The sequence below is a fragment of the Staurois parvus genome, unplaced genomic scaffold (assembly GCF_062004578.1).
Source record: "Staurois parvus isolate SC_StPar_1 unplaced genomic scaffold, SC_StPar_1.0 ptg003727l, whole genome shotgun sequence".
Lineage (NCBI taxonomy): Eukaryota > Metazoa > Chordata > Amphibia > Anura > Ranidae > Staurois > Staurois parvus.
In genome coordinates, this window is record NW_028321523.1 from 95 (window position 1) to 72183 (window position 72089).

Consider the following 72089-nt stretch of genomic DNA (forward strand, 5'->3'; position numbering starts at 1 on the left):
CCTCCTCCTCCCTCCTCCTTCTCTCCTCTCCTCTCTCCTCCTTCTCTCCTCCTTCTCTCCTTCCTCCTCCCTCCTCCTTCTCTCCTCCTCCTTCTCTCCTCCTTCTCTCCTCCTTCTCTCCTCCTCCTCCCTCCCTCCTCCTCCCTCCTCCTTCTCTCCTCCTCCTCCCTCCTCCTTCTCTCCTCCTCCTTCTCTCCTCCTTCTCTCCTCCTCCTTCTCTCCTCCTTCTCTCCTCCTCCTCCCTCCTCCTTCTCTCCTCCCTCCTCCCTTCTCTCCTCCCTCCTCCTCTCCTCCTCCTCCCTCCTCCTTCTCTCCTCCTTCTCTCCTTCTCTCCTCCTTCTCTCCTTCTCTCCTCCTTCTCTCCTCCTCCCTCCTCCTCGCTCCTCAGTCTATTTCATCCCCCTTCCCTTCCATGGTCAGTGTAGCAGTCGGATGTATGTGTCTTCTTCCTCTTTCTTCTCTCCTCCTCCTCCTCCCTCCTCCTTCTCTCCTCCCTCCCTCCCAGTCTCCTCCCTCTCCTCCTCCTCGCTCCTCAGTCGATTTCATCCCCTTCCATGGTCAGTGTAGAAGTCGGTGTCTCCATGGACCGGGTAGTTTCTGGTGCGATCCTGTATCCTCTCCAGGCAGCAGGGATGGACTCCCCGTATCTGACAGGCTTCATTTTTCCCGGGGCCTTCCAGAACGGGTGGTTTCTTCTCCATCATGTGATCCTGCCTTGGACAGATGTGGTTCGGACTCCATTGGACACCGTCTAGGTTGTTCTTCCACCAGTAAGGAGTGGGAGTCCTTCCCTTATGGACTGGTAGGCTCTGGGCATGGAGGAGAGGTTCATGTACCTAGATCCTCCATTATAGGTGGAGGTGATCACTGGGGGGCGCCATCCATGTCTAGATCACCAGCAGGCAGAACGCTCAGATATCTTCACACGGACGGTGTGGGTCCCGACCACCTGGGGTTAGGTCTTCCTTCTTCTCCTTTGGCTGGTCTGCAGTCACTTGAGGAACGTTCTTCAGAGGCCATTTCTTGCTTTGCTCTTCATTTGGTGAATGTTCTTATCTGTAGATTCCTCTCCATTGCTCTGCGGCGGTTGGTTTGCTGGATCTGGGGGGAGGAGTCCTCTTAGACCTAGAACTTCTGGGCAAAGATTGGGGAGGAGGATCTCCTGCAGGATCCTCCTGGAGTGCCCAGCGGTACCTTGTGTGCCAGATACCGATGTATTCATCCTCAGTTCTATCTGTCTACAGGTTCTGACTTTGTGGGGTCGAGTTCTGATGTTCCCTGGAAAGTCTCTGGCTAGGCAGCCCCTACCACAGAGGTTTCATTCCTGGGGGGCTCAGGGGTGTGAAGGCTTCAGGCCTTCTCCTGTAGCGTGGCCGGTCCTTCTCACTTGGCCTTAGTCCCGGGTTCCTTCTAGAGACTTCCCCCCGTTCTTGCTGACCACTTCGGGTGTTCTGCGGAATTTGTGGGTCCAGCTGGTTTTGATTGATTGCCGTGTGGCTGGTTGGAGCTCCTTTCCTGTCCCTCTGGTGGGATCCCTGATTTTGGTGTTCAGCATTAGGATGATTCTCCGTGACCTCCTTCTGTGGGATTGGTGGGCTTCCCCATCTGGAAGGGACTCCGCCTCCATCTGGAAGTGACTCCGCCCCCATCTGGAAGGGACTCCGCCCCCATCTGGAAGGGACTCCGCCCCCATCTGGAAGGGACTCTGCCTCATCAGCTGCAACTTTGGAAGAAATCCCAGAAGATATATTTTCCGTTGGTCGGTGCGCTGCCTGTGCTGTACTGTGATATGAACACCAGATGGCGGCAAACACCCAGATCTGCGCCCTGAGATATGCTGTGTTCAGGAGCTGGTTCAGTGTGCGCGGCTCCGCATCGGCCGTGTGTGACCCCATTTGGTGTGTACGGCTCCGCATAGGCCGTGTGTGACCCCATTCGGTGTGTGCGGCTCCGCATCGGCCGTGTGTGACCCCATTCGGTGTGTGCGGCTCCGCATCGGCCGTGTGTGACCCCATTCGGTGTGTGCGGCTCCGCATCGGCCGTGTGTGACCCCATTCGGTGTGGGCGGCTCCGCATCGGCCGCGTGTGACCCCATTCGGTGTGTGCGGCTCCGCATCGGCCGCGTGTGACCCCATTCGGTGTGTGCGGCTCCGCATCGGCCGCGTGTGACCCCATTCGGTGTGTGCGGCTCCGCATCGGCCGCGTGTGACCCCATTCGGTGTGTGCGGCTCCGCATCGGCCGCGTGTGACCCCATTCAGTGTGCGCTGCTCCGCATCGGCCGCGTGTGACCCCATTCAGTGTGCGCTGCTCCGCATCGGCCGCGTGTGACCCCATTCGGTGTGTGCGGCTCCGCATCGGCCGCGTGTGACCCCATTCAGTGTGCGCTGCTCCGCATCGGCCGCGTGTGACCCCATTCAGTGTGCGCTGCTCCGCATCGGCCGCGTGTGACCCCATTCGGTGTGTGCGGCTCCGCATCGGCCGTGTGTGACCCCATTCGTGTGTGCGGCTCCGCGTCGGCCGTGTGTGACCCCATTCGGTGTGTGCGGCTCCGCGTCGGCCGTGTGTGACCCCATTCAGTGTGTGCGGCTCCGCATCGGCCGTGTGTGACCCCATTCGGTGTGTGCGGCTCCGCATCGGCCGTGTGTGACCCCATTCGGTGTGGGCGGCTCCGCATCGGCCGCGTGTGACCCCATTCGGTGTGGGCGGCTCCGCATCGGCCGCGTGTGACCCCATTCGGTGTGTGCGGCTCCGCATCGGCCGCGTGTGACCCCATTCGGTGTGTGCGGCTCCGCATCGGCCGCGTGTGACCCCATTCGGTGTGTGCGGCTCCGCATCGGCCGCGTGTGACCCCATTCGGTGTGTGCGGCTCCGCATCGGCCGCGTGTGACCCCATTCAGTGTGCGCTGCTCCGCATCGGCCGCGTGTGACCCCATTCAGTGTGCGCTGCTCCGCATCGGCCGCGTGTGACCCCATTCGGTGTGTGCGGCTCCGCATCGGCCGCGTGTGACCCCATTCAGTGTGCGCTGCTCCGCATCGGCCGCGTGTGACCCCATTCAGTGTGCGCTGCTCCGCATCGGCCGCGTGTGACCCCATTCGGTGTGCGCTGCTCCGCATCGGCCGCGTGTGACCCCATTCGGTGTGTGCGGCTCCGCATCGGCCGCGTGTGACCCCATTCGTGTGTGCGGCTCCGCATCGGCCGCGTGTGACCCCATTCGGTGTGTGCGGCTCCGCATCGGCCGTGTGTGACCCCATTCGGTGTGTGCGGCTCCGCGTCGGCCGTTTGTGACCCCATTCGGTGTGTGCGGCTCCGCATCGGCCGTGTGTGACCCCATTCGGTGTGTGCGGCTCCGCATCGGCCGCGTGTGACCCCATTCGGTGTGTGCGGCTCCGCATCGGCCGCGTGTGACCCCATTCGGTGTGTGCGGCTCCGCATCGGCCGCGTGTGACCCCATTCGGTGTGTGCGGCTCCGCATCGGCCGTGTGTGACCCCATTCGGTGTGTGCGGCTCCGCATCGGCCGTGTGTGACCCCATTCGGTGTGTGCGGCTCCGCATCGGCCGTGTGTGACCCCATTCAGTGTCATGGCGTGTAACCGGTGCTCTTTGTGTGTTGTAGGGGCTGCTTCCTGACCTCGTCTCTGATTGGCACCCTGGCGCTGAGTCTTACCATCCCCCTCTCCATCATCGCTGATATCTGCATGCAGAAGGTATGTGCGTCTGTGTGGGGGGGCCAGACCCCCCGGGGGGGGGGAGACCACCGGGGGGGGGGGGAGAGACCCTCGGAGAGGGGTGAGGGGAGACCCCGGCTGGGGGGGGAGAGGGGAGGGAGACCCCCGGAGAGGGGTGAGGGGAGACCCCCAGTCAGTCATCCGTGTCCCCTCTGGGAAGATTCACCCTCTGATGGTGATTCTGAGTTGTCATAGGATCCGGATCCTCCCTAACACACCCCGAGATCTGTGACGTGACCCTCGTGATGCTACCCAGACACCCCTCCATCAGCCGTGGTCTGTCCTGTTCCCGGTCGCAGTGTATCAGCCGTGGTCTGTCCTGTTCCCGGTCGCAGTGTATCAGCCGTGGTCTGTCATGTTCCCGGTCGCAGTGTATCAGCCGTGGTCTGTCATGTTCCCGGTCGCAGTGTATCAGCCGTGGTCTGTCATGTTCCCGGTCGCAGTGTATCAGCCGTGGTCTGTCCTGTTCCCGGTCGCAGTGTATCAGCCGTGGTCTGTCATGTTCCCGGTCGCAGTGTATCAGCCGTGGTCTGTTCTGTTCCCGGTCGCAGTGTATCAGCCGTGGTCTGTCATGTTCCCGGTCGCAGTGTATCAGCCGTGGTCTGTCATGTTCCCGGTCGCAGTGTATCAGCCGTGGTCTGTCCTGTTCCCGGTCGCAGTGTATCAGCCGTGGTCTTTCATGTTCCCGGTCGCAGTGTATCAGCCTTGGTCTGTCCTGTTCCCGGTCGCAGTGTATCAGCCGTGGTCTGTTCTGTTCCCGGTTGCAGTGTATCAGCCGTGGTCTGTCATGTTCCCGGTCGCAGTGTATCAGCCGTGGTCTGTCCTGTTCCCGGTCGCAGTGTATCAGCCGTGGTCTGTCCTGTTCCCGGTCGCAGTGTATCAGCCTTGGTCTGTCATGTTCCCGGTCGCAGTGTATCAGCCGTGGTCTGTCATGTTCCCGGTCGCAGTGTATCAGCCGTGGTCTGTCATGTTCCCGGTCGCAGTGTATCAGCCGTGGTCTGTCCTGTTCCCGGTCGCAGTGTATCAGCCGTGGTCTGTCCTGTTCCCGGTCGCAGTGTATCAGCCGTGGTCTGTCATGTTCCCGGTCGCAGTGTATCAGCCGTGGTCTGTTCTGTTCCAGGTCGCAGTGTATCAGCCGTGGTCTGTCCTGTTCCCGGTCGCAGTGTATCAGCCGTGGTCTGTCCTGTTCCCGGTCGCAGTGTATCAGCCTTGGTCTGTCATGTTCCCGGTCGCAGTGTATCAGCCGTGGTCTGTCCTGTTCCCGGTCGCAGTGTATCAGCCGTGGTCTGTCCTGTTCCCGGTCGCAGTGTATCAGCCGTGGTCTGTCATGTTCCCGGTCGCAGTGTATCAGCCGTGGTCTGTCATGTTCCCGGTCGCAGTGTATCAGCCGTGGTCTGTCCTGTTCCCGGTCGCAGTGTATCAACCGTGGTCTGTCATGTTCCCGGTCGCAGTGTATCAGCCTTGGTCTGTCATGTTCCCGGTCGCAGTGTATCAGCCGTGGTCTGTCCTGTTCCCGGTCGCAGTGTATCAACCGTGGTCTGTCCTGTTCCCGGTCGCAGTGTATCAGCCGTGGTCTGTCCTGTTCCCGGTCGCAGTGTATCAGCCGTGGTCTGTCATGTTCCCGGTCGCAGTGTATCAGCCTTGGTCTGTCCTGTTCCCGGTCGCAGTGTATCAGCCGTGGTCTGTCCTGTTCCCGGTCGCAGTGTATCAGCCGTGGTCTGTCCTGTTCCCGGTCGCAGTGTATCAACCGTGGTCTGTCATGTTCCCGGTCGCAGTGTATCAGCCGTGGTCTGTCATGTTCCCGGTCGCAGTGTATCAGCCTTGGTCTGTCATGTTCCCGGTCGCAGTGTATCAGCCGTGGTCTGTCCTGTTCCCGGTCGCAGTGTATCAGCCGTGGTCTGTCCTGTTCCCGGTCGCAGTGTATCAGCCGTGGTCTGTCCTGTTCCCGGTCGCAGTGTATCAGCCGTGGTCTGTCATGTTCCCGGTCGCAGTGTATCAGCCGTGGTCTGTCATGTTCCCGGTCGCAGTGTATCAGCCGTGGTCTGTCATGTTCCCGGTCGCAGTGTATCAGCCGTGGTCTGTCCTGTTCCCGGTCGCAGTGTATCAACCGTGGTCTGTTCTGTTCCCGGTCGCAGTGTATCAGCCGTGGTCTGTTCTGTTCCTGGTTGCAGTGTATCAGCCGTGGTCTGTTCTGTTCCTGGTTGCAGTGTATCAGCCGTGGTCTGTCCTGTTGCAGGTGAGCTTCTCGTGGGTGTTCTTTGCCGGCGCTCTCCCCGTCTTCATCTCCTTCTTTATCGTGACGTTGCTCTGCCACTACAACAACTGGGATCCGGTGATGGTGGCCATGCGGAGGATCTTCGCCTTCATATGCCGGAAGCATCGGCCAGCAAGGTAGGTGACACATTTCTTGTATCACACGGATGTTGTCTCTTCCTCTCCGCTCAGGAATGTTTTGTATCCCAGGACATCCGAGGACACGGAACAGACTCAGAGCCTCATCCTGCTACACGCCATCGGCCCCGAGGACGACCCTGGAGGCTGCTCATAGAGGAGGGTGAGTCGTATCACTGGAGGTGCTAATAAGCAAGCGTGGCTCTGTGGTGTTGGTGGTGCTGGCTGTGGTGGTGATGATGATGATTGTGGTGGTGGTGATGGTGGTGGTGATGATGATGATTGTGGTGGTGGTGATGGTGGTGGTGGTGTTGATGATGATTGTGGTGATGGTGTTGTTGATGATGATTGTGGTGGTGGTGATGGTGGTGATGATGATGATTGTGGTGGTGGTGATGGTGGTGATGATGATGATTGTGGTGGTGGTGATGGTGGTGGTGATGATGATTGTGGTGGTGGTGATGGTAGTGGTGATGATGATTGTGGTGGTGGTGGTGATGGTGGTGGTGATGGTGTTGTTGATGATGATTGTGGTGGTGGTGTTGGTGGTGATGGTGATGGTAGTGGTGATGATGATTGTGGTGGTGGTGTTGGTGGTGATGGTGATGGTAGTGGTGATGATGATTGTGGTGGTGGTGATGGTAGTGGTGATGATGATTGTGGTGGTGGTGATGGTAGTGGTGATGATGATTGTGGTGATGGTGGTGGTGATGGTGTTGTTGATGATGATTGTGGTGGTGGTGATGGTGGTGATTGTGGTGATGGTGATGGTGTTGTTGATGATGATTGTGGTGGTGGTGATGGTGGTGATTGTGGTGATGGTGATGGTAGTGGTAGTGGTGATGATGATTGTGGTGGTGGTGGTGATGGTGGTGGTGATGGTGTTGTTGATGATGATTGTGGTGGTGGTGATGGTAGTGGTGATGATGATTGTGGTGGTGGTGATGGTGTTGTTGATGATGATTGTGGTGGTGGTGATGGTGGTGATTGTGGTGATGGTGATGGTAGTGGTAGTGGTGATGATGATTGTGGTGGTGGTGGTGATGGTGGTGGTGATGGTGTTGTTGATGATGATTGTGGTGGTGGTGATGGTAGTGGTGATGATGATTGTGGTGGTGGTGTTGGTGATGATTGTGGTGATGGTGATGGTAGTGGTGATGATGATTGTGGTGGTGGTGATGGTAGTGGTGATGATGATTGTGGTGATGGTGATGGTAGTGGTGATGATGATTGTGGTGGTGGTGATGGTAGTGGTGATGATGATTGTGGTGGTGGTGATGGTAGTGGTGATGATGATTGTGGTGGTGGTGATGGTAGTGGTGATGATGATTGTGGTGGTGGTGATGGTAGTGGTGATGATGATTGTGGTGATGGTGATGGTAGTGGTGATGATGATTGTGGTGGTGGTGATGGTAGTGGTGATGATGATTGTGGTGGTGGTGATGGTAGTGGTGATGATGATTGTGGTGGTGTTGTTGATGATGATTGTGGTGGTGGTGATGATGATGATGGTGGTGTTGATGATGATTGTGGTGGTGGTTATGATGGTGATGATAATTATGGTGTTGATGGTGGTAATGTTGTTGATAATAATGGTGATGATGATGGTGATGATGGTGATGAAAATGATGATGGTGATGGTGATGATGATGGTGATGTTGGTGATGATGATGATGATGATGATGATGATGGTGATGTTGGTGATGATGATGATGATGGTGATGTTGGTGGTGATGATGATGATGGTGATGTTGGTGATGATGATGATGGTGATGTTGGTGATGATGATGATGTTGGTGATGATGGTGATGATGGTGATGTTGGTGATGATGATGATGTTGGTGATGATGATGTTGGTGATGATGATGTTGGTGATGGTGATGATGGTGATGATGATGTTGGTGATGATGATGATGGTGATGATAATGTTGGTGATGATGTTGGTGTTGATGATGATGTTGGTGATGGTGATGAAAATGATGATGATGGTAATGTTGGTGATGATGATGTTGATGATGTTGGTGATGATGGTGATGAAAATGATGATGATGGTAATGTTGGTGATGATGATGTTGATGATGTTGGTGATGATGGTGATGAAAATGATGATGATGGTAATGGTGATGGTGGTGATGGTGATGATGGTGATGAAAATGATGATGATGGTAATGTTGGTGATGATGATGATGGTGATGATGATGTTGATGATGGTGATGATGATGTCGGTGATGATGTTGGTGTTGATGATGGTGATGATAATGATGGTGATGATGATGATGTTGGTGATGATGATGGTGATGTTGATGATGTTGGTGATGATGATGATGGTGATGTTGGTGTTGATGGTGGTGATGGTGATGATGATGATCTTGATGGTGATGTTGATAATGATGTTGGTGATGATGGTGATGATGATGATCTTGATGGTGATGGTGATAATGATGGTGGTGATGGTGATGATGATGATCTTGATGGTGATGTTGATAATGATGGTGGTGATGTTGGTGATGGTGATGATGATGATCTTGATAGTGATGTTGATAATGATGGTGGTGATGGTGATGATGATGATCTTGATGGTGATGTTGATAATGATGGTGGTGATGTTGGTGATGATGATGATCTTGATAGTGATGTTGATAATGATGGTGGTGATGGTGATGATGATCTTGATGGTGATGTTGATAATGATGGTGGTGATGTTGGTGATGGTGATGATGATGATCTTGATAGTGATGTTGATAATGATGGTGGTGATGGTGATGATGATGATCTTGATGGTGATGTTGATAATGATGGTGGTGATGTTGGTGATGATGATGGTGATGATGATGATCTTGATGGTGATGATGGTGATGGTGATGATGATGATCTTGATGGTGATGTTGATAATGATGTTGGTGATGTTGGTGATGATGGTGATGATGATGGTGATGATGATGATCTTGATGGTGATGATGGTGATGGTGATGATGGTGATGATGATGATCTTGATGGTGATGTTGATAATGATGGTGGTGATGTTGGTGATGATGATGATCTTGATGGTGATGATGGTGATGATGATGATCTTGTTGGTGATGTTGATAATGATGTTGGTGATGATGGTGATGATGATGATCTTGTTGGTGATGTTGATAATGATGTTGGTGGTGATGGTGATGATGATGATCTTGATGGTGATGTTGATAATGATGGTGGTGATGTTGGTGATGGTGATGATGATGGTGATGATGTTGATGATGTTGGTGATGATGATGATGGTGATGTTGATGGTGTTGTTGATGATGTTGGTGATGATGTCGGTGATGTTGATGTCTCTGCTCTCCTCTAGCTGAGCCTTCCCTGGCGGAGTGACAATCATTGGGGGACATTCCTTGTCCAGAACTGTTGATGCTGCACCCCCACCATCCAGCTGCCTTAATGAGCCAATTGCCAGCTGCTGCCCCTGAGTATCCGGGGACACCTCACATCCTGCTGTATACCGGAGTATGGACCCGAACACGCCGACATTGGAGGAATACCGACCGACCTTCTGAACCCGAATCTGTCTGAAACTGACCTCATCTGTACTGAGCCAGAACGCTTTGACACCCGGCCCGTCTCCTGAGTTCTGTCCAATCAGCTTGTATGTTGTCTTCATGATTGTCTGTGTATGTGACTGGTCCATGTGTAGTCTGACGGGTGGATGGTAGTATGCTCTGAACGAAATGTGTGTTGCACTCGGCGCTGTGTGTAAGGGACGTGTGGTGCGCTCGGCGCTGTGTGTAAGGGGCGTGTGGTGCGCTCTGCGCTGTGTGTAAGGGGCGTGTGGTGCGCTCTGCGCTGTGTGTAAGGGGCGTGTGGTGCGCTCGGCGCTGTGTGTACGGGGCGTGTGGTGCGCTCGGCGCTGTGTGTACGGGGCGTGTGGTGCGCTCGGCGCTGTGTGTACGGGGCGTGTGGTGCGCTCGGTGCCGTGTGTACGGGGTGTGCGGTGCGCTCGGTGCCGTGTGTACGGGGTGTGCGGTGCGCTCGGTGCCGTGTGTACGGGGAGTGTGGTGCGCTCGGCGCCGTGTGTACGGGGTGTGCGGTGCGCTCGGTGCCGTGTGTACGGGGTGTGCGGTGCGCTCGGTGCCGTGTGTGCGGTGCGCTCGGTGCCGTGTGTACGGGGTGTGCGGTGCGCTCGGTGCCGTGTGTACGGGGTGTGCGGTGCGCTCGGTGCTGTGTGTACGGGGCGTGTGGTGCGCTCGGCGCCGTGTGTACGGGGCGTGTGGTGCGCTCGGTGCTGTGTGTACGGGGTGTGCGGTGCGCTCGGTGCTGTGTGTACGGGGCGTGTGGTGCGCTCGGCGCTGTGTGTACGGGGCGTGTGGTGCGCTCGGTGCCGTGTGTACGGGGCGTGTGGTGCGCTCGGTGCGGTGCGCTCGGCGCTGTGTGTACGGGGCGTGTGGTGCGCTCGGCGCTGTGTGTACGGGGCGTGTGGTGCGCTCGGCGCTGTGTGTACGGGGCGTGTGGTGCGCTCGGCGCTGTGTGTACGGGGTGTGCGGTGCGCTCGGCGCTGTGTGTACGGGGTGTGCGGTGCGCTCGGCGCTGTGTGTGCGGTGCGCTCGGTGCTGTGTGCACTCGGCCGTCGTGGTTTCCTGCCTCCTTGGCGCGCCGCGCTGCTCGGAGTGACATCATTCATCTGAAGAATGTCCGCTGGAATGTCAGTAATGAGCTCTGTGGGGGGCGGGGCAGGGCGGGGCAGGGCGGGGCGACTCCCACTGCAAACTGTGAATGTAGAACTACTCATCACATTCCAGGCTTGTTGGCGGTTTGGCCTCCAATCACCCGCCGGCTCCGGCGCTCCTTCATGGAGAACGACTCATTTGCACTAAACAATCTTCATCGACGCGTTTCCATCACCATAAAGCAATTCTCAGCCAATGGATTATTTCTGTGTTGTCAGGACGGGGGATGGGGACGGAGCCGGACTATTAGATATGGGTGATGGAGCTGACTAATAAGAGGGGGGGATGGGGGATGGAGCCGGACTGATGGGGGATGGAGCTGGACTAATGGGGGATGGGGGACGGAGCCGGACTAATGGGGGACGGAGCCGGACTAATGGGGGATGGGGGACGGAGCTGGACTATGGGGGACGGAGCCGGACTAATGGGGTACAATAAGGCATGAGACGGCTGGGAGTTTCTCTCCAGTATTGGACACAGGAATTCAGAGCCCCCCCACCGGGTTATACTGCCACCAACAGGAGGATTGTGGACAGCCCATTATAGCCCCTCCTACAGAGTGCGCCCAGTGAAACCCCTCTTATACCGCGCCCGATGCAACCCTCCTACGTGTAGCGCGCTCGGTGTACCCCTCCTACGTGTAGCGCGCCCGGTGCAACCCTCCTATGTGTAGCGCGCCCGGTGTACCCCTCCTACGTGTAGCGCGCCCCAATGTACCCCTCCTACGTGTAGCGCGCCCGGTGTACCCCTCCTACGTGTAGCGCGCCCGGTGTACCCCTCCTACGTGTAGCGCGCCCGGTGTACCCCTCCTACGTGTAGCGCGCCCGGTGTACCCCTCCTACGTGTAGCGCTCCCGGTGCACCCCCTCCTGCGTGTAGCACGCCCGATGTACCCCTCCTACGTGTAGCGCGCCCGGTGCACCCCCTCCTACGTGTAGCGCGCCCGGTGTACCCCTCCTACGTGTAGCGTGCCCGATGTACCCCTCCTACGTATAGCGCGCCCGGTGTACCCCTCCTACGTATAGCGCGCCCGGTGTACCCCTCCTACGTGTAGCGCGCCCGGTGTACCCCTCCTACGTGTAGCGCGCCCGGTGTACCCCTCCTATGTGTAGCGCGTCCGGTGTACCCCTCCTATGTGTAGCGCGTCCGGTGTACCCCTCCTACGTGTAGCGCGCCCGGTGCACCCCCTCCTACGTGTAGCGCGCCCGATGTACCCCTCCTACATGTAGCACGCCCGGTGTACCCCTCCTACGTGTAGCGTGCCCGGTGTACCCCTCCTACATGTAGCGTGGTTGGTACACCCCCTTCTACTCCTCCCATTACTTCCAAATTCAGAGTTCCAGTGGCCATAAAGAAAACCAGATTCATCTCTTGTAGTGGATTGAAGGATGCAGGTCCCGCCTCTTGTAGTGGATTGAAGGACGCAGGTCCCGCCTCTTGTAGTCGATTGAAGGACGCAGGTCCCGCCTCTTGTAGTGGATTGAAGGACGCAGGTCCCGCCTCTTGTAGTGGATTGAAGGACGCAGGTCCCGCCTCTTGTAGTGGATTGAAGGACGCAGGTCCCGCCTCTTGTAGTGGATTGAAGGACGCAGGTCCCGCCTCTTGTGGTGGATTGAAGGATGCAGGTCCCGCCTCTTGTGGTGGATTGAAGGACGCAGGTCCCGCCTCTTGTAGAGGATTGAAGGACGCAGGTCCCGCCTCTTGTAGTGGATTGAAGGATGCAGGTCCCGCCTCTTGTAGAGGATTGAAGGATGCAGGTCCCGCCTCTTGTAGAGGATTGAAGGACGCAGGTCCCGCCTCTTGTAGAGGATTGAAGGACGCAGGCCCCGCCTCTTGTGGTGGATTGAAGGACGCAGGTCCCGCCTCTTGTGGTGGATTGAAGGACGCAGGTCCCGCCTCTTGTAGTGGATTGAAGGACGCAGGTCCCGCCTCTTGTAGAGGATTGAAGGACGCAGGTCCCGCCTCTTGTAGAGGATTGAAGGACGCAGGTCCCGCCTCTTGTGGTGGATTGAAGGACGCAGGTCCCGCCTCTTGTGGTGGATTGAAGGATGCAGGTCCCGCCTCTTGTAGTCGATTGAAGGACGCAGGTCCTGCCTCTTGTGGTGGATTGAAGGACGCAGGTCCCGCCTCTTGTAGTGGATTGAAGGACGCAGGTCCCACCTTTTGGCGTCTGTGACCACTCCCGCTTTTCCACAATCCTAAGGCATGCTGGGAGTAGGAGGGGTTCACCTGGGCTGGCCCACAAGTGTTTTCCAGTTTTCAGTCCTCCTGTAGGTGGCAGTATATCCCAACAGCCTCGGAATTCCCTCCAGGAAGATCCCATTCTTCCCAATACAAAGTCTGCACCTCCTCCTGGTTCTTGGACACACCCCCTGGTGCCTGCGCTCTGCTCCGCCCAGAAGTGATGGATGTTCTGGCTGCTTAGTATGGACAGTCTTCCCAATTCCTACAAACACTACAACCTCCTGGACGTCATCACGCCTCCCGTGACCCGGCCGGCCGGCGGCCTTCTAATCTCAGGATGATTTATGATGTTTTATGTGAAAATCTTCTTGTGTCAAATAAATCTGATGGTCTGTGATGATGTCGTCTCTGTTCATGTGTCAGTGGGCGGGGCTCCATCCTGGGGGCACACCCCAGCTGGGTTATGGGTGGAGTCTTTCTCCTTGTGTGCGGTGCGAGGGACCCACGGGGTCGGAATCGGATCGTACCGTGTTATGGGTGGAGTAGGGGGTCACGGTGTCGGAATCGGATCGTACCGTGTTATGGGTGGAGTAGGGGGTCACGGTGTCGGAATCGGATCGTACCGTGTTATGGGTGGAGTAGGGGGTCGGAATCAGATCGTACCGTATTATGGGAAGAGTAGGGGGTCGCGGTGTCTAATCAGTTCGTGCCGTGTTATGGGCGGAGTAGGGGGTGGCGGGGTCAGAATCGGATCGTACCGTGTTATGGGAAGAGTAGGGGGTCGCGGTGTCTAATCAGATCGTACCGTGTTATGGGCGGAGTAGGGGGTGGCGGGGTCGGAATCGGATCGTACCGTGTTATGGGCGGAGTAGGGGGTGGCGGGGTCGGAATCGGATCGTACCGTGTTATGGGCGGAGTAGGGGGTCGCAGTGTAAGAATCGGATAAGCTCTGAAGAGATAGCAGTCTGAGGTTTGTTAATGGGAGGGGCCTGGTTCCCAAATGGGAGGGGTCTGAGGTTGGTGAATGGGTGGGGTCTGAGGTTGGTGAATGGGCGAGGTCAGAGGTTGGTGAATGGGTGGGGTCTGAGGTTGGTGAATGGGCGAGGTCAGAGGTTGGTGAACAGGAGGGGTCTGGTTCCTGAATGGGAGGGGTCCAGAGGTTTGTGAATGGGCGGGATCTGAGGTTGGTGAATGGGAGGGGTCTGGTTCCCAAAAGGGAAGGGTCAGAGGTTTGTGAATGGGCGGGGTCAGAGGTTTAAACAAGTGGGGTCAGAGGTTTGTGAATGGGCAGGGTCTGAGGTTGGGGAATGGGAGGGGTCTGGTTCCCAAACAGGAAGGGTCAGAGGTTTGTGAATGGCTGGGGTTTGTGAATGGGCGGGGTCTGAGGTTGGTGAAGGTGAGGGGTCTGGTTCCCCGAACGGGAAGGGTCAGAGGTTTGTGATTGGGCGGGGTCAGAGGTTTGTGAATGGCTGGAGTTTGTGATTGGGCGGGGTCAGAGGTTTGAATGGGTGGGGTCTGAGGTTTGAACGGGTGGGGTCTGAGGTTTGTGAATGGGCGGGGTCTAAAGTTGGTGAATGGGCGAGGTCTGAGGTTGGTGAACGTGAGGGGTCTGGTTCCTGAACGGGGTTTGAGGTCGGTGAACGGGAGGAGTCTGGTTCCTGAATGGGAGGGGTCAGAGGTTTGTGAATGGGCGGGGTCTAAGATTGGTGAACGGGAGGAGTCTGGTTCCCGAATGGGAGGGGTCAGAAGTTTGTGAATGGGCGGGGTCTGAGGTTGGTGAATGGCACGGTCAGAGGTTTGCGAAGGGGCAGGGTCTGAGGTTGGTGAATGGGAGGAGTCTGGTTCCCGAATAGGAGGGGTCAGACGTTTGTGAATGGGCGGGGTCTGAGGTTGGTGAACAGGTGGGGTTTGAGGTTGGTGAACGGGAGGGGTCTGGTTCCCGAATGGGAGGGGTCAGAGCTTTGTGAATGGGAGGGGTCAGAGGTTTGTGAATGGGTGGGGTCTGAGGTTGGTGAATGGGCGGGGTCTGAGGTTGGTGAATGGGAGGGGTCAGAAGTTTGTGAATAGGAGGGGTCTGGCTCATTATAATCACCTGGTGCACTCTGTTCGGAGGAGGAAAGGGCCAGGGTCTGCATCCCTGTAGAAGTCATGAACGTTCTGCTTCTCTGTCTGACACATAATTGTTCAGCTGCTGAACATCTCTGCAATCGCCGAGCAACGCACCCCCACAGAGAGCTCCCCCCAAGTCTCCCCCACTGAAAGGCCAGGAGTGGCCCCGTACAGCACAGGGCTGTGACCACAGATTTATGGCCTTTATTCTGCTGGAATATGAGGTGTATATACTGAATTCTGGGTGTATATATTGGGGTGTGCTGTATATACTGGGTCTATATATTGGGGTGTGCTGTATATTCTGGGTGTATATATTGGGGTGTGCTGTATATTCTGGGTGTATATATTGGGGTGTGCTGTATATACTGGGTGTATATATTGGGGTGTATTGTATATACTGGGTGTATATATTGGGGTGTACTGTATATACTGGGTGTATATATTGGGGTGTGCTGTATATACTGGGTGTATATATTGGGGTGTATTGTATATACTGGGTGTATATATTGGGGTGTATTGTATATACTGGGTGTATATATTGGGGTGTACTGTATATACTGGGTGTATATATTGGGGTGTGCTGTATATACTGGGTGTATATATTGGGGTGTGCTGTATATACTGGGTGTATATATTGGGGTGTACTGTATATACTGGGTGTATATATTGGGGTGTACTGTATATACTGGGTGTATATATTGGGGTGTGCTGTATATACTGGGTGTATATATTGGGGTGTATTGTATATACTGGGTGTATATATTGGGGTGTACTGTATATACTGGGTGTATATATTGGGGTGTGCTGTATATACTGGGTGTATATATTGGGGTGTGCTGTATATACTGGGTGTATATATTGGGGTGTATTGTATATACTGGGTGTAAATACATCGCGTTCCAAATTATTCTGCAGATTCTATTTAAGTGTCACAAAGAGTAAATCTTTAGTTTTTCAGTGTAACTCCTGGATGGCATTGTGTGTCAGGGCTCTTTTGATCACTGAAAACAATCTGGGACACCTGTGATCATTCGATTGGCCGGTGAGCCCAATTTCAGGACAAACTCCTAAAGGACGGCGTTCCACATTATTAAGCAGAGCGCCATTTTCCAGCAATATGGGGAAGAAAAAGGATCTCTCTGCTGCTGAAAAGAGTGGAATAGTTCGATGCCTTGGACGAGGGATGAAAACATTCGATATTTCAGGAAAACGTCAGCGTGATCATCGCACTATGAAGAGATTTGTGGCGGATTCAGAGCACAGACGGGTTGGTGCAGATAAAGGCACATTGAGGAAGATTTCTGCCAGATCCAGGCATCGGATCCAGAGAGCAGCTGCTAAAATCCCATTACAGAGCAGCAAACAGATATTTGAAGCTGCTGGAGCCTCTGGAGTCCCACGGACATCAAGGTGTAGAGTCCTCCAGAGTCCTGCAACTGTGCAGAAACCTTCTATTCGGCCACCACTAACCAATGCTCACAAGCAGAAACGGCTGCATTGGGCAGGAAATACATGAAGACTCATTTTCAAACAGTCCTGTTCACTGATGAGTGCCGTGCAACCCTGGATGGTCCAGATGGATGGAGTAGTGGATGGTTGGTGGACGGCCACCCTGTTCCAACAAGGCTGCGACATCAGCAAGGCGGTGGTGGAGTCATGTTTTGGGCCGGAATCATGGGAACAGAGCTGGTCGGCCCATTTAGAGCCCCCGAAGGTGTAAAGATGACCTCTGCAAAGTATGTGGAGTTTATGACTGACCACTCTCTTCCCTGGTACAGAAGGAAGGACTATGCTTTCCATAATAAACTCATCTTCATGCATGACAATGCACCATCTCATGCTGCAAAGAATACCTCCGCATCAATGGCTGCTATGGGGATAAAAGGAGAGAAAGTCATGGTGTGACCTCCATCCTCCCCTGACCTCAATCCTATGGAGAACCTTTGGAGCATCCTCAAGCAAAAGATCTATGAGGGTGGGAGGCAGTTTACATCCAAACAGCAGCTCTGGGAGGCGATTCTGACATCTTGCCAACAAATTCAGAAACTGTCCGAAAACTGCCAAGTTCAATGGATGCCAGACTTGTGATCTGCTATCAGATAAGGGCTCCTATGTTACAATGTAACGTGACGCTTCAAATGGTTACAAAGTTACAATGTTGGGAAAAGTTGGATTGAAATCGCTTTTGATTTCAGTAAATTTGCTGCAAACACAACAAATGACAATTTTCAGTTCTTTACAACCTAGAAAGTGTTTGGAAACTTCCTGTGCGGAATAATCCGGAACACAAATCCTGTTATCATTAGGAGGTTTGTTCAATAAAATGTGAATTGTCCTCTTCTAGTTGTCACCTGAGAATTCTGCCGACTTATTTACATCAATTATTGAGGGAAAGGAGGAAATATCATCTGCAGAATCATCGGGAACACGGTGTAGTGGGGTGTGCTGTATATACTGGGTGTATATATTGGGGTGTGCTGTATATACTGGGTGTATATATTGGGGTGTGCTGTATATACTGGGTGTATATATTGGGGTGTGCTGTATATACTGGGTGTATATAGTGGGGTGTGCTGTATATACTGGGTGTATATATTGGGGTGTGCTGTATATACTGGGTGTATATATTGGGGTGTGCTGTATATTCTGGGTGTATATATTGGGGTGTACTGTATATACTGGGTGTATATATTGGGGTGTGCTGTATATTCTGGGTGTATATATTGGGGTGTACTGTATATACTGGGTGTATATATTGGGGTGTGCTGTATATTCTGGGTGTATATATTGGGGTGTACTGTATATACTGGGTGTATATATTGGGGTGTACTGTATATACTGGGTGTATATATTGGGGTGTGCTGTATATTCTGGGTATATATATTGGGGTGTATTGTATATACTGGGTGTATATATTGGGGTGTACTGTATATTCTGGGTGTATATATTGGGGTGTATTGTATATACTGGGTGTATATATTGGGGTGTACTGTATATTCTGGGTGTATATATTGGGGTGTACTCTATATTCTGGGTGTATATATTGGGCTTTGCTGTATATATTGGGGTGTACTGTATATACTGGGTGTATATATTGGGGTGTACTCTATATTCTGGGTGTATATATTGGGCTTTGCTGTATATATTGGGGTGTACTGTATATACTGGGTGTATATATTGGGGTGTGCTGTATATACTGGTTGTGTATTCCGGGTATATCAGGGTAATAATTGTATGCGGGGGATGGGCACGGTGTGTGCAGCAATCCGTCATTTGGGGTGTATACTCCGTCTATGACTCCCTTGGCACCGCGCAGGCCCGGCGTTCTCGCCCTATTTCTGATACGGGTGACACATACGATTGGCGTTGTATCGGCGGGGTCACCCAGAAGGCCCCATGAAGCCATGGTCTGTAGCGCAGTTTTACGATTGGTCCACCGAGAAGGTGATGCGTTGGTAGGAGAGCCGCGGGGCTAACACTGAGATGATGGACGTCATGAGGGGCTCTGCGGTGGGTGACATACGGGAGGCTGGGAATTTGTGGCAGGCTGGTGATTAAAGTGTCAGCGGTTGGGATGGATGGCGTCATAAGACAAACAAGGATCTCTGTTCTCCGAGAGGGATGTGTCCCCAAGGCATGCTAGAGATATGAAAACAAGATGGCGGTCCTGCGGATTCCTCCAAGGGTCACATCCAGGAAGAATGATTGGACAATTACAGTAATTCAATTGAATCCTCAGCACGCTGCCTGGAAATGCGGGATGTTCTGCCGGACGGCGCGGCTTTTATGTTTTATGAGGATCGCGGCTCAGAGAATCCGATCGTTTGGGAGGATAAATGGATTTTGGAGGGAAGACTTGGAAACCTCGGAGTCCCAGAAAACACGGCCAGCAATTCGGAGGAAAGATTCCACTTTTACTTCATCTCCATTGTTTGAGGTTTGCCGCCTTCCTACGTGACGGAGATTCGATGACGCAGGAAAGTCGCCGGGAGGGGAGTCCCTCCTGAGGGCAGTCCAGACAACGTTCATATATTGGGGTGTACTCTATATTGTGGGTGTATATATTGGGGTGTACTGTATATAGTGGGTGTATATATTGGGGTGTACTGTATATAGTGGGTGTATATATTGGGGTGTACTGTATATACTGGGTGTATATATTGGGGTGTACTGTATATAGTGGGTGTATATATTGGGGTGTACTGTATATAGTGGGTGTATATATTGGGGTGTACTCTATATTCTGGGTGTATATATCGGGGTGTACTGTATATACTGGGTGTATATAGTGGGGTGTGCTGTATATTCTGGGTGTATATAGTGGGGTGTGCTGTATATACTGGGTGTATATAGTGGGGTGTGCTGTATATACTGGGTGTATATAGTGGGGTGTGCTGTATATTCTGGGTGTATATAGTGGGGTGTGCTGTATATACTGGGTGTATATAGTGGGGTGTGCTGTATATACTGGGTGTATATAGTGGGGTGTGCTGTATATACTGGGTGTATATAGTGGGGTGTGCTGTATATACTGGGTGTATATAGTGGGGTGTGCTGTATATTCTGGGTGTATATATTGGGGTGTGCTGTATATTCTGGGTGTATATATTGGGGTGTGCTGTATATTCTGGGTGTATATATTGGGGTGTGCTGTATATACTGGGTGTATATATTGGGGTGTGCTGTATATTCTGGGTGTATATATTGGGGTGTGCTGTATATTCTGGGTGTATATATTGGGGTGTGCTGTATATACTGGGTGTATATATTGGGGTGTGCTGTATATTCTGGGTGTATATATTGATCGATGACACAGAAAAGTCGTTCCTCCTGTTTGCAGTCCAGGCAAGGTTCACCCGGCAGAATATCTCGGTCCCAATCTGGTGCTTCCCACACGTGGATCTGCCTGGTAAATGTTTAACTCGGTCCATACAATGACTACGCCTGCCATAGTTCACGAGGGCGAAGCTCAGTCCACGCACCTCGCCCAGGAGTCTCGTACGGGTGGATCACCACGGTCCTCGTCTCGTACGGGTGGATCACCACGGTCCTCGTCTCGTACGGGTGGATCACCACGGTCCTCGTCTCGTACGGGTGGATCACCACGGTCCTCGTCTCGTACGGGTGGATCACCACGGTCCTCGTCTCGTACGGGTGGATCACCACGTCTAGCCTGGACTATGGGGACCTCAGTAGGGATCACCCTCTGACCTAGTTCATCCGAAGGAACCACACAGACCTATGAGATGGCGGCAGATCCCTGCGCCGACTTCATCGATCACTCGCATGTTACGGATTTTGAGGTACAACTGACTGTGAAAATCTCGCTGACCGTCCTGTATGGAGTGATTCTGCTGGCCGGGATCATCGGGAACAGTGTCACCATCCAGACCACCAAGGTTCTGAGGGACAAGGGCTACCTACAGAAAGGAGTGACCGACCACATGATGAGCCTGGCCTGTTCAGACCTGCTGGTCCTCCTCCTGGGAATGCCGGTGGAGCTGTATTCTGTCATCTGGTTTCCATTTTCTTCCACCTACGGGAACATCACGTGTAAGATTTACTGCTTCCTGTTCGAGGCGTGTAGCTACGCCACCATCTTCCACGTGGCCACACTTAGCTTTGAGAGATACATGGCCATCTGCCACCCCTTCCGCTTCAAGCTGATTGCCGGCACCCGCGCTGTCAAGCTGATGATCTGCTTTGCTTGGCTGACCTCGGTCAGTGTGGCCTTACCGTTGGTCTTCACGATGGGTGCGGAATATCCTCTGAGGTCGATGTCAGGCCGGCGCTCTCCATGTAGCATCTCCAACGCTTCTCATCTGACCACTAATAGGACACTTTGCACCAACCTTCATTCCAAGTGGTCGGCCTACCAGGCCAGCATCTTCAGCGCCTTCGTAGTCTACATCGCGGTTCTGGCCTGCGTGGCTTTCATGTGTCGGAAGATGATGGCGACTCTGATGGCGGCCAAGAAAGGAACCATCACAGTGAAGGGTCCACCTGGGACCACCGAGACCAACGAAATGACTAAAAGTAACAGCTCAGAGGCCAGCTCAGCTCGCAAACAGACCATCATCTTCTTGGGTAAGTCGTGCTCCTGCCTAAGGGTGACCTGTACAGGAAGACATGGGGGAGGGGCGGGGTGGGGGGCGGTAACGCTGCTGCCAGGAGTTCTGCTGATCTTCTGATTTTAACATGGGGAAGGACTAGAACCCCTGCCAGGTTCTCCTGCTCTGTTAGAGATTTCCCCCCACTTCCTGTCCTGCGGGAACCTTTCACAGGAAGTGAAGGAAACAGACAAGAGTCAGAGGTTCCCCCATCCCCCGACTCCACAATAACATTGTCCTCGTGTCCGTGTCTCTGTTGGACAATCTCCTCCACTAACAGGCAGGTCCCTGGGACAGGAAGTGAGGAGAAATCTCCCAACAGAGCAGGGTTCTAGTCCTTCCCTTCTCTATCCAGACCTAAAAAAATGTGTTTGCAGTTTAACAAGCATGTAGCCAGTGAAGTCAGTATTGGTTTTGTCACTGAGATGGAACGTGTGAGGTCAACAATGACAGAACAATAGCAGTTCTATCACCAATAGCCGAGCAACTGGCATTTCCAGGAGATGACAGACTCCATGTGGCTCTGGTGGCCGGCTCTCTATATGACGATCCGCGACAAAGGATTTCATTGTGAGAATCCGAGCGAAGTTCCCGCCATTCCGAGGGGCTGAGGACGGGTCACATTCCGAGGGGCTGAGGGCGGGTCACATTCCGAGCGGCTGAGGGCGGGTCACATTCCGAGGGGCTGAGGGCGGGTCACATTCCGAGGGCTGAGGGCGGGTCACATTCCGAGGGGCTGAGGACGGGTCGCATTCCGAGGGGCTGAGGGCGGGTCACATTCCGAGGGCTGAGGGCGGGTCACATTCCGAGGGGCTGAGGGCGGGTCACATTCCGAGGGGCTGAGGGCGGGTCACATTCCGAGGGGCTGAGGGCGGGTCACATTCCGAGGGCGGGTCACATTCCGAGGGGCTGAGGGCGGGTCACATTCCGAGGGGCTGAGGACGCCTCACATTCCGAGGGGCTGAGGACAGGTCACATTCCGAGGGGCTGAGGACGGGTCACATTCCGAGGGGCTGAGGGCGGGTCACATTCCGAGGGGCTGAGGGCGGGTCACATTCCGAGGGGTTGAGGGCGGGTCACATTCCGAGGGGCTGAGGACGGGTCACATTCCGAGGGGCTGAGGACGCTTCACATTCCGAGGGGCTGAGGACGGGTCACATTCCGAGGGGCTGAGGACGGGTCACATTCCGAGGGGCTGAGGGCGGGTCACATTCCGAGGGGCTGAGGGCGGGTCACATTCCGAGGGGCTGAGGGCGGGTCACATTCCGAGGGGCTGAGGACGGGTCACATTCCGAGGGGCTGAGGGCGGGTCACATTCCGAGGGGCTGAGGGCGGGTCACATTCCGAGGGGCTGAGGGCGGGTCACATTCCGAGGGGCTGAGGGCGGGTCACATTCCGAGGGGCTGAGGGCGGGTCACATTCCGAGGGGCTGAGGGCGCCTCACATTCCGAGGGGCTGAGGGCGGGTCACATTCCGAGGGGCTGAGGACGGGTCACATTCCGAGGGGCTGAGGACGGGTCACATTCCGATTGACCAACGTCTGTGGGATGTGAGAACCTGTCTGAGCAATCGGTCACCTTCCATGCATCCAGACAGACCTTCCAGTGACATTCCTCAGACTCCGCCTATCTCCCTCCTCATCCAATCCCGTCCTTTGTTCTGTTGGTTCATTTTTGTACTTCTCAAATGCAAAATTGTACAATCAGATTGAAGTGTTGAAGTTGGGGCCTGGAGGTGACCCCCCGACTCTGAGGGTCCATGCCCCATATGACTTGTGACCCTAATAATGAGGAAATATTGGGGGCGGAGCTAGAGAGATCATAGCGAAGTACAACGAGTCACAGCATTCGATTGGTCACTGAGCCCCCTTCTGTGGTGGTATGAGCCCCCCTCTGATGGTGAAATGAGACCCCCTCTGGTGGTGGTATGAGCCCCCCTCTGATGGTGATATGAGCCCCCCTTTGATGGTGAAATGAGCCCCCCTCTGGTGGTGGTATGAGCCCCCCTCTGATGGTGAAATGAGCCCCTCTCTGGTGGTGGTATGAGCCCCCCTCTGATGGTGAAATGAGCCCCCCTCTGGTGGTGGTATGAGCCCCCCCTTGTGATATGAGCCCCCCCTCTGGTGGTGGTATGAGCCCCCCTCTGATGGTGATATGAACCCCCTCTGATGGTGGTATGAGGTCCCCCTCTGGTGGTGATATGAGCCCCCCCTTGTGAGATGAAACCCCCTCTGGTGGTGAGATGAGCCCCCCTCTGGTGGTGATATGAGCCCCCCTGTAGTGGTGGTATGAGCCCCCCTCTTGTGGTGGTATGAGCCCCCCTCTGATGGTGATATGAGCCCCCCTCTGATGGTGATATGAGCCCCCCTCTGGTGGTGATATGAGCCCCCCTGTAGTGGTGATGTGAGCCCCCCTCTGATGGTGGTATGAGACCCCCTCTGGTGGTGATATGAGCCCCCCTCTGATGGTGATATGAGCCCCCCTCTGGTGGTGATATGAGCCCCCCTGTAGTGGTGATATGAGCCCCCCTCTGGTGGTGATATGAAACCCCCTCTTGTGGTGTAATGAGCCCCCCTCTGATGGTGGTATGAGACCCCCTCTGGTGGTGGTATGAGCCCCCCCTCTGGTGGTGTAATGAGCCCACCTCTAATGGTGAAATGAGCCCCCCCTGATGGTGAAATGAGCCCCCCTCTGGTGGTGAAATGAGCCCCCCTCTGATGGTAATATGAGCCCCCCTCTGGTGGTGGTGTGAGCCCCCCTCTGATGGTGAAATGAGCCCCCCTCTGGTGGTGATATGAGCCCACCTCTAATGGTGAAATGAGCCCCCCCTGATGGTGAAATGAGCCCCCCTCTGGTGGTAATATGAGCCCCCCTCTAATGGTGAAATGAGCCCCCCTCTGATGGTAATATGAGCCCCCCTCTGGTGGTGGTGTGAGCCCCCCTCTGTGACGGGAGTGACTTTGGGTGGGGGGCCCATGGAACACAGCTCACTTTGGGTGGGGGGCCCAGGAAACACAGCCCCCTTTGAAGAGGTGGGGAGACCCCTGTCTCAGCTCCCCATGTTCCTATTATGTGTAAGCCCCCCTGTGCCTGTTAGGGGTACAGGGTGGAATGTTCTAATATTGGGGGGGGGGGGGGTTGTTCATTGTTCTCTGCCATGTGGCTGCATCCTACTGTTCTATTGTGTGTCTTGCTTGGGAGCAAACTATTATGGGATGTAATGTTTCCGGCAGCCCTTCCCCCTGATGGGACGGCCTGCTGATGTGTTTCCTGTCTGGGTGTATAGCCCCGCCCTGTGTATATATCTTGTATCTATGTTACAATAAAGCCGTCTATTTCCTGTATGGTCAGCGGTGGTGTCCGGGGATCTGTGTTCGGACAGGGAAGGGAGTCTAATGGAAATACCCGAGTGCAGTCGGGGTCCGGTTCCGTTACACCCTCTGATGGTGATATGAGACCCTCTCTGATGGTGATATGAGACCCTCTCTGATGGTGATATGAGACCCTCTCTGATGGTGATATGAGACCCTCTCTGATGGTGATATGAGACCCTCTCTGATGGTGATATGAGACCCTCTCTGATGGTGATATGAGACCCTCTCTGATGGTGATATGTCATTGAATCCGAGCAAAGAGGTGAATCCCACCAAAGTCCACGGGAGGCAAATCCCTATTGTAAGATCCTGCCAGGTTTAGGGTTAATATAAGCCAAGAAAAAGGCGAGAAGATAGACAACACCATCGAGGACCCCAACAATGGCAACCAACATCTCAACCAGAGCTACACACTCCTGTACAAACAAAACTGTGCGACAAATTGTTTATAAACATCGATCAGACGGGAGATAGAGAGATACAAAGTAACATTGTTTATAAACATCGATCAGACGGGGATAGAGAGATACAAAGTAACATTGTTTATAAACATCGATCAGACGGGGGATGGAGAGATACAAAGTAACATTGTTTATAAACATCGATCAGACGGGGGATAGAGATACAAAGTAACATTGTTTATAAACATCGATCAGACGGGGGATAGAGATACAAAGTAACATTGTTTATAAACATCGATCAGACGGGGATAGAGAGATACAAAGTAACATTGTTTATAAACATCGATCAGACGGGGGATGGAGAGATACAAAGTAACATTGTTTATAAACATCGATCAGACGGGAGATAGAGATACAAAGTAACATTGTTTATAAACATCGATCAGACGGGGGATGGAGAGATACAAAGTAACATTGTTTATAAACATCGATCAGACGGGGGATAGAGAGATACAAAGTAACATTGTTTATAAACATCGATCAGACGGGGGATAGAGATACAAAGTAACATTGTTTATAAACATCGATCAGACGGGAGATGGAGAGATACAAAGTAACATTGTTTATAAACATCGATCAGACGGGAGATAGAGATACAAAGTAACATTGTTTATAAACATCGATCAGACGGGGGATGGAGAGATACAAAGTAACATTGTTTATAAACATCGATCAGACGGGGGATAGAGATACAAAGTAACATTGTTTATAAACATCGATCAGACGGGGATAGAGAGATACAAAGTAACATTGTTTATAAACATCGATCAGACGGGAGATAGATACAAAGTAACATTGTTTATAAACATCGATCAGACGGGGGATAGAGAGATACAAAGTAACATTGTTTATAAACATCGATCAGACGGGGGATAGAGATACAAAGTAACATTGTTTATAAACATCGATCAGACGGGGGATAGAGATACAAAGTAACATTGTTTATAAACATCGATCAGACGGGAGATAGAGAGATACAAAGTAACATTGTTTATAAACATCGATCAGACGGGGGATAGAGAGATACAAAGTAACATTGTTTATAAACATCGATCAGACGGGGGATGGAGAGATACAAAGTAACATTGTTTATAAACATCGATCAGACGGGGGATGGAGAGATACAACGTAACATTGTTTATAAACATCGATCAGACGGGGGATGGAGATACAAAGTAACATTGTTTATAAACATCGATCAGACGGGAGATAGAGATACAACATAACATTGTTTATAAACATCGATCAGACGGGAGATAGAGAGATACAACGTAACATTGTTTATAAACATCGATCAGACGGGGATAGAGAGATACAAAGTAAAATTGTTTATAAACATCGATCAGACGGGGGATGGAGAGATACAAAGTAACATTGTTTATAAACATCGATCAGACGGGGGATAGAGATACAAAGTAACATTGTTTATAAACATCGATCAGACGGGGATAGAGAGATACAAAGTAACATTGTTTATAAACATCGATCAGACGGGGGATAGAGATACAAAGTAACATTGTTTATAAACATCGATCAGACGGGAGATAGAGAGATACAAAGTAACATTGTTTATAAACATCGATCAGACGGGGGATAGAGATACAAAGTAACATTGTTTATAAACATCGATCAGACGGGAGATGGAGAGATACAAAGTAACATTGTTTATAAACATCGATCAGACGGGGGATAGAGATACAAAGTAACATTGTTTATAAACATCGATCAGACGGGGGATGGAGAGATACAAAGTAACATTGTTTATAAACATCGATCAGACGGGGGATAGAGAGATACAAAGTAACATTGTTTATAAACATCGATCAGACGGGGGATAGAGATACAAAGTAACATTGTTTATAAACATCGATCAGACGGGGGATAGAGATACAAAGTAACATTGTTTATAAACATCGATCAGACGGGAGATGGAGAGATACAAAGTAACATTGTTTATAAACATCGATCAGACGGGAGATAGAGATACAAAGTAACATTATTTATAAACATCGATCAGACGGGAGATAGAGAGATACAAAGTAACATTGTTTATAAACATCGATCAGACGGGGGATAGAGAGATACAAAGTAACATTGTTTATAAACATCGATCAGACGGGGGATGGAGAGATACAAAGTAACATTGTTTATAAACATCGATCAGACGGGGGATGGAGAGATACAACGTAACATTGTTTATAAACATCGATCAGACGGGGGATGGAGATACAAAGTAACATTGTTTATAAACATCGATCAGACGGGGATAGAGAGATACAAAGTAACATTGTTTATAAACATCGATCAGACGGGGGATGGAGAGATACAAAGTAACATTGTTTATAAACATCGATCAGACGGGGGATAGAGATACAAAGTAACATTGTTTATAAACATCGATCAGACGGGGATAGAGAGATACAAAGTAACATTGTTTATAAACATCGATCAGACGGGGGATGGAGAGATACAAAGTAACATTGTTTATAAACATCGATCAGACGGGGGATAGAGATACAAAGTAACATTGTTTATAAACATCGATCAGACGGGGGATAGAGATACAAAGTAACATTGTTTATAAACATCGATCAGACGGGGATAGAGAGATACAAAGTAACATTGTTTATAAACATCGATCAGACGGGAGATGGAGAGATACAAAGTAACATTGTTTATAAACATCGATCAGACGGGGGATAGAGAGATACAAAGTAACATTGTTTATAAACATCGATCAGACGGGGGATGGAGAGATACAAAGTAACATTGTTTATAAACATCGATCAGACGGGGGATGGAGAGATACAACGTAACATTGTTTATAAACATCGATCAGACGGGGGATGGAGATACAAAGTAACATTGTTTATAAACATCGATCAGACGGGAGATAGAGATACAACATAACATTGTTTATAAACATCGATCAGACGGGAGATAGAGAGATACAAAGTAACATTGTTTATAAACATCGATCAGACGGGAGATAGAGATACAAAGTAACATTGTTTATAAACATCGATCAGACGGGGGATGGAGAGATACAAAGTAACATTGTTTATAAACATCGATCAGACGGGAGATAGAGATACAAAGTAACATTGTTTATAAACATCGATCAGACGGGGGATAGAGATACAAAGTAACATTGTTTATAAACATCGATCAGACGGGAGATGGAGAGATACAAAGTAACATTGTTTATAAACATCGATCAGACGGGAGATAGAGAGATACAAAGTAACATTGTTTATAAACATCGATCAGACGGGGGATAGAGAGATACAAAGTAACATTGTTTATAAACATCGATCAGACGGGGGATGGAGAGATACAAAGTAACATTGTTTATAAACATCGATCAGACGGGGGATGGAGAGATACAACGTAACATTGTTTATAAACATCGATCAGACGGGGGATGGAGATACAAAGTAACATTGTTTATAAACATCGATCAGACGGGAGATAGAGAGATACAACGTAACATTGTTTATAAACATCGATCAGACGGGAGATAGAGATACAAAGTAACATTGTTTATAAACATCGATCAGACGGGAGATAGAGATACAAAGTAACATTGTTTATAAACATCGATCAGACGGGGGATGGAGAGATACAAAGTAACATTGTTTATAAACATCGATCAGACGGGGGATAGAGATACAAAGTAACATTGTTTATAAACATCGATCAGACGGGAGATAGAGAGATACAAAGTAACATTGTTTATAAACATCGATCAGACGGGGGATAGAGAGATACAAAGTAACATTGTTTATAAACATCGATCAGACGGGGGATAGAGATACAAAGTAACATTGTTTATAAACATCGATCAGACGGGAGATGGAGAGATACAAAGTAACATTGTTTATAAACATCGATCAGACGGGAGATAGAGATACAAAGTAACATTGTTTATAAACATCGATCAGACGGGAGATAGAGAGATACAAAGTAACATTGTTTATAAACATCGATCAGACGGGAGATGGAGATACAAAGTAACATTGTTTATAAACATCGATCGGACGGGGGATAGAGATACAAAGTAACATTGTTTATAAACATCGATCAGACGGGGGATGGAGAGATACAAAGTAACATTGTTTATAAACATCGATCAGACGGGGGATAGAGAGATACAAAGTAACATTGTTTATAAACATCGATCAGACGGGGGATGGAGAGATACAACGTAACATTGTTTATAAACATCGATCAGACGGGGGATGGAGATACAAAGTAACATTGTTTATAAACATCGATCAGACGGGAGATGGAGAGATACAAAGTAACATTGTTTATAAACATCGATCAGACGGGGGATGGAGAGATACAAAGTAACATTGTTTATAAACATCGATCAGACGGGAGATAGAGATACAACATAACATTGTTTATAAACATCGATCAGACGGGAGATAGAGAGATACAACGTAACATTGTTTATAAACATCGATCAGACGGGAGATGGAGATACAAAGTAACATTGTTTATAAACATCGATCAGACGGGGGAGAGATACAAAGTAACATTGTTTATAAACATCGATCAGACGGGGGATGGAGAAACAAAGTAACATTGTTTATAAACATCGATCAGACGGGAGATAGAGATACAAAGTAACATTGTTTATAAACATCGATCGGACGGGGGATAGAGATACAAAGTAACATTGTTTATAAACATCGATCAGACGGGGGATGGAGAGATACAAAGTAACATTGTTTATAAACATCGATCAGACGGGGGATGGAGATACAAAGTAACATTGTTTATAAACATCGATCAGACGGGAGATGGAGAGATACAAAGTAACATTGTTTATAAACATCGATCAGACGGGGGATGGAGAGATACAACGTAACATTGTTTATAAACATCGATCAGACGGGGGATGGAGATACAAAGTAACATTGTTTATAAACATCGATCAGACGGGAGATAGAGATACAACATAACATTGTTTATAAACATCGATCAGACGGGAGATAGAGAGATACAACGTAACATTGTTTATAAACATCGATCAGACGGGAGATAGAGATACAAAGTAACATTGTTTATAAACATCGATCAGACGGGGGATGGAGAGATACAAAGTAACATTGTTTATAAACATCGATCAGATGGGGGATAGAGAGATACAAAGTAACATTGTTTATAAACATCGATCAGACGGGGGATGGAGATACAAAGTAACATTGTTTATAAACATCGATCAGACGGGGGATGGAGATACAAAGTAACATTGTTTATAAACATCGATCAGACGGGGGATAGAGAGATACAAAGTAACATTGTTTATAAACATCGATCAGACGGGAGATAGAGAGATACAAAGTAACATTGTTTATAAACATCGATCAGACGGGAGATAGAGATACAAAGTAACATTGTTTATAAACATCGATCAGACGGGAGATAGAGATACAAAGTAACATTGTTTATAAACATCGATCAGACGGGAGATGGAGATACAAAGCAAGATTGTTTATAAACATCGATCAGACGGGGGATGGAGATACAAAGTAACATTGTTTATAAACATCGATCAGACGGGAGATAGAGATACAAAGTAACATTGTTTATAAACATCGATCAGACGGTGACATTGACGTTGTCTGCTGGTCTCATATGATGACATTGTACAATCATATCACCGTTTTTTCCTTTCTCGGTTGAATTGCCCTCCATCCATCTGACATCGGGAGACGAGATTCCGGTTTCATCGCAGACAGGTGGGACGATTTCCTCATCGATCTTCGGGGTTGGGCCATTCGAAGAATGCCGCCATACACAGTCAGCGAACAGACGGAATCATCTGAAGGAAACGGTTGTGTGCCAAAAACGATTATCAAATCCATCAATTTAACAGACGAGATCCCAGCGGAGCCGTTCTCAGTGCGGAGACGGAGCGCTCCATACACTCCATCCAACCACAGAGCCGCCGCCCACCATGACCAATGAGAGGAATTCCACAGACGGTGACAGCCACACACCTCAGACCGACAAGAGAACTGACAATAAAACCGATTTCATACAATCCCTCCATCTGATTAGTAAGATGTAGTCTGTGCCCCTCGTATGAATGTAGAACACGGAGACCCGCCTCCCGTCCTACAACTCGATTGTACAATCTCTATACAATCTGCTATCGATCTACCAGAAAGGCAAAGTGGAAGCAGAAACAATCGATTTGATGTGTATACACATCCTACATGAAGGACCACGCAGGATGATGGGGGTCCCTATCTCAAAGGATGATGGGGGTTCATGTCTTGAAGGATGATGGGGGTTCCCGTCTCGCAGGATGATGGGGGTTCCCGTCTCGCAGGATGATGGGTGTTCCCGTCTCGCAGGATGATGGGTGTTCCCGTCTCGTAGGATGATGGGGGTTCCCGTCTTGCAGGATGATGGGTGTTCCCGTCTTGCAGGATGATGGGGGTTCCCGTCTCGCAGGATGATGGGGGTTCCCGTCTCGCAGGATGATGGGGGTTCCTGTCTTGCTGGATGATGGGGGTTCATGTCTTGAAGGATGATGGGTGTTCCTGTCTTGCAGGATGATGGGTGTTCCCGTCTCGCAGGATGATGGGGGTTCCTGTTTTGCAGGATGATGGGGGTTCCCGTCTCGCAGGATGATGGGGGTTCCCGTCTCGAAGGATGATGGGTGTTCCCGTCTCGCAGGATGATGGGGGTTCCTGTTTTGCAGGATGATGGGGGTTCCCGTCTCGCAGGATGATGGGGGTTCCTGTCTTGCTGGATGATGGGGGTTCCCGTCTTGCAGGATGATGGGGGTTCCCGTCTCGCAGGATGATGGGGGTTCCTGTCTTGCTGGATGATGGGGGTTCATGTCTTGAAGGATGATGGGTGTTCCTGTCTTGAAGGATGATGGGGGTTCCTGTCTTGAAGGATGATGGGGGTTCCTGTCTTGAAGGATGATGGGGGTTCATGTCTTGAAGGATGATGGAAGGTTTTTATCTACAACACAACAATGATCTGGGATTGTGGGACAGAAGGAACGTTATTTATTCGTCTCTGTAGTTCCTTCGCTCTGCCTCTCCGTCGTCTCTGTAGTTCCTTCGCTCTGCCTCTCCGTCGTCTCTGTAGTACCTTCGCTCTGCCTCTCCATCGTCTCTGTAGTTCCTTCGCTCTGCCTCTCCAGCGTCTCTGTAGTTCCTTCGCTCTGCCTCTCCATCGTCTCTGTAGTTCCTTCGCTCTGCCTCTCCATCGTCTCTGTAGTTCCTTCGCTCTGCCTCTCCATCGTCTCTGTAGTTCCTTCGCTCTGCCTCTCCGTCGTCTCTGTAGTTCCTTCGCTCTGCCTCTCCAGCGTCTCTGTAGTTCCTTCGCTCTGCCTCTCCAGCGTCTCTGTAGTTCCTTCGCTCTGCCTCTCCGTCGTCTCTGTAGTTCCTTCGCTCTGCCTCTCCAGCGTCTCTGTAGCTCCTTCGCTCTGCCTCTCCAGCGTCTCTGTAGTTCCTTCGCTCTGCCTCTCCATCGTCTCTGTAGTTCCTTCGCTCTGCCTCTCCAGCGTCTCTGTAGTTCCTTCGCTCTGCCTCTCCGTCGTCTCTGTAGTTCCTTCGCTCTGCCTCTCCATCGTCTCTGTAGTTCCTTCGCTCTGCCTCTCCATCGTCTATGTAGTTCCTTCGCTCTGCCTCTCCAGCGTCTCTGTAGCTCCTTCGCTCTGCCTCTCCGTCGTCTCTGTAGTTCCTTCGCTCTGCCTCTCCATCGTCTCTGTAGTTCCTTCGCTCTGCCTCTCCAGCGTCTCTGTAGCTCCTTCGCTCTGCCTCTCCGTCGTCTCTGTAGTTCCTTCGCTCTGCCTCTCCATCGTCTCTGTAGTTCCTTCGCTCTGCCTCTCCGTCGTCTCTGTAGTTCCTTCGCTCTGCCTCTCCAGCATCTCTGTAGCTCCTTCGCTCTGCCTCTCCATCGTCTATGTAGTTCCTTCGCTCTGCCTCTCCAGCGTCTCTGTAGCTCCTTCGCTCTGCCTCTCCGTCGTCTCTGTAGTTCCTTCGCTCTGCCTCTCCATCGTCTCTGTAGTTCCTTCGCTCTGCCTCTCCATCGTCTCTGTAGCTCCTTCGCTCTGCCTCTCCATCGTCTCTGTAGTTCCTTCGCTCTGCCTCTCCAGCGTCTCTGTAGCTCCTTCGCTCTGCCTCTCCGTCGTCTCTGTAGTTCCTTCGCTCTGCCTCTCCATCGTCTCTGTAGTTCCTTCGCTCTGCCTCTCCATTATACAAATCAGCATCTCCGCAGCTCTAAGAATGTAATTGACATTTCTGTCCCGGCATAATTCTGAATGTATTATCAAAAAATAATTTCTCCCTTTGAGAAAATAATGATAATTTATACATTTATATTCATTAATTTCCATTTTAAAGCTTTTTCGCCGTTTCTGGAGTGGAGCGTTTCATGTCAGCCGCCGCGTTTATTGAAAGCAAGCGTGAGTAATTATCGAGCTCCGGGGATGAGATTCTGAATCAAATTTTCAGGTTCTGTCTTCTCATTTCCACAACAATCGGGAGACTTCTTCGTTTTCTTCTGAGAGTCGCGACTCTGACCGAGAAATAAAGAACTCTCAATTTTGGGGCAAAAACATCCATTTCACTGAAAAGTTTATATTATTGGAGTCAGTAGAGGAGGAAACATTGTGGGGTTTGATGGATTCCAGGAACAAGCTGCTCACTGGCTGCAGACCGGATGATGGACAATGGAGCAAACAAGAGGTGTGGGGTAAAGATTGCCTGTTTATTGCCCAATCATAGAGATCATTGCCCAATCATAGAGATCATTGCCCAATCATAGAGATTATTGCCCAGTTATAGAGATCATGGCCCAACCATAGAGATCATTGCCCAGTCATAGAGATTATTGCCCAGTTATAGAGATCATTGCCCAATCATAGAGATCATGGCCCAATCATAGAGATCATGGCCCAATCATAGAGATCATTGCCCAATCATAGAGATCATTGCCCAATCATAGAGATCATTGCCCAATCATAGAGATCATGGCCCAATCATAGAGATCATTGCTCAGTTATAGAGATCATTGCCCAATCATAGAGATCATGGCCCAATCATAGAGATCATTGCCCAATCATAGAGATCATTGCCCAATCATAGAGATCATTGCCCAATCATAGAGATCATGGCCCAATCATAGAGATTATTGCCCAATCATAGAGATCATTGCCCAATCATAGAGATCATGGCCCAATCATAGAGATCATTGCTCAGTTATAGAGATCATTGCCCAATCATAGAGATCATTGCCCAATCATAGAGATCATGGCCCAATCATAGAGATTATTGCCCAATCATAGAGATCATTGCCCAATCATAGAGATCATTGCCCAGTCATAGAGATCATTGCCCAATCATAGAGATCATTGCCCAATCATAGAGATCATTGCCCAGTCATAGAGATCATGGCCCAATCATAGAGATCATGGCCCAGTCATAGAGATCATTGCCCAGTTATAGAGATCATTGCCCAATCATAGAGATCATGGCCCAACCATAGAGATCATTGCCCAGTCATAGAGATCATTGCCCAGTCATAGAGATTATTGCCCAATCATAGAGATCATTGCCCAATCATAGAGATCATTGCCCAATCATAGAGATCATGGCCCAGTTATAGAGATCATTGCCCAATCATAGAGATTATTGCCCAATCATAAAGATCATGGCCCAATCATAGAGATCATGGCCCAATCATAGAGATCATGGCCCAATCATAGAGATCATGGCCCAATCATAGAGATCATTGCCCAATCATAGAGATCATTGCCCAATCATAGAGATCATGGCCCAGTTATAGAGATCATTGCCCAATCATAGAGATCATGGCCCAATCATAGAGATCATTGCCCAATCATAGAGATCATGGCCCAGTTATAGAGATCATGGCCCAATCATAGAGATCATGGCCCAATCATAGAGATCATGGCCCAATCATAGAGATCATTGCCCAGTTATAGAGATCATTGCCCAGTCATAGAGATCATTGCCCAATCATAGAGATCATTGCCCAGTCATAGAGATCATTGCCCAATCATAGAGATCATGGCCCAATCATAGAAATCATTGCCCAATCATAGAGATCATTGCCCAGTCATAGAGATCATTGCCCAATCATAGAGATCATGGCCCAATCATAGAGATCATTGCCCAATCATAGAGATCATTGCCCAATCATAGAGATCATGGCCCAACCATAGAGATCATTGCCCAGTCATAGAGATCATTGCCCAGTCATAGAGATTATTGCCCAATCATAGAGATCATTGCCCAATCATAGAGATCATTGCCCAATCATAGAGATCATGGCCCAGTTATAGAGATCGTTGCCCAATCATAGAGATCATTGCTCAGTTATAGAGATCATTGCCCAATCATAGAAATCGTTGCTTAATCATAGAAATCGTTGCCCAATCATAGAGATTATTGCCCAATCATAAAGATCATTGCCCAATCATAGAGATCATGGCCCAATCATAGAGATTATTGCCCAGTCATAGAGATCATGGCCCAATCATAGAGATCATGGCCCAATCATAGAGATCATTGCCCAATCATAGAGATCATTGCCCAATCATAGAGATCATGGCCCAGTTATAGAGATCATTGCCCAATCATAGAGATCATGGCCCAATCATAGAGATCATGGCCCAATCATAGAGATCATGGCCCAATCATAGAGATCATGGCCCAGTCATAGAGATCATGGCCCAATCATAGAGATCATTGCCCAGTTATAGAGATCATTGCCCAGTCATAGAGATCATTGCCCAGTCATAGAGATCATTGCCCAATCATAGAGATCATGGCCCAATCATAGAGATCATTGCCCAATCATAGAGATCATTGCCCAGTCATAGAGATCATTGCCCAATCATAGAGATCATTGCCCAATCATAGAGATCATTGCCCAATCATAGAGATCATGGCCCAACCATAGAGATTATTGCCCAATCATAGAGATCATTGCCCAATCATAGAGATCATTGCCCAATCATAGAGATCATGGCCCAGTTATAGAGATCGTTGCCCAATCATAGAGATCATTGCTCAGTTATAGAGATCATTGCCCAATCATAGAAATCGTTGCTTAATCATAGAAATCGTTGCCCAATCATAGAGATTATTGCCCAATCATAAAGATCATTGCCCAATCATAGAGATCATGGCCCAATCATAGAGATCATTGCCCAATCATAGAGATCATTGCCCAATCATAGAGATCATGGCCCAGTTATAGAGATCATTGCCCAATCATAGAGATCATGGCCCAATCATAGAGATCATGGCCCAATCATAGAGATCATGGCCCAATCATAGAGATCATTGCCCAGTCATAGAGATCATGGCCCAATCATAGAGATCATTGCCCAGTTATAGAGATCATTGCCCAGTCATAGAGATCATTGCCCAATCATAGAGATCATTGCCCAGTCATAGAGATCATTGCCCAATCATAGAGATCATTGCCCAACCATAGAGATCATGGCCCAACCATAGAGATCATTGCCCAATCATAGAGATCATTGCCCAATCATAGAGATCATGGCCCAATCATAGAGATCATTGCCCAATCATAGAGATCATTGCCCAATCATAGAGATCATGGCCCAACCATAGAGATCATTGCCCAGTCATAGAGATTATTGCCCAATCATAGAGATCATGGCCCAACCATAGAGATCATTGCTCAGTTATAGAGATCATTGCCCAATCATAGAGATCATTGCCCAATCATAGAGATCATGGCCCAGTTATAGAGATCATGGCCCAATCATAGAGATCATGGCCCAATCATAGAGATCATTGCCCAATCATAGAGATCATTGCCCAATCATAGAGATCATGGCCCAACCATAGAGATCATTGCCCAGTCATAGAGATCATTGCCCAGTCATAGAGATTATTGCCCAATCATAGAGATCATTGCCCAATCATAGAGATCATTGCCCAATCATAGAGATCATGGCCCAGTTATAGAGATCGTTGCCCAATCATAGAGATCATTGCTCAGTTATAGAGATCATTGCCCAATCATAGAAATCGTTGCTTAATCATAGAAATCGTTGCCCAATCATAGAGATTATTGCCCAATCATAAAGATCATTGCCCAATCATAGAGATCATGGCCCAATCATAGAGATCATGGCCCAATCATAGAGATCATTGCCCAATCATAGAGATCATTGCCCAATCATAGAGATCATGGCCCAGTCATAGAGATCATGGCCCAATCATAGAGATCATTGCCCAGTTATAGAGATCATTGCCCAGTTATAGAGATCATTGCCCAATCATAGAGATCATGGCCCAATCATAGAGATCATGGCCCAATCATAGAGATCATGGCCCAATCATAGAGATCATGGCCCAGTCATAGAGATCATGGCCCAATCATAGAGATCATTGCCCAGTTATAGAGATCATTGCCCAGTCATAGAGATCATTGCCCAGTCATAGAGATCATTGCCCAATCATAGAGATCATGGCCCAATCATAGAGATCATTGCCCAATCATAGAGATCATTGCCCAGTCATAGAGATCATTGCCCAATCATAGAGATCATTGCCCAATCATAGAGATCATGGCCCAACCATAGAGATCATTGCCCAGTCATAGAGATTATTGCCCAATCATAGAGATCATGGCCCAACCATAGAGATCATTGCTCAGTTATAGAGATCATTGCCCAATCATAGAGATCATTGCCCAATCATAGAGATCATGGCCCAGTTATAGAGATCATTGCCCAATCATAGAGATCATGGCCCAATCATAGAGATCATGGCCCAATCATAGAGATCATTGCCCAGTCATAGAGATCATGGCCCAATCATAGAGATCATTGCCCAGTTATAGAGATCATTGCCCAGTTATAGAGATCATTGCCCAGTCATAGAGATCATTGCCCAATCATAGAGATCATTGCCCAATCATAGAGATCATTGCCCAATCATAGAGATCATTGCCCAATCATAGAGATCATTGCCCATCTCCCACCCACGTTATTGCCTTCTGGTGTATTAGGCTCATGTTATCACAATGATTCGTTTTTTTCCCACATCTTGTACTTAGAGATGGAAGTATCCGAAGTGGAATTCGAGTCGAATATCGGAAAAATCGCGCCGAATCCGAAAAATAGCCTAATTCGGACGCGCGAATCGAAATTTTTCCGAAAATGGCGGCTGACATGTGCGGCGACGGAGCGGGGATGTCTGGGAAGGCGCGCAGACAAGGCGCGCTGACCCATAATGCATTCCTCAACGACATGTGATCGCATCAGCCAATCAGCAGCCAGCCAGCTAGCACTGTGTAATGGTCGAGCTATAAATAGCGGCCATTTTGGAATTCTTCATTTGCCTCCAGTCATTGAACAGAGGCAGACCGCTCTGTACTAGGGACAGGGACAGAGTTAGGGCCACAGAAACGAGAATTGGGGACAGAGAAACGATACTTAGGGACACAGACTTGTTAATTAGGGCCACAGAATCGTTACTTAGGGACAAAGAAACGCTAGTTAGGGCCACAGAATTCATACTCAGTGCCAGAGAATTGTTACTTAGGGCCACAGAATTGTTACTCAGGGACAGACAGAATTGTTACTGAGTGCCAGAGAATTGTTACTTAGGGCCACAGAAACTTTAGTTAGGGCCACAGAATTGTTACTCAGGGACAGACACAGAATTGTTACTGAGGGCCACAGAACTGTTACTGAGGGCCACAGAACCGTTACTTAGGGCCACAGAATTGTTACTCAGGGACAGACAGAATTGTTACTGAGTGCCAGAGAATTGTTACTTAGGGCCACAGAAACTTTAGTTAGGGCCACAGAATTGTTACTCAGGGACAGACACAGAATTGTTACTGAGGGCCACAGAACTGTTACTGAGGGCCACAGAACCGTTACTTAGGGCCACAGAATTGTTACTCAGGGACAGACAGAATTGTTACTGAGTGCCAGAGAATTGTTACTTAGGGCCACAGAAACTTTAGTTAGGGCCACAGAATTGTTACTCAGGGACAGACACAGAATTGTTACTGAGGGCCACAGAACTGTTACTGAGGGCCACAGAACCGTTACTTAGGGCCACAGAATTGTTACTCGCACAGACACAGAATTGTTACACAGGGACACCTAACTGTTACTGAGGGCCACAGAACCGTTACTTAGGGCCACAGAATTGTTACTCGCACAGACACAGAATTGTTACTCGCACAGACACAGAATTGTTACTGAGGGCCACAGAACTGTTACTTGGGGCCACAGAAATGTTAATCAGGGACACAGAATTGTTACTGAGGGCCACAGAACTGTTACTTGGGGCCACAGAAATGTTAATCAGGGACACAGAATTGTTACTGAGGGCCACAGAATTGTTACTCGCACAGACACAGAATTGTTACTCAGGGACACAGAACTGTTACTGAGGGCCACAGAACTGTTACTTAGGGCCACAGAATTGTTACTCGCACAGACACAGAATTGTTACTCGCACAGACACAGAATTGTTACTGAGGGCCACAGAACTGTTACTTGGGGCCACAGAAACGTTAATCAGGGACACAGAACTGTTACTGAGGGCCACAGAACCGTTACTTAGGGCCACAGAATTGTTACTCGCACAGACACAGAATTGTTACTCGCACAGACACAGAATTGTTACTCAGGGACACAGAACTGTTACTGAGGGCCACAGAACTGTTACTTAGGGCCACAGAATTGTTACTCGCACAGACACAGAATTGTTACTCGCACAGACACAGAATTGTTACTGAGAGCCACAGAACTGTTACTTGGGGCCACAGAAATGTTAATCAGGGACACAGAATTGTTACTGAGGGCCACAGAACTGTTACTTAGGGCCACAGAATTGTTACTCGCACAGACACAGAATTGTTACTCGCACAGACACAGAATTGTTACTGAGGGCCACAGAACTGTTACTTGGGGCCACAGAAACGTTAATCAGGGACACAGAATTGTTACTGAGGGCCACAGAACTGTTACTTAGGGCCACAGAATTGTTACTCGCACAGACACAGAATTGTTACTCGCACAGACACAGAATTGTTACTGAGGGCCACAGAACTGTTACTTGGGGCCACAGAAACGTTAATCAGGGACACAGAATTGTTACTGAGGGCCACAGAACTGTTACTTAGGGCCACAGAATTGTTACTCGCACAGACACAGAATTGTTACTCGCACAGACACAGAATTGTTACTGAGGGCCACAGAACTGTTACTTGGGGCCACAGAAACGTTAATCAGGGACACAGAATTGTTACTGAGGGCCACAGAACTGTTACTTAGGGCCACAGAATTCTTACTCGCACAGACACAGAATTGTTACTGAGGGCCACAGAACTGTTACTTGGGGCCACAGAAACGTTAATCAGGGACACAGAATTGTTACTGAGGGCCACAGAACTGTTACTTAGGGCCACAGAATTGTTACTCGCACAGACACAGAATTGTTACTCGCACAGACACAGAATTGTTACTGAGGGCCACAGAACTGTTACTTGGGGCCACAGAAACGTTAATCAGGGACACAGAATTGTTACTGAGGGCCACAGAACTGTTACTTAGGGCCACAGAATTGTTACTCGCACAGACACAGAATTGTTACTCGCACAGACACAGAATTGTTACTGAGGGCCACAGAACTGTTACTTGGGGCCACAGAAACGTTAATCAGGGACACAGAATTGTTACTGAGGGCCACAGAACTGTTACTTAGGGCCACAGAATTGTTACTCGCACAGACACAGAATTGTTACTCGCACAGACACAGAATTGTTACTGAGGGCCACAGAACTGTTACTTGGGGCCACAGAAACGTTAATCAGGGACACAGAATTGTTACTGAGGGCCACAGAACTGTTAGGGCCACAGAATTGTTACTCGCACAGACACAGAATTGTTACTGAGGGCCACAGAACTGTTACTTGGGGCCACAGAATTGTTACTCGCACAGACACAGAATTGTTACACAGGGACACAGAACTGTTACTTGGGGCCACAGAAATGTTAATCAGGGACACAGAATTGTTACTGAGGGCCACAGAACTGTTACTTAGGGCCACAAAATTGTTACTCGCACAGACACAGAATTGTTACACAGGGACACAGAACTGTTACTTAGGGCCACAGAATTGTTACTCGCACAGACACAGAATTGTTACACAGGGACACAGAACTGTTACTGAGGGCCACAGAACTGTTACTTAGGGCCACAGAATTGTTACTCAGGGACACAGAATTGTTACTCAGGGACACATAATCGTTTAATTAAAGAGTATGTCAGACAACATGCAGAGGAGTGGCAGAGGAGGCAATGTTTCAGGAGTGAGCAGACGTGGCAGCAGAGGAAGGGGTCGAGGCAGCACTAGTCGCAGCCAGAGGCCATTGCTCCCGGTGTCATCCAGTGGTCGTGTCTCCACCGACAACCCTGCCGTCGTCGATTGGTTGGCTCGGTCGTCTTCCTCTTCCCAGGTCACCTCTGACACCTACAGCCAACGGTCGGTGGGTACGTCAGACACAACGGTTAGTTGGCATGGCCCGGGAGCAAGCCCACTGAAATCACGTGTCCTCGACCTGCCCCTGTCCTTTGGTGTTCCCTCACCAAGCGAAGTATCGCATGCTGTGGGCTCAGCCCCACTGTACAGTGAGGAAGAGCTAACAGAGGGCGGTCAGGAACGGGGGGAGACATCCGCCTTTTCAGCAGCCAGGCGAAGAAGTAGTGGCGAGGAGAGTGGCCCGGTAGCCGGTCTAGAGACAGGTCTGTCTCCTGACCCAGACGCAGCCGAGGGGGCTAGTAGTGAGGCGGAGACCCTACTTGATGATGAGGAGGTTGATCGCACTTGGCAGCCTCGTCGTCATCAGGCAATTTCTTCCGCATCATCAGGAGAAGAGGGTGGCAGCTTGGCAGTGAGCGAAACAGTCGGTGGGTTGCCCAGGAGACAGCAGCAGGGTCGCAGCAGTGTCAGTGGAAGCAGTGTCAGTGGAGCCAAACGGCCACGGAGTAGAGCACCAGCTCCACTGCAGCCTACCACCACGGCCAGTAGTGGTGCCGGTGTGCACGGAGGAAGCAGCAGTCAGCCAGTGAGGAGTATCGGGGGCAAAGTTTCCTACTCGGCGGTGTGGCAATTTTTCGTCAAGCCGCCCGAGGAAGTAAACGTAGCCGTATGTCGACTATGTGGCCAGAAAGTCAAGCGTGGCCAGGGGGCCCATGTTGGGACTACAGCGTATTCATGCCATGTGCCACTTTCAGGTCTCCTCACACACTGCTGGTGTGTTGAATTTTTTGACATAGGGTGCTGGCAGATTATGGGCCTCCTATAGCTGCTGCCAGGCCCGTAATCTGCCATAGGCCCCTATATACCGCCATCTCATGCTGCTGCCAGGTCCAGAGTCTCTCATGGGTCCCTGTACGGCCTCCCATTGCTGCTGTCTCCATCGCCACACTCTGCCATGTGCCACTTTCAGGTCTCCTCACACACTGCTGGTGTGTCGAATTTTTTGACATAGGGTGCTGGCAGATTACGGGCCTCCCATTGCTGCTGCCAGGCCCCTAATCTGCCATGGGCCCCTATACCGCCTCCTCATGCTGCTGCCAAGTCCAGAGTCTCTCATGGGTCCCTGTACGGCCTCCCATTGCTGCTGTCTCCATCGCCACACTCTGCCATGTGCCACTTTCAGGTCTCCTCACACTGCTGGTGTGTAGAATTTTTTGACATAGGGTGCTGGCAGATTACGGGCCTCCCATAGATGCTGCCAGGCCCCTAATCTGCCATGGGCCCCTATATACCGCCTCCTCATGCTGCTGCCAGGTCCACAGTGTCTCATGCCATGTGCCACTTTCAGGTCTCCTCACACTGCTGGTGTGTTGAATTTTTTGACATAGGGTGCTGGCAGATTATGGGCCTCCTATTGCTGTTGCCAGGCCCCTAATCTGCCATGGGCCCCTATATACCGCTTCCTCATGCTGCTGCCAGGTCCAGGCGAACGTAGTCACACAGGGGAGGAACTTCTGAGTGTAATGAACAGAGAAATCGACAGATGGCTGTCTCCGCGCAAACTGAAAATCGGAACCATGTTGACCGACAACGGAAAGAACATGGTGTCTGCTCTGTGTCAAGGAAGGTTGTGCCATGCGCCATGCATGGCTCACGTGTTCAATCTGGTTGTCAAGTGGTTCCTAAAATCCACCATCCCACTGCAAGACATCCTTAAAATGTCACGTAAACTTTGCATGCATTTCAGCCATTCCTACACCGCAAAGCACACCCTCCTTGAGCTGCAGCGGCAGAACGGAATTCCACAGCATTACCTGATCTGCGACGTTGCAACAAGGTGGAATTCAACCCTACACATGTTAGACCGCCTTTACGAGCAGCGAAAGGCCATCACCGATTTCCTGATGTTACAAGCGGATAAAGGTAACTTCGATGTCAGCCATTGGCAGCTCATGCGTGACACCTGCCGCTTGCTCAGGCCCTTTGAGGAGGCCACGCTATTCGTGAGTCGGCAGGACTATGGGATGAACGACGTCATTCCTCTGTTGCACGTCCTGGAACAAATGCTGTTAACAATGGCTGGTCAGGGTGCGGTAGACGTGGCGCACAGATCTCAACGCCACATGACCCCTGTGGGGGCAGGACAGGAAGAAGAGGAGGAGGTAGAGGAGGACATTGGTGCACAGGAATTATTGAGTGAAATGGGTGGTTTTTCCACTCAGCGGACAGGAGTGGAGGAGCAGGAGCATCTGGTAGAGGAGGAGGAGGAGACAGAGGACCCAGACGCACCGTGGCAGTATGCTGTGGAGATGGAGGCAGGGAGTCCCTCGCATTCCTTGGCACAAATGGCCCATAGCATGCTCGGTTGCTTGCGTAGCGACAGCCGAATAATAACCATCAGACAGAGGGATGACTTTTGGCTGTCCACCTTGTTGGACCCTCGCTACCGTTCAAAAATGGTGGCCTTTTTCACACCTGCTGAGAGGGAGGCCAAAATAACGTACTATAAAAACCACCTATGTAGTCAGTTGGTCTCTGCCTTTGTGCGCCAACGTCCATCCTCAGACACTGTGGGCCCTGTGCGCTCGCGTTCCGCTGCCATGGCAGCAGGGGAGGGGTGGGGTGGTAGGAGCAGTGGCAGCTCCACCAGCAGCGGCTGCCTCAATCTGCAGTCGATGATGAGTAGCTTTCTTCACCAGCGCAGTGAGGAAACTACTAACCAGCCGCAGCAGCAGCAGCAGCAGCAGCAGCAGCATCAGGTGGACCTGGAGCAGGACCTCAAACAACAGGCTTGGGCCTACTTGGACAGCACCCTGCCAATCGAGGTAGACAATCCCCATGACTACTGGGCAACGAAACTTGACCTTTGGCCCCAACTAGCTGAATTTGCCCTTGAAAGGCTGTCATGCCCGGCCAGTAGCGTGGCATCGGAGCGCGTGTTTAGTGCGGCAGGAGGTATTGTAACTCCGCGGAGGACACGACTGTCCACCCAAAGTGTGGAGAGACTCACGTTTGTGAAAATGAATCAGGCGTGGATTAGTCTGGATTTCAAACCACCAGTTCCTGACACAACTGACTAAATCCGCCATGAATCATGCCCCAAACATGTGCCACTTTCAGGTCTCCTCACACTGCTGGTGTGTTCCATTTTTTGTCATAGGGTGCTGGCAGATTACGGGCCTCCCATAGCTGCTGCCAGGCCCCTAATCTGCCATGGGCCCCTATACCGCCTCCTCATGCTGCTGCCAGGTCCACAGTCTCTCATGCCATGTGCCACTTTCAGGTCTCCTCACACTGCTGGTGTGTTCAATTTTTTGAAATAGGGTGCTGGCAGATTACGGGCCTCCAATAGCTGCTGCCAGGCCCCTAATCTGCCATGGGCCCCTATACCGCCTCCTCATGCTGCTGCCAGGTCCAGAGTCTGTCATGGGTCCCTGTACGGCCTCCCATTGCTGCTGTCTCCATCGCCACACTCTGCCATGTGCCACATTCAGGTCTCTTCACACTGCTTGTGTTTTCAATTTTTTGACATAGGGTGCTGGCAGATTACGGGCCTCCCATAGCTGCTGGCAGGCCCCTAATCTGCCATGGGCCCCTATATACCGCCTCCTCATGCTGCTGCCAGGTACAGAGTCTGTCATGGGTCCCTGTACGGCCTCCCATTGCTGCTGTCTCCATCGCCACACTCTGCCATGTGCCACTTTCAGGTCTCCTCACACTGCTGGTGTGTTCAATTTTTTGACATAGGGTGCTGGCAGATTACGGGCCTCCTATAGCTGCTGCCAGGCCCCTAATCTGCCATGGGCCCCTATATACCGCCTCCTCATGCTGCTGCCAGGTCCAGAGTCTCTCATGGGTCCCTGTACGGCCTCCCATTGCTGCTGTCTCCATCGCCACACTCTGCCATGTGCCACTTTCAGGTCTCCTCACACTGCTGGTGTGTTACATTTTTTGTCATAGGGTGCTGGCAGATTACGGGCCTCCCATAGCTGCTGCCAGGCCCCTAATCTGCCATGGGCCCCTATACCGCCTCCTCATGCTGCTGCCAGGTCCACAGTCTCTCATGCCATGTGCCACTTTCAGGTCTCCTCACACTGCTGGTGTGTTCAATTTTTTGACATAGGGTGCTGGCAGATTACGGGCCTCCTATAGCTGCTGCCAGGCCCCTAATCTGCCATAGGCCCCTATATACCGCCTCCTCATGCTGCTGCCAGGTCCAGAGTCTCTCATGGGTCCCTGTACGGCCTCCCATTGCTGCTGTCTCCATCGCCACACTCTGCCATGTGCCACTTTCAGGTCTCCTCACACACTGCTGGTGTGTAGAATTTTTTGTCATAGGGTGCTGGCAGATTACAGGCCTCCTATAGCTGCTGCCAGGCCCCTAATCTGCCATGGGCCCCTATATACCGCCTCCTCATGCTGCTGCCAGGTCCAGAGTCTCTCATGGGTCCCTGTACGGCCTCCCATTGCTGCTTTCTCCATCGCCACACTCTGCCATGTGCCACTTTCAGGTCTCCTCACACTGCTGGTGTGTAGAATTTTTTGACATAGGGTGCTGGCAGATTACGGGCCTCCCATAGCTGCTGCCAGGCCCCTAATCTGTCATAGGCCCCTATATACCACCTCCTCATGCTGCTGCCAGGTCCAGAGTCTCTCATGGGTCCCTGTACGGCCTCCCATTGCTGCTGTCTCCATCGCCACACTCTGCCATGTGCCACTTTCAGGTCTCCTCACACACTGCTGGTGTGTAGAATTTTTTGACATAAGGTGCTGGCAGATTACGGGCCTCCCATAGCTGCTGCCAGGCCCCTAATCTGCCATGGGCCCCTATATACCGCCTCATGCTGCTGCCAAGTCCAGAGTCTCTCATGGGTCCCTGTACGGCCTCCCATTGCTGCTGTCTCCATAGCCACACTCTGCCATGTGCCACTTTCAGGTCTCCTCACACTGCTGGTGTGTTGAATTTTTTGACATAGGGTGCTGGCAGATTACGGGCCTCCCATTGCTGCTGCCAGGCCCCTAATCTGCCATGGGCCCCCGTACCGACTCCTCATGCTGCTGCCAGGCACGTAATCTGCCATGGGCCCCTGTTGTCGCTTGTTGTCATATTCCGCTCGTTCAGATGCTCCTTCTCCTGCTACTCCTCTTCACGGATTCCGTCAGCAGTCTTTCTTGGAATCCGTTTCCAAGAGACAACAGTTTGCGAGCACGCACCCGACGGTGCAGAAACTGAACGTCCTCCTGTCCAAGTTGCTGCTGCCAGGCTCGTAATCTGTCATGGGCCCCTGTACCGCCTCCTCATGCTGCTGCCAGGTCCAGAGTGTGTCATGGGTCCCTGTACGGCCTCCCATTGCTGCTGCCAGGCCCGTAATCTGCCATGGGCCCCTGTACCGACTCCTCATGCTGCTGCCAGGCCCGTAATCTGCCATGGGCCCCTGTACCGACTCCTCATGCTGCTGCCAGGCCCGTAATCTGCCATGGGCCCCTGTACCGCCTCCTCATGCTGCTGCCAGGTCCAGAGTGTGTCATGGGTCCCTGTACGGCCTCCCATTGCTGCTGTCTCCATCGCCACACTCTGCCATGTGCCACTTTCAGGTCTCCTCACACTGCTGGTGGTTTCCATTTTGTCATAGGGTGCTGTATGGCCTCCCATTGCTGCTGCCTCCACCCCCACACTGTGGTTCCACACTCTGGTTTTGGCCCCGTGACTGGCCAAATGAGTGAAGTGTGCGGTGATTCTAAGATGGACGGCACTCATCTGCATGTCATACTGACTGACAGTATTATTTCTCTTCCCCAGCAGACTCCAAGGGCATTTAAATTAAAGGTACAGTGTTCTGCACTAATATAAAGGTTCTCTGAAGGCTAGAAACACCCTTTTATAAGTTAAATTCGCAGCGAATATATTCGACTCGAATCGAAATTTTTTCACGAATTCGCCGAATCAGTCGAATCGAATTTTTGAATACTTCGCTCATCTCTACTTGTAATGATTGTCTCTTTCTTGCCCTCATATTCTCACAGTTGTCACATACTGCCCGTTTGTTGCCTACATATAGTTACAGTTTCCCGAAATCTGGCTCTGTGTTGTCCTGTTCGGCCATTTCTTGGCTCCGTGTTGTCCTGTTCGGCTATGTCTTGGCTCTGTGTTGTCCTGTTCGGCCATTTCTTGGCTCTGTGTTGTCCTGTTCGGCCATTCCTTGGCTGTGCGTTGTCCTGTTCGGCCATTCCTTGGCTGTGCGTTGTCCTGTTCGGCCATTCCTTGGCTGTTCGTTGTCCTGTTCGGCCATTTCTTGGCTCTGTGTTGTCCTGTTCGGCCATTTCTTGGCTCTGTGTTGTCCTGTTCGGCTGTGTCTTGGCTCTGTGTTGTCCTGTTCGGCCATTTCTTGGCTGTGCGTTGTCCTGTTCGGCCATTTCTTGGCTCTGTGTTGTCCTGTTCGGCTATGTCTTGGCTGTGTGTTGTCTTGTTCGGCCATTTCTTGGCTGTGCGTTATTTGCAGGATCACTGGGTAAAAATAAAGAAGAAAAATATACAAAAAGAAAACAAATGCAGTCACCTCAATATGACATTTTAGTTTTTAGATGTAGATACCCTCAGTCAGTGCTCTGTCCATAAAACACGGAGTACAGTCCCTGACAGAATGTCCTATAGGAGGACAATTATACTGAACCATAACTGCCATCCCTCTGTGTTCCCTCCCATCGTCCCCTGTGATTGGTCCCTTCCCTCTGTGTTCCCTCCCATCGTCCCCTGTGATTGGTCCCTTCCCTCTGTGTTCCCTCCCATCATCCCCTGTGATTGGTCCCTTCCCTCTGTGTTCCCTCCCATCGTCCCCTGTGATTGGTTCCTTCCCTCTGTGTTCCCTCCCATCGTCCTCTGTGATTGGTCCCTTCCCTCTGTGTTCCCTCCCATCATCCCCTGTGATTGGTCCCTTCCCTCTGTGTTCCCTCCCATCGTCCCCTGTGATTGGACCCTTCCCTCTGTGTTCTCTCCCAGGGCTGGGCATGTTGTAGGGATCGCCGGGCATGTTGTAGTCGGTATGTTGTAGGGATCGCCGGACATGTAGGGATCGCCGGGCATGTTGTAGGGATCGCCGGACATGTAGGGATCGCCGGGCATGTTGTAGTCGGCATGTTGTAGGGATCGCCAGGCATGTTGTAGGGATCGCCCGGCATGCTGTAGTCGGTATGTTGTAGGGATCGCTGGGCATGTTGTAGTTGGTATGTTGTAGGGATCGCCGGGCATGCTGTAGTCGGTATGTTGTAGGGATCGCTGGGCATGTTGTAGTTGGTATGTTGTAGGGATCGCCAGGCATGTTGTAGTCGGTATGTTGTAGGGATCGCCAGGCATGTTGTAGTCGGTATGTTGTAGGGATCGCCAGGCATGTTGTAGTCGGTATGTTGTAGGGATCGCCAGGCATGTTGTAGTCGGTATGTTGTAGGGATCGGCAGGCATGTTGTAGTCGGTATGTTGTAGGGATCGCCAGGCATGTTGTAGGGATCGCCGGGCATGTTGTAGTCAGTATGTTGTAGGGATCGCCAGGCATGTTGTAGTCGGTATGTTGTAGGGATCGCCGGGCATGTTGTAGTCGGTATGTTGTAGGGATCGCCAGGCATGTTGTAGTTGGTATGTTGTAGGGATCGCCAGGCATGTTGTAGTCGGTATGTTGTAGGGATCGCCAGGCATGTTGTAGTCGGTATGTTGTAGGGATCGCCAGGCATGTTGTAGTCGGTATGTTGTAGGGATCGCCAGGCATGTTGTAGTCGGTATGTTGTAGGGATCGCCAGGCATGTTGTAGTCGGTATGTTGTAGGGATCGCCAGGCATGTTGTAGGGATCGCCAGGCATGTTGTAGTCGGTATGTTGTAGGGATCGCCAGGCATGTTGTAGTCGGTATGTTGTAGGGATCGCCAGGCATGTTGTAGTCGGTATGTTGTAGGGATCGCCAGGCATGTTGTAGTCAGTATGTTGTAGGGATCGCCAGGCATGTTGTAGGGATCGCCAGGCATGTTGTAGTCGGTATGTTGTAGGGATCGCCAGGCATGTTGTAGTCGGTATGTTGTAGGGATCGCCAGGCATGTTGTAGTCGGTATGTTGTAGGGATCGCCAGGCATGTTGTAGTCGGTATGTTGTAGGGATCGCCAGGCATGTTGTAGTCGGTATGTTGTAGGGATCGCCAGGCATGTTGTAGTCGGTATGTTGTAGGGATCGCCGGGCATGTTGTAGTCAGTATGTTGTAGGGATCGCCAGGCATGTTGTAGTCAGTATGTTGTAGGGATCGCCAGGCATGTTGTAGTCAGTATGTTGTAGGGATCGCCAGGCATGTTGTAGTCGGTATGTTGTAGGGATCGCCAGGCATGTTGTAGTCGGTATGTTGTAGGGATCGCCAGGCATGTTGTAGGGATCGCCGGGCATGTTGTAGTCGGTATGTTGTAGGGATCGCCAGGCATGTTGTAGTCGGTATGTTGTAGGGATCGCCGGGCATGTTGTAGTCGGTATGTTGTAGGGATCGCCGGGCATGTTGTAGTCGGTATGTTGTAGGGATCGCCAGGCATGTTGTAGTCGGTATGTTGTAGGGATCGCCGGGCATGTTGTAGTCGGTATGTTGTAGGGATCGCCAGGCATGTTGTAGTCAGTATGTTGTAGGGATCGCCAGGCATGTTGTAGTCAGTATGTTGTAGGGATCGCCAGGCATGTTGTAGGGATCGCCGGGCATGTTGTAGGGATCGCCAGGCATGTTGTAGGGATCGCCAGGCATGTTGTAGTCGGTATGTTGTAGGGATCGCCGGGCATGTTGTAGTCGGTATGTTGTAGGGATCGCCAGGCATGTTGTAGTCAGTATGTTGTAGGGATCGCCAGGCATGTTGTAGTCAGTATGTTGTAGGGATCGCCAGGCATGTTGTAGTCGGTATGTTGTAGGGATCGCCAGGCATGTTGTAGTCGGTATGTTGTAGGGATCGCCAGGCATGTTGTAGTCGGTATGTTGTAGGGATCGCCAGGCATGTTGTAGTCGGTATGTACAGAGGACTTAGGACAAAGGATTGTAGATTTTGGTGGCTGCAGAACATCTCCGTCGCTCCTCTCCAGGACCCTGAGCTCTCCCTGAGCTACGCCTGGCGGCCGAGTCCCCTAACATAATGTTTTGGTAATGATACAGAACATGAATTTTATTGTGCAGAGAAGATGACGGAGCGCCGTCTGTAATGGCTGGAAATTGAGTTTGTGCAATTTAATAGCCGTAATGTTTCACGCTGGTCTTCCTTTAACCAGAATCCCGACTCGGCTCCCAGATCCCTACAAATCTCTGAGACGTTCAGGAAATTCACTTTATGTTCCTTTCCTGACACACGATCAGAATTTACAGGAGACGGTGGATGGCGGCGACATCCCGGCACACACAAGACTTTCAGAATTGTCTGCACCATATCTGGTCAGGAGGAAATGTTGATGAATTATTTACATAAAAATCACAAACCAGCTTTTGGGTAAGAACTGTGAAACATGGCGACGGTGCAACAATGGGCTGGGTTCCCTTCTTCATATCTGCTCTTCTAAAGGTCCTGTATTGCCTCCCTGATGATAATAATGATCTCCAGAGATCTGTTTCCCAAGGATTAAAGCAGAATTCTGAATCTTCTTCCACAAGGTATTGGCTAATGGATCCCACAAGCTGGGATGAACAAGTCCTTCTCATTGGTCGCTGCCCTTGGATCCATCTAGACAGTCCAGGACCTCTACCAGTAGGAACTGGATCACATCTGACAGTGTATAGAGAGTAGAAGGAATCCATCCAAACAGACCAGAGTGGATCCCGACCAGCAGGAACTCGCACCTCCCAACTTTCTGAGATGGGAAGGAGGAACACCTATTAGCAAATGTATGTAGACATTGGATACGCCCCCTGCCACGCCCCCTGCCACGCCCCCTTAGAGGACCATTAGATGACAAAAAGCTTAGTTCGGGTGTCGGCAACCCGCGGCTCCGGAGCCGCATGCGGCTCTTTTTCACCTTTCCTGCGGCTCCGGAGCACACTGCCCACCAGGTGACAGGCAATAGGGTCGGCAAGCCGCGGCTCTTTTAATGCAGATCTTCTGTGTGCCGGGCGCCCGCTGGCAAACATTGGCTGTCAGGATGTAGGCGGGGCAGCCCGGATGTAGGCGGGGCAGCGTGACGAACTCCTCTCCTCTCACAGTCCGCCCTGAAGACCAGAACGGCGCGGGAACCCAGCGAGAGGAACGCGCGGAGCAAAGGTAAGTGAATTCACACAATATGGGGAATGAATTACTATGGGGGATGAATTACTATATGGGGGATGAATTACTATAGGGGGGATGAATTACTATAGGGGGGATGAATTACTATATGGGGGATGAATTACTATATGGGGGATGAATTACTATAGGGGGGATGAATTACTATATGGGGGATGAATTACTATATGGGGGATGAATTACTATAGGGGGGATGAATTACTATATGGGGGATGAATTACTATATGGGGGTGAATTACTATATGGGGGATGAATTACTATGGGGGATGAATTACTATATGGGGGATGAATTACTATAGGGGGGATGAATTACTATATGGGGGATGAATTACTATAGGAGGGGTGAATTACTATATGGGGGATGAATTACTATGGGGGATGAATTACTATGGGGGATGAATTACTATATGGGGGATGAATTACTATAGGGGGGATGAATTACTATATGGGGGATGAATTACTATATGGGGGATGAATTACTATATGGGGGATGAATTACTATATGGGGGATGAATTACTATGGGGAATGAATTACTATGGGGGATGAATTACTATATGGGGGATGAATTACTATATGGGGGATGAATTACTATATGGGGGATGAATTACTATATGGGGATGAATTACTATATGGGGGATGAATTACTATATGGGGGATGAATTACTATATGGGGGATTAATTACCATATGGGGGATGAATTACTATGGGGGATGAATTACTATATGGGGGATGAATTACTATGGGGGATGAATTACTATATGGGGGTGAATTACTATATGGGGGATGAATTACTATGGGGGATGAATTACTATGGGGGATGAATTACTATATGGGGGATGAATTACTATAGGAGGGGTGAATTACTATATGGGGGATGAATTACTATGGGGGATGAATTACTATAGGGGGGATGAATTACTATAGGGGGGATGAATTACTATAGGGGGGATGAATTACTATGGGGGATGAATTACTATATGGGGGATGAATTACTATATGGGGGATGAATTACTATATGGGGGATGTATTTTCAGTTTTAAAAATGTTTCTCTCAAAATAAATTTCAATCGTGGTTTTGGCGAGATTTGGCTCAGTTGAAAAAAAAGGTTGCCCACCACTGACCTAAGGCTATGATTGTGATTATGACGATACACTGTGGCCCTGATTAACCCTTTGCTTACTGGGCCCTTAAACCCCCTTCATGACCAGAGCGTTTTTTGCAATATATGCAGTGTCGGATTTGTTTTAAATGTTGCAATGGTTTTGCGGCTCCCAGTCTTTTTTTCCCTCTCGGAAATGGGTCCAAGTGGCTCTTTATGTCTTAAAGGTTGCAGACCCCTGGCTTAGTTTAACCTTCAAGTGCCTTTAGTTCCCTCTATTCTTCCTATACGGACTTACAGAGAACACCTTGGAGGGAAAAATAGCATTTTATATATAGATCAGACCAAAATGAGGAGGAAAGAGGTCCGCACCTCTATATAGAGGGGGGAGGGGATGGCTGCGGACAGGATACTGGTTGGGGATATGCGACATGAGGCTGGGAGAGATCAATGCTATCACCCCGAACCTCCCTATATACACCACGCTATATACACCACGCTATATACACCACGCTATATACACCACGCTATATACACCACGCTATATACACCACGCTATATACACCACGCTATATACACCACGCTATATACACCACGCTATATACACCTCCCTATATACACCACGCTATATACACCTCCCTATATACACCACGCTATATACACCACGCTATATACACCTCCCTATATACACCACGCTATATACACCTCCCTATATACACCACGCTATATACACCTCCCTATATACACCACGCTATATACACCACGCTATATACACCACGCTATATACACCACGCTATATACACCACGCTATATACACCACGCTATATACACCGCGCTATATACACCACGCTATATACACCACGCTATATACACCACGCTATATACACCTCCCTATATACACCTCCCTATATACACCTCCCTATATACACCGCGCTATATGCACCACGCTATATACACCTCCCTATATACACCGCGCTATATGCACCACGCTATATACACCTCCCTATATACACCGCGCTATATACACCACGCTATATACACCTCCCTATATACACCTCCCTATATACACCGCGCTATATGCACCACGCTATATACACCACGCTATATACACCACGCTATATACACCACGCTATATACACCGCGCTATATACACCACGCTATATACACCACGCTATATACACCTCCCTATATACACCTCCCTATATACACCGCGCTATATACACCACGCTATATACACCTCCCTATATACACCACGCTATATACACCACGCTATATACACCACGCTATATACACCACGCTATATACACCTCCCTATATACACCTCCCTATATACACCGCGCTATATACACCACGCTATATACACCTCCCTATATACACCACCCTATATACACCACGCTATATACACCACGCTATATACACCACACTATATACACCACGCTATATACACCACGCTATATACACCTCCCTATATACACCGCGCTATATACACCGCGCTATATACACCTCCCTATATACACCACGCTATATACACCACGCTATATACACCACGCTATATACACCACGCTATATACACCACGCTATATACACCGCGCTATATACACCTCCCTATATACACCTCCCTATATACACCACGCTATATACACCACGCTATATACACCACGCTATATACACCTCCCTATATACACCACCCTATATACACCTCCCTATATACACCACCCTATATACACCGCGCTATATACACCACCCTATATACACCACGCTATATACACCGAGCTCACACCTCCATCATACACACTGAGCGCTGTATACAGTCTATATACACACACACTACAGTATATTGCACGCAGCATTGGCCCCGCCCTTTCCAAACACATGACCTTTAATGGCCCCCCAGTCTTAGTCCGTAGGGTTCAATATTGAGTTGGCCCCGCCCTTTCCACGCACATGACCTTTAATGGCCCCCCAGTCTTAGTCCGTAGGGTTCAATATTGAGTTGGCCCCGCCCTTTACACACACATGACCTTTAATGGCCCCCCAGTCTTAGTCCGTAGGGTTCAATATTGAGTTGGCCCCGCCCTTTCCACGCACATGACCTTTAATGGTCCCCCAGTCTTAGTCCGTAGGGTTCAATATTGAGTTGGCCCCGCCCTTCCCACACACATGACCTTTAATGGCCCCCCAGTCTTAGTCCGTAGGGTTCAATGTTGAGTTGGCCCCGCCTTTTCCACACACATGACCTTTAATGGCCCCCCAGTCTTAGTCCGTAGGGTTCAATATTGAGTTGGCCCCGCCCTTTGCAGCCTTCTGGGAAGGTGTCCACAAGGTTTAGGAGGGTGTCTATGGGAAGGTTGGACCATTCTTCCAGAAGCACATTTGTCAGGTCAGGCACTGATGTCGGGGGAGGGGGCACTGATGTCGGGGGAGGGGCACTGATGTCGGGGGAGGAGGCCTGGCTCGCAGTCTCCGCCCTAATTCATCCCAAAGGTGTTCTATGGGGTTGAGGTCAGGACTCTGTCCAGGACAGTCAAGTTCCTCTGAATCCAATGATTGGAGGGGATTGGAACACCTGAATCACATGATTAGGAGGGGGCGGGGACAATACTTCAGGCCTGAGATTGTATGGAGACTAGAATGGATCCATCCAGTCATCCCAGAATCCCCACCAGACAGTAGTGGAGTAGAAGGGATCCTTTCTATTGGATCAGAATGGATCCCTACCGCCTGCACTGGTGTACTGTGTAGAGAAAGCAGAATGAACCCACCTAGGCGATCTGCCATTCCGGATATCGGAACGTTGGAGTGAATCCCGCCACCTCCCGGGAATTCCGGATATCGGAACGTTGGAGTGAATCCCGCCACCTCCAGGGAATTCCGGATATCGGAACGTTGGAGTGAATCCCGCCACCTCCCGGGAATTCCGGATATCGGAACGTTGGAGTGAATCCCGCCACCTCCCGGGAATTCCGGATATCGGAACGTTGGAGTGAATCCTGCCACCTCCCGGGAATTCGGGATATCGGAACGTTGGAGTGAATCCCGCCACCTCCCGGGAATTCGGGATATCGGAACGTTGGAGTGAATCCCGCCACCTCCCGGGAATTCCGGATATCGGAACGTTGGAGTGAATCCTGCCACCTCCCGGGAATTCGGGATATCGGAACGTTGGAGTGAATCCCGCCACCTCCCGGGAATTCCGGATATCGGAACGTTGGAGTGAATCCTGCCACCTCCCGGGAATTCGGGATATCGGAACGTTGGAGTGAATCCCGCCACCTCCCGGGAATTCGGGATATCGGAACGTTGGAGTGAATCCCGCCACCTCCCGGGAATTCCGGATATCGGAACGTTGGAGTGAATCCCGCCACCTCCCGGGAATTCCGGATATCGGAACGTTGGAGTGAATCCCGCCACCTCCCGGGAATTCCGGATATCGGAACGTTGGAGTGAATCCCGCCACCTCCCGGGAATTCGGGATATCGGAACGTTGGAGTGAATCCCGCCACCTCCCGGGAATTCCGGATATCGGAACGTTGGAGTGAATCCCGCCACCTCCCGGGAATTCGGGATATCGGAACGTTGGAGTGAATCCCGCCACCTCCCGGGAATTCCGGATATCGGAACGTTGGAGTGAATCCCGCCACCTCCCGGGAATTCCGGATATCGGAACGTTGGAGTGAATCCCGCCACCTCCCGGGAATTCGGGATATCGGAACGTTGGAGTGAATCCCGCCACCTCCCGGGAATTCGGGATATCGGAACGTTGGAGTGAATCCCGCCACCTCCCGGGAATTCCGGATATCGGAACGTTGGAGTGAATCCCGCCACCTCCCGGGGCACATTTGTCTGATCTTCTCGGGTGGATTCGTTTGGAGGGAAACAAGTCGATGGTATTTCTAGAGGCGATAGAACTCCATTAATAGAGATCCTCCTCCCCACACTTTATAATTCGGTTTTCAATTCCTCTCGGCGTACTTCTCACTCACCGGCTAAAATCATCTTTAATACGAGGCGGCTGCTGAACAATCTGCATGTTGGCGATGAAGCGTTGGCATTCCTCCACTGTTTTGCTATTTAATTCTTAATTTACATTTTTAATGTGCTGTGTCCTCATTTGTATGACGACTTCCACTCATCTGCATTTATATCTAATAGAATGGAGTTCTTCCACCAATAATTATGTATGCTAAGCAGCCGTTACCACCACTTGCCGGAGTGCAAACCGGTGAAATGGTTACATTGTCAAGATGTTTTCCTGCCAGTTTCTGCTTCAAGCAGCAGTTTTTCTTCCATTCTCCTCCTCGGCCTCCCTGGCTGGAGACGATGTCATTAAATTCAGCATTTCTGTTCTTGGAGAGCGTCTGTCTTCTCTTTTTATGCATTTGTGACAGAAAGCTGAGGAGAAGCCGTTCACCAGAGCTGGCCAGGGGTAGAGGACCACTAGGGGCACACTGTAGGCACACTATAGGCCACTAGGGGCACACTGTAGGCCACTAGGGGCACACTGTAGGCACACTATAAGCCACTAGGGGCACACTGTAGGCACACTATAGGCCACTAGGAGCACACTGTAGGCACACTATAGGCCACTAGGGGCACACTGTAGGCACACTATAGGCCAATAGGGGCACACTATAGGCCACTAGGGGCACACTATAGGCCACTAGGAGCACACTGTAGGCACACTATAGGCCACTAGGGGCACACTATAGGCCACTAGGGGCACACTATAGGCCACTAGGAGCACACTGTAGGCACACTATAGGCCACTAGGGGCACACTATAGGCCACTAGGGGCACACTGTAGGCACACTATAGGCCACTAGGAGCACACTATAGGCCACTAGGGGCACACTGTAGGCACACTATATGGCCACTAGGGGCACACTGTAGGCACACTATATGGCCACTAGGGGCACACTATAGGCACACTATAAGACCACTGGGGGCACACTATAAGACCACTGGGGGCACACTATAAGGCCACTAGGGGCACACTATAAGACCACTAGGGGCACACTATAGACACACTATAAGACCACTAGGGGCACACTATATGGCCACTAGGGGCACACTATAGACACACTATAGGCCACTAGGGGCACACTATAAGACCACTATGGGCACACTATAGGCCACTAGGGGCACACTATAAGGCCACTAGGGGCACACTATAAGACCACTATGGGCACACTATAAGACCACTGGGGGCACACTGTAGGCACACTATAGGCCACTAGGGGCACACTATAAGGCCACTATGGGAACACTATAGGCACACTATAAGGCCACTAGGGGCACACTGTAGGCACACTATAGGCCACTAGGGGCACACTATAGGCACACTATAAGGCCACTAGGGGCACACTGTAGGCACACTATAGGCCACTAGGGGCACACTATAAGGCCACTGGGGGCACACTATAGGCACACTATAAGCCACTAGGGGCACACTGTAGGCACACTATAAGGCCACTGGGGGCACACTATAGGCACACTATAAGGCCACTAGGGGCACACTGTAGGCACACTATAGGCCACTAGGGGCACACTATAGGCACACTATAAGGCCACTATGGGAACACTATAGGCACACTATAAGGCCACTAGGGGCACACTATAAGGCCACTAGGGGCACACTATAGGCACACTATAAGGCCACTAGGGGCACACTAGGGGCACACTATAAGGCCACTAGGGGCACACTATAGGCACACTATAAGGCCACTAGGGGCACACTGTAGGCACACTATAGGCCACTAGGGGCACACTATAGGCACACTATAAGGCCACTATGTTACATTGGGTAAAAGGATTAAAGCTCATAAGTTAGGAAACATTGAATCAAAATTAGCAATCAAACTGAAAAATACCGACCTTGAGATGAATGGACCATATTGCCAAGGAGGGGAGCTCGAGACATTCACAATGTGGCCCCTTGTTCAGCTGCAGGTCAATCTTTATTGAATTTGGGACACAAGCTGGTCATACACAGTTAAAATTTTGGCCAGTTTGATGAAATGTCTGTCTGAAATTTGCTTTGAAAGGTTCTGCTGTCTCCTACCCCACCCAACATGCTTTGATTGATAAATGGATGTAGTTGGGCAAAAAATTGTTGGCTGAACATCAGCTGCATCACGTCAGATACATCATCCAATCAGGTGCAGCGTATGTTCAGGTATGGTGAGAGTTGTGAAAGTTGTGGGAATTGTGAGAATTGTGGGAGTTGAAGGCGTAGGAGTTGTGGGAGTTACGTAGTTCCATAGTTAGTCTGGCTTTAAAAAGACAAAAGTCCATCCAGTTAAACCATAATAAAAAAAAAAAGTTCTAATCCGACACCCACAGATGATCCAGAGGAAGGCAAAACCCCAGCAAAGCACGATCCGATCTGCTCCTGCAGGGGAAACATTCCTTCCTGACCCCCCGAGAGGCAATCGGATATTCCCGGGATCAATAATCGGATATTCCCGGGATCAATAATCGGATATTCCCGGGATCAATAATCGGATATTCCCGGGATCAATATTTGGATATTCCCGGGATCAATATTCGGATATTCCCGGGATCAACGTTCCCTATAAATGTTATATCCAGTTATATTCTGTGTATCCAAGAAAGGATCCAGGACTTTCCTCCAGCAATCCACTGAGCTGGCCACACCCACCTCTGGAGGGAGTCTATTCCACATATTCTTAGCCCCCCAGTGCAGAGCCTTACATTTATCAACATTAACCCTCATTGGCCCCATAGTCCACCAATTACACAGAGCATTGAGGTCGGCTGCGTTATTCCCCGGCACAGCTTGGTGTCATCTGCAAGGACTGAGATCCCCGACCCCATATTATATACAGTGGGGATGGAAAGTTTGGGCCCCCCAGCTAAAAATGTGTATTAATGTGCATAAAGAAGCCAAGGAAAGATGGAAAAATCTCCAAAAGGCATCAAATTCCAGATTAGACATTCTTATAATATGTCAACAAAAGTTAGATTTTATTTCCATCATTTACACTTTCAAAATAACAGAAAACAAAAAAGTGGCGTCTGCAAAAGTTTGGGCCCCCTGCAGAGTTAATATCTTGTACTGCCCCCTTTGGCAAGTATCATGGCTTGTAAACGCTTTTTGTAGCCAGCCAAGAGTCTTTCAATTCTTGTTTGAGGTATCTTTGCCCATTCTTCCTTACAAAAGTCTTCCAGTTCTTTGAGATTTCTGGGCTGTCTGTCACGCACGGCTCTTTTAAGGTCTGTCCATAGATTTTCAATGATGTTGAGGTCAGGAGATTGTGAAGGCCATGGCAAAACCTTCAGTTTACGCCTCTTGATGTAATCCCCCGTGGATTTCGAGGTGTGTTTAGGATCATTATCCATTTGTAGAAGCCATCCTCTCTTTAACTTCAGCTTTTTCACAGATGGCATCAAGTTACCATCCAAAATTTGCTGAAATTTTATTGAATCCATTTTTCCTTCTACTCGTGAGATGTTCCCTGTGCCACTGGCTGCAACACAACCCCAAAGCATGATTGATCCAACCCCATGCTTCACAGTTGGACAGAGGTTCTTTTCATTCAATTCTGTGCTCCTTCTTCTCCAAACGTACCTTTGCTCATTCCGGCCAAAACGTTCCATTTTAACCTCATCGGTCCACAGAACTTGTTTCCAAAATGCATCCGGCTTGTCTATATGTTCATTTGCAAAGTTCAAACGATGATTTTTGTGGTGAGGACGTAGAAGAGGTTTTCTTCTGATGACTCTTCCATGAAGACCATATTTGTACAAGTATCTCTTTATAGTGGAATAGTGACCACAACTCCAGTGTCTGCCAGATCTTTCTGGAGGGATCGTGCCGTCAAACGTGGGTTTTCAATTGTTTTTCTCACAATCCTGCGAGCTGTTCTGTCTGATATTTTTCTTGGTCTTCCAGATCTTGCTTTAACTTCCACTGTTCCTGATGACTGCCATTTCTTAATTACATTCCGAACAGAGGATATTGACATCTGAAAACGCTTTGCTATCTTCTTATAGCCTTCTCCAGCTTTGTGAGCGTCAACTATTTTCAGTTTCAGTTTTCTAGACAACTGCTTAGAAGAACCCATGGTGCTGATTGTTGGGGCAAGGTCAGATGAGTCGGGGCATTTAAAACCTTTGAGATTGACATAACCTGGTCTTCCCAGACGATGATTGAGAACAATCCATGACACTGGCAGGTCTCAGCTTGGCAAAGGGGGCGGTGCATGCTATAAATTCTGCAGGGGGCCCAAACTTTTGCAGACGCCATTTTTTTGTTTTCTGTTATTTTGAAAGTGTAAATGATGGAAATAAAATCTAACTTTTGTTGACATATTATAAGAATGTCTAATCTGTAATTTGATGCCTTTTGGAGATTTTTCCATCTTTCCTTGGCTTCTTTATGCACATTAATACAAATGTTTAGCTGGGGGGCCCAAACTTTCCATCCCCACTGTACATAGATTACAGAGCACAGGTCCCAACACTGAACCTTGGGGTACCCCACTAATAATTCTGAACCTTGGGGTACCCCACTGACACCCCCAGACCATTCAGAGTATGAATCATTAACCACTACTCTCTGAATACGATCTTTTAGCCAGTTTTCTATCCATTAACAATCAGATTTTTTCCAGCTCGTAGACTTTACCTTACACATTAGCCGTGTGTGGGGAACTGTGTCCAAGTATACCACGTCCACCGCCACCCCTCTGTCCAAGTATACCACGTCCACCTCCACCCCTCTGTCCAAGTATACCACGTCCACCGCCACCCCTCTGTCCAAGTATACCACGTCCACCGCCACCCCTCTGTCCAAGTGTACCACGTCCACCACCACCCCTCTGTCCAAGTATACCACGTCCACTGCCACCCCTCTGTCCAAGTATACCACGTCCACCGCCACCCCTCTGTCCAAGTATTCCACATTCCCCGCCACCCCTCTGTCCAAGTATACCACGTCCACCGCCACCCCTCTGTCCAAGTATACCACGTCCACTGCCACCCCTCTGTCCAAGTATACCACGTCCACCGCCACCCCTCTGTCCAAGTATACCACATCCCCCGCCACCCCTCTGTCCAAGTATACCACATCCCCCGCCACCCCTCTGTCCAATTATACCACGTCCACCGCCACCCCTCTGTCCAAGTATACCACATCCATCGCCACCCCTCTGTCCAAGTATACCACATCCACCGACACCCCTCAGTCCGAGTATACCACGTCCACCGCCACCCCTCTGTTCAAGCATACCATGTCCACAGCCACCCCTCTGTCCAAGTATACCATGTCCACCACCACCCCTCTGTTCAAGCATACCATGTCCACAGCCACCCCTCTGTCCAAGTATGCCACGTCCACAGCCACCCCTCTGTCCAAGTACACCACGTCCACTGCCACCCCTCTGTCCAAGTATACCACGTCCACTGCCACCCTTCTGTCCAAGTATGCCATGTCCACAGCCACCCCTCTCTCCAAGGTTTTGCTCACCTCCTCATAAAAGGAAATCAGATTTGTGTGACAATGTCTGTCTTTCATGAATCCACGCTGTCTGTTACAATATTTGTTTCCAGCAAGAACTCCTCTCTGTGGTCTTTTATTAAACTCTCCAGTATCTTCCCAACTATAGAAGTTACACTAACAGCTCTATAATTACTTGGTAAAGATTTTGACCCCTTTTTAAATATTGGCCTCACATTGGCCTTACACCAATCCCGTGGTACTATGCCAGTCATTAAAGAGTCCCTAAAAATGAGAAACAATGGCTGTGAGATGACAGAGCTGAATTCTGTAAGGCCCCGTGGGTGTCTGCCATCCGGTCCACGGGCTTTATTCACTTTTATTCTGTCTAAATATTTCTGGATCATATCAATTGTGAGCCAATGTGGATCATCTGGGGGGTGTCAGTACCACGCCCATTATGGACAAGAGCCCCCCCATGCTCCTTTGTATACACAGAGCTGAAGAAGGGATTTCATACATTGTCCTTCTCTTTGTCCCCAGTCACCCCCTCTAGATGGTTCTGTAAAGGGCCTACATGCATGCTTGGAGTTGTGAGGGTTTTAGGGGTTGTGGGAGTTGTAGGGGTTGTAGGGATTGTGAGGGTTGTGGGAGTTGTAGGACTTGTGGGAGTTTTGGGGGTTGTGGGAGTTTTAGGGGTTGTGGGAGTTGTAGGGGTTGAGGGAGTTTTAGGGGTTGTGGGAGTTGTAGAGGTTGTGGGAGTTGTAGGATTTGAGGGAGTTGTGGGGGTTCTGGGAGTTGTAGGGGTTGTGGGAGTTGTGGGAGTTTTGGGGGTTGTGGGAGTTGTAGGGGTTGTGGGAGTTGTGGGAGTTCTAGGGGTTGTGGGAGTTGTAGGGGTTGAGGGAGTTGTGGGGGTTGTGGTAGTTGGGGTTGAGGGAGTTGTGGGGGTTGTGGGAGTTGTAGGGGTTGTGGGAGTTGGGGTTGTGGGAGTTCTAGGGGTTGTGGGAGTTGTGGGGGGGTGAGGGAGTTGTGGGGGTTGTGGGAGTTGTAGGGGTTGTGGGAGTTGTGGGAGTTGTGGTAGTTGGGGTTGAGGGAGTTGTGGGGGGTGAGGGAGTTGTAGGGGTTGTAGGAGTTGTAGGGGTTGAGGGAGTTGTGGGGGTTGTGGTAGTTGGGGTTGAGGGAGTTGTGGGGGTTGTGGGAGTTGTAGGGGTTGTGGGAGTTGGGGTTGTGGGAGTTCTAGGGGTTGTGGGAGTTGTGGGGGTTGTGGGAGTTGTAGGGGTTGTGGGGGTTGTGGGAGTTGTAGGGGTTGAGGGAGTTGTTGGGGTTGTGGGAGTTGTAGGGGTTGAGGGAGTTGTGGGGGTTGTGGGAGTTGTAGGGGTTGTGGGAATTGTGGGGGTTGAGGGAGTTGTGGTAGTTGGGGTTGAGGGAGTTGTGGGGGTTGTGGTAGTGGGGGTTGAGGGGGTTGTGGGAGTTGTAGGGGTTGTGGGGGTTGTAGGGGTTGTGGGGGTTGTAGGAGTTGTAGGAGTTGTAGGGGTTGAGGGAGTTGTAGGGGTTGTGGGAGTTGTAGGGGTTGTGGGGGTTGTAGGGGTTGTGGGGGTTGTAGGAGTTGTAGGGGTTGTGGGGGTTGTAGGAGTTGTAGGGGTTGTAGGAGTTGTTGGGGTTGTGGGAGTTCTAGGGGTTGTGGGAGTTGTAGGGGTTGTGGGAGTTGTAGGGGTTGTGGGAGTTGTGGGAGTTGTGGTAGTTGGGGTTGAGGGAGTTGTGGGGGGTGAGGGAGTTGTAGGGGTTGTGGGAGTTGTGGGAGTTGTGGTAGTTGGGGTTGAGGGAGTTGTGGGGGGTGAGGGAGTTGTAGGGGTTGTAGGAGTTGTAGGGGTTGTGGGAGTTGTGGGGGTTGTGGGAGTTGTAGGGGTTGTGGGAGTTGGGGTTGTGGGAGTTCTAGGGGTTGTGGGAGTTGTGGGGGTTGTGGGAGTTGTAGGGGTTGTGGGGGTTGTGGGAGTTGTAGGGGTTGAGGGAGTTGTTGGGGTTGTGGGAGTTGTAGGGGTTGAGGGAGTTGTGGGGGTTGTGGGAGTTGTAGGGGTTGTGGGAATTGTGGGGGTTGAGGGAGTTGTGGTAGTTGGGGTTGAGGGAGTTGTGGGGGTTGTGGTAGTGGGGGTTGAGGGGGTTGTGGGAGTTGTAGGGGTTGTGGGGGTTGTAGGGGTTGTGGGGGTTGTAGGAGTTGTAGGGGTTGTAGGGGTTGTAGGGGTTGAGGGAGTTGTAGGGGTTGTGGGAGTTGTAGGGGTTGTGGGGGTTGTAGGGGTTGTGGGGGTTGTAGGAGTTGTAGGGGTTGTGGGGGTTGTAGGAGTTGTAGGGGTTGTAGGAGTTGTTGGGGTTGTGGGAGTTCTAGGGGTTGTGGGAGTTGTAGGGGTTGTGGGAGTTGTAGGGGTTGTGGGAGTTGTGGGGGTTGAGGGAGTTGTGGGGGTTGTGGTAGTTGGGGTCGAGGGAGTTGTGGGGGTTGTGGGGGTTGTAGGAGTTGTAGGGGTTGTAGGAGTTGTAGGGGTTGAGGGAGTTGTGGGGGTTGAGGGAGTTGTAGGGGTTGTAGGAGTTGTAGGGGTTGAGGGAGTTGTGGGGGTTGAGGGAGTTGTAGGGGTTGTGGGAGTTGTAGGGGTTGTGGGGGTTGTAGGGGTTGTGGGGGTTGTAGGAGTTGTAGGGGTTGTGGGGGTTGTAGGAGTTGTAGGGGTTGTAGGAGTTGTTGGGGTTGTGGGAGTTCTAGGGGTTGTGGGAGTTGTAGGGGTTGTGGGAGTTGTAGGGGTTGTGGGAGTTGTGGGGGTTGAGGGAGTTGTGGGGGTTGTGGTAGTTGGGGTCGAGGGAGTTGTGGGGGTTGTGGGGGTTGTAGGAGTTGTAGGGGTTGTAGGAGTTGTAGGGGTTGAGGGAGTTGTGGGGGTTGAGGGAGTTGTAGGGGTTGTAGGAGTTGTAGGGGTTGAGGGAGTTGTGGGGGTTGAGGGAGTTGTAGGGGTTGTGGGGGTTGTAGGAGTTGTAGGGGTTGAGGGAGTTGTGGGGGTTGTAGGAGTTGTAGGGGTTGTGGGAGTTGTAGGGGTTGTGGGGGTTGTGGGAGTTGTAGGGGTTGTGGGAGTTGTAGGGGTTGTGGGAGTTGTAGGGGTTGAGGGAGTTGTGGGGGTTGTGGGGGTTGAGGGAGTTGTGGGGGTTGAGGGAGTTGTAGGGGTTGTGGGGGTTGTGGGAGTTGTAGGGGTTGTGGGAGTTGTAGGGGTTGAGGGAGTTGTAGGAGTTGTGGGGGTTGTAGGAGTTGTAGGGGTTGAGGGAGTTGTGGGAGTTGTGGGAGTTGTGGGGGTTGAGGGAGTTCTAACATTTTCTAGAACTGTAGTCGTGTATTGGAAGAAACACCCTGACCTGATGTGAGGAATCTGGTTGGGACTTTACACTTCGGTGGCCACAGACTCCGACTCTCTTGGCCTATTTGAAGAACGTTTTAGCCACTGAACCCTGGCTGTGAATACGCGCTAATCCCGCATCTGGGCCTTCCTCCTACTGAGATGCTGAAATGTTGGCCGTCACCCATCAACCAAGAAGATAGTAAGCAGCCCAGAGTAGATACCTTCTGGTATAAATTCAAGTTTTTTTTATAGTTTTTCTTCTCCCAACTGCAGACGGGACAATTAATTTGGCTGCGCCAGTAATATTATTCCGGGAATGTTTCACTAAAACGTGACTCGATTATGGATCTATTTTGCTTCAGTCGGTTGTAGAAGTTGCAGAGTTCCACTTTCCTCTCTTTTTCCATACAAAGTAGATCTCATATTTGCTGGGAAGCCTCTTGTGTCAGTTCAGATGATCCATAGATGTCCTACACTCACAGGCCACTTTATTAGGTCCTCCTGTTCAATTGCTTGGTAACACAAATGGCTAAGTAGCCAATCACATGGCAGCAACTCAATGCATTTAGGCATCTAGACGTGGTGAAGACAACTTTCTGAAGTTCAAACCGAGCATCAGAATGGGGAAGAAAGGAGATTTAAATTACTTTGAACGTGGCATGGTTGTTGGTGCCAGACGGGCCGGTCTGAGGATTTCACAAACTGCTGATCTCCTGGGATTATCCCACACAACCATCTCTGGGAGTTACAGAGAATGGTCCGAAAAACAGAAAATATCCAGTGAGTGGCAGTTGTGTGGAGGGAAATGCCGTGTTGAGGTCAGAGGAGAATGGGCAGACTGGTTCCAGATGATAGAAAGGCAACAGGAACTCCAATAACCCCTCGTTACACCCAAGGTATGCAGAATACCATCTCTGAACTCACAACATGTCCAACCTTGAAGCAGATGGGCTACAGCAGCAGAAGACCACACCGGGTGCCACTTCTGTCAGCTAAGAACAGGAAACGGAGGCTACAATTCACACAGGATCACCAAAATTGGACAATAGAAGATTAAAAAAATGTTGCCTGGTGTGATTAGTCTCAATTTCCCCAGAGATGGTTGTGTGGGAAAATCCCAGAAGATCAGCAAGTTTTTGAAATACTCAGACCGGCCCGTCTGGCACCAACAACCATGTCACGTTCAAAGTCACTTACATCCCCTTTCTTCCCCATTCTGATGCTCAGTTTGAACTTCTGAAAGTCGTCTTCACCACGTCTAGATGCCTAAATACATTGAGTTGCTGCCCTGTGATTGGTTGATTAGGAATTTGTGTTACCGAGCCATTGTACAGGTGAACCTAATAAAGTGGCCTGTGAGTGGGTACCATTGTATGTATTCCTTCGTCCTGTGTATATATGTCCCTTGGTATGTCTCTGTCTATGTATGTGCCTGTGTCTGTACACGGATGATCTAATGTGGAGTTCAGGTGATCCATAGATCTCTTATACACCATATTGCCCCAAGTATTGGGCCGCCGGCCTTTCCACGCACATGACCTGTAATGGCCTCCCAGTCTTAGTCCATAGGGTTCAATATTGAGTTGGCCCCGCCCTTTCCAAACACATGACCTTTAATGGCCCCCCAGTCTTAGTCCATAGGGTTCAATATTGAGTTGGCCCCGCCCTTTCCACGCACATGACCTTTAATGGCCCCCCAGTCTTAGTCCGTAGGGTTCAATATTGAGTTGGCCCCACCCTTTCCACACACATGACCTTTCATGGCCTCCCAGTCTTAGTCCGTAGGGTTCAATATTGAGTTGGCCCCGCCCTTTCCACGCACATGACCTTTAATGGCCCCCCAGTCTTAGTCCGTAGGGTTCAATATTGAGTTGGCCCCGCCCTTTGCAGCTATAACAGCTTCAACTCTTCTGGGAAGGCCGTTCACAAGGTTTAGGAGGGTGTCTATGGGAAGGTTGGACCATTCTTCCAGAAGCACATTTGTCAGGTCAGGCACTGATGTCGGGGGAGGAGGCCTGGCTCACAGTCTCCGCTCTAATTCATCCCAAAGGTGTTCTATGGGGTTGAGGTCAGGACTCTGTGCAGGACAGTCAAGTTCCTCCACCCCAAACTGGCTCCTCCATGTCTTTATGGACCTTGCTTTGTGCACTGGTGGGCAGTCATGTTGGAACAGGAAGGGGCCATCCCCAAACTCTTCCCACAAAGTTGGGGGCATGAAATTGTCCAAAATGTCGCCTTAAGAGTTCCCTTCACTGGAACTAGGTGGCCAAGCTCAACCCCTGAGAAACACCCCCACACCATAATCCCTCCTCCACCAAACTTTACACTTGGCACAATGCAGTCAGGCAAGTACCGTTCTCCTGGCAGCCACCAAACCCAGACATGTCCATCGGATTGCCAGACAGAGAAGCGTGATTCGTCACTCCAGAGAACACGTCTCCATTGCTCTAGAGTCCAGTGGCGGCGTGCTTTACACCACGGCATCCGACGCTTTGCATTGCACTTGGTGATGGAAGGCTTGGATGCAGCTGCTCGGCCATGGAAACCCATTCCATGAAGCTCTCTACGCACTGTTGTTGGGCTCATCTGAAGGCCACACCAAGTTTGGAGGTCTTTAGCTATTGACTCTGCAGACAGTTGGTGACTTCTGCGCACTGTGCGCTTCAGCATGCGCTGACCCCGCCCTGTCATGTGACATGGCCTACCACTTGGTGGCTGAGTGGCTGTTGTTCCCAGTTGCTTCCACTTTGTTATAATCCCACTAACAGTTGAGCGTGGAATATTTAGTAGCCAGGAAATGTCACGGATGGACTTATTGCCCAGGTGGCCACCTATCACGGGACCACGCTTGGAGTCACTGAGCTCCTGAGAGCGACCCATTCTTTCACCAATTTTTGTAGAAGCCGTCTGCATGCCTAGGGGCTTGATTGTATACACCTGTGTCCATGGAGGGGATTGGAACACCTGAATCACATGATATGGAGGGGATTGGGACACCTGAATCGCATGATATGGAGGGGATTGGAGCACCTGAATCACATGATATGGAGGGGATTGGAACACCTGAATCACATGATATGGAGGGGATTGGAGCACCTGAATCACATGATATGGAGGGGATTGGAACACCTGAATCACATGATTTGGAGGGGATTGGAACACCTGAATCACATGATTTGGAGGGGATTGGAACACCTGAATCACATGATATGGAGGGGATTGGAACACCTGAATCACATGATATGGAGGGGATTGGAGCACCTGAATCACATGATATGGAGGGGATTGAACACCTGAATCATATGATATGGAGGGGATTGGAACACCTGAATCACATGATTTGGAGGGGATTGGAACACCTGAATCACATGATATGGAGGGGATTGGAACACCTGAATCACATGATTTGGAGGGGATTGGAACACCTGAATCACATGATTTGGAGGGTGGGGACAGTACTTTGGGCGATATTGTGTATCTTTGGATGATAATCTACTTGAGAGTTTTCAGTCCTCGAGGAGGATTTGGTCTTTTCTCCATCATTTCCCCATTCTCAGCTTTTCTAGAATGTAGGACACAGATGGAGCTCATTCTGTCTCAGCTTTTGCCCGCCATGTCATTGAGCACATAAATCTGGGCCATCGGTCCTCGTATATCACATGTCAGGACTTGTATCTGTATGGCAGGAGGCCATTTTCCTTCCAGTCTCCTGTCTTGCTGGTTGTGGGCTCCATCTGTTGGCCTTTGCGGAGGTTCAGAGGAGGACTCTTCCTAGAATTGTAATTTTAGCTCTGTGGGTGCGATTTACATATCTCTGTAATCACGAAGTCATCATGTGTAGAGGTTCAGGGCCACAGACCCATCATCTTTCCATCCTTCCGGAATCTTTTCCCAATCAGTGGATTGGCTGTGATCACCGCATTCATTTTCTGGATAGATGATTACCCGAGTATTTGTTCCTCTCGGCTGCGACTCGTATTGAAAGGGAACTTCCATCACTTTACTTCCCGATCTCCAATTCCTACAGAGGAGCAGATCGTGTCACCTGAGATACTTTGGATTTGGTTCCCTCTGGCAGAACATACATGTAATAGACCCTCCACGGGGCAGATTTATAAAGCAGTGAATGTGACATTGACCACGGGTGAATCTTCCAAGTCGATGTGTTTTCTAGGCAATGGAACATTTGAAAGGACTTCTAGCCATTGGACGTTTTCATGGCGCGCCCCATGACCCAACAAATGCCGATTCTTCTGGTTGGGTTGTAGAATTGTGCAGATGTCTCCGGTTGTGGAACGTCTTCCTCTGAACACGGCAATATCTTTAATAAGCGTGTTTGGTTGTGTTTTGTCTTAAACGTGTGCATTGGAGGATGTAATCCCTGTTAGACAATTTACTGGGAGCCTCCGAGGAATGCAGATCCCGCTGACTCCCAACACATTGTGTGAAATCTCGCCTCCAGCCAGACCCGGCACTAATCTCTGAATGAAGAAAATATTTCTCCTAATTCGCTGGGACAGGAGAGGCCTGGGGAGGCCAGGGGAGACCCAAAGAGGACAGGGGAGGCCTGGAGAGAGCCAAAGAGGACGGGGGAGGCCAGGAGAGGAAAAGGGAGGACAGGACAGCCAAAGAGGATAGGGAAGGCCTGGAGAGGAAAGGGGAGGACAGGACAGCCAAAGAGGATAGGGAAGGCCTGGAGAAAGAGGAGAGGGGAGGCCAGGAGAGGAAAGGGGAGGACAGGACAGCCAAAGAGGATAGGGAAGGCCTGGAGAGAGCCAAAGAGGACAAGAGAGTCCTGGAGAGGAGAGGGGAGGATAGGAGAGCCAAAGAGGACATGGGAGGCCTGGAGAGAGCCAAAGAGGAGATGGAAGGCCTGGAGAGTGCCATAGAGGACAAGAGAGTCCTGGAAAGGAAAGGGTAGGATAGGAGAGCCAAAGAGGAGGCCTGGAGAGAGCCAAAGAGGAGAGGGAAGGCCTGGAGAGAGCCAAAGAGGACAAGAGAGTCCTGGAGAGGAAAGGGGAGGACAGGAGAGCCAAAGAGGATAGGGAAGGCCTGGAGAGGAAACGGGAGGACAGGAGAGCCAAAGAGGATAGGGAAGGCCTGGAGAGAACCAAAGAGGACAGGAGAGGCCTGGAGAGGAAAGGGGAGGACAGGACAGCCAAAGAGAACAGGGGGGGCCTGGAGAGGAAAGGGGAGGACAGGAGAGCCAAAGAGGACAGGGGAGGCCAGGAGAGTCTAGGGGCGGACAGAAGGGACCTAGAGAGGACAGAGAAGAACAGGGGAGGACAGGAGAGGAGAGGATAGGACTGGGGAGAACAGGAGAGGCCCAGGGACAGGAGAAGACAGGGGAGGACAGGGGTAGCCTAGAGAGAACCTGAGATCACAGGGAAGGACAAGATAGGACAGGGGAGGAGAGGAGAGGCCCAGGGACAGGAGAAGACAAGGGAGGACAGCCTGGAGAGGACCGGAGATCACAGGGAAGGACAGGATAGGGGTGGAGAGCAGTGTGGCGGACAGGAGAGGCCTGGAGAAGACAGGGGAGGACGGGGGTAGTCTGGAAAGGAGCGGAGATCACAGGGAAGGACAGGATAGGACAGGGGAGGAGAGAAGAGTGGCGGACAGGAGAGGCCTGGAGAAGACTGGAGAGCCCAAGATAGGACAGGGGAGGAGAGGAGAGGCCCGGGGACAGGAGAAGACAAGGGAGGACAGGGGTAGCCCGGAGAGGACCGGAGATCACAGGCAAGGACAGGGGAGGAGAGGACAGTGGCGGACAGGAGAGGTCTGGAGAAGACAGGAGAGGACAGGATGGGACAGGGGAGGACAGGGGTAGTATGGAGAAGACCGGAGATCAAAGGGAAGGACAGGGGAGGAGAGGACAGTGGCGGACAGGAGAGGTCTGGAGAAGGCAGGAGAGGACAGGATGGGACAGGGGAGGAGAGGACAGTGGCGGACAGGAGAGGCCTGGAGAAGACAGGGGAGGACAGGATGGGACAGGAGAGGATGGGGGTAGTCTGGAGAGGACCGGAGATCACAGGGGAGGAGAGGAAAGTGGCGGACAGGAGAGGCCTGGAGAAGACAGGGGAGGACAGGTAGCCTGGAGAGGACAGTGGCGGACAGGAGAGGCCTGGAGAAGACAGGATAGGACAGGGAAGGACAGGGGAGGACAGGGGTAGTCTGGAGAGGACCGGAGATCACAGGGAAGGACAGGGGAGGAGAGGACAGTGGTGGACAGGAGAGGTCTGGAGAAGGCAGGAGAGGACAGGATGGGACAGGGGAGGAGA

At 50.4% G+C, this 72089-nt stretch overlaps 2 protein-coding genes across 2 annotated transcripts; both read left to right on the forward strand.

Moving 5' to 3' along the window:
* Nucleotides 1-3500: 3500 nt before the first annotated feature.
* On the forward strand, nt 3501-10837 carry LOC149427473 (solute carrier family 35 member F5-like). The gene is made up of 4 exons (XM_089667992.1): nt 3501-3706; nt 5964-6118; nt 6191-6281; nt 9453-10837. The coding sequence occupies exons 1-3, from the start codon at nt 3698-3700 to the stop codon at nt 6273-6275; spliced, it is 249 nt and encodes an 82-aa protein (XP_089524118.1). The 5' UTR covers nt 3501-3697; the 3' UTR covers nt 6276-6281; nt 9453-10837.
* Nucleotides 10838-20112: 9275 nt separating this feature from the next.
* LOC149427474 (G protein-coupled receptor 39-like) lies at nt 20113-31045 on the forward strand. The gene is made up of 2 exons (XM_089667993.1): nt 20113-21206; nt 30813-31045. The coding sequence occupies exons 1-2, from the start codon at nt 20366-20368 to the stop codon at nt 31043-31045; spliced, it is 1074 nt and encodes a 357-aa protein (XP_089524119.1). The 5' UTR covers nt 20113-20365.
* Nucleotides 31046-72089: the final 41044 nt, after the last annotated feature.

What these genes read in the sequence shown, in the direction of transcription:
- LOC149427473 (XM_089667992.1), top strand. An exon ending in CGGAAGCATCGGCCAGCAAG is followed by an intron (nt 6,119 to 6,190) that starts GTAGGTGACACA and finishes TTTGTATCCCAG; the next exon opens with GACATCCGAGGACACGGAAC.
- LOC149427474 (XM_089667993.1), top strand. Translation starts at nt 20,366, where the DNA reads ATGGCGGCAGATCCCTGCGCCGACTTCATCGATCACTCGCATGTTACG. An exon ending in ACAGACCATCATCTTCTTGG is followed by an intron (nt 21,207 to 30,812) that starts GTAAGTCGTGCT and finishes GTTTCATCGCAG; the next exon opens with ACAGGTGGGACGATTTCCTC.